At 35.2% G+C, this 72,089-nt stretch overlaps 2 protein-coding genes across 2 annotated transcripts; both read left to right on the plus strand.

Moving 5' to 3' along the window:
• Positions 1–18,061: 18,061 nt before the first annotated feature.
• On the plus strand, positions 18,062–19,908 carry LOC149943467 (uncharacterized). Its single transcript, XM_090176102.1, has 2 exons — positions 18,062–18,124; positions 18,610–19,908. The coding sequence occupies exons 1-2, from the start codon at positions 18,062–18,064 to the stop codon at positions 19,906–19,908; spliced, it is 1,362 nt and encodes a 453-aa protein (XP_090032228.1).
• A 16,468-nt stretch (positions 19,909–36,376) lies between these two features.
• LOC149943468 (cholinesterase 2-like) lies at positions 36,377–59,836 on the plus strand. The gene is made up of 5 exons (XM_090174927.1): positions 36,377–36,492; positions 36,592–36,883; positions 58,686–59,106; positions 59,166–59,448; positions 59,543–59,836. The coding sequence occupies exons 1-5, from the start codon at positions 36,380–36,382 to the stop codon at positions 59,763–59,765; spliced, it is 1,332 nt and encodes a 443-aa protein (XP_090031053.1). The 5' UTR covers positions 36,377–36,379; the 3' UTR covers positions 59,766–59,836.
• The last annotated feature ends 12,253 nt before the right edge of the window (positions 59,837–72,089 follow it).

Here is a 72,089-nt window from a genome sequence, read left to right on the forward strand (position 1 = left end):
GAGGAAGAAAGCAGCTAAAGATAAGAAGGAACACGCGAAGTTACCGAAAGTGTGTTCTTTTTTTCACTGCATTGTCTAACGAATCCATTCCAAAAACGTCTGGTGAGATATCTTGCTGTTTTTCTCCGCCTTCCCATACGCAAAATTTAGAAGTAATAATTCAAATGAACACGACTGAATTGGTTGCAGCTGGTGTCCTGACTGATAGTGAGAAAATATTTTAAATATACCAGCTGAAAATACCATTCCACCAACGTCTTTGACCGTAACATCGTTCTTTTCAACGGGTCCGGCTCTTTGGGGACCCATTGACAATGAGTTGCGTTCTCACGGGATTAGTAAAGGTCCTTCAACTTGCCAAAATCAGGTCTGTGATTACACCAATTCTGTCTACGTTCCTTGTGCAGGACATTCTTTGAATCTTGTTGATGTTAAAGCTGTTGAGTGCTACTGGTAAGTCGTCTCGCATTTTGACTTTGTACAACGTTTGTACGTATTCTTTGCGCTGTCTACTCATCGATGGAACGTATTGGTTTCTTCTTTAGGACCAAAGCAGAAGGTCGTTAAGCGATTTAGTGACACACGATGGTTAGCTTACTCTGATGCAACCAGGGCACTGTGTGAATGGTATGAAAAAATTCAAGATGCTCTTGATGATTTGGCCCATGACGACAATCAATCAAAAGATACCAGACACGATGCTCAATCACTTAGACAAAAAATGGACAAATTAGAGACCGTATTTCTGTCTATGCTTTGGCACGACATTCTTCACCGGTTTAATGAAACAAGCAAAACTGAACAGAACTTTAGTAGACATAAACTGGTCTGTTGTGGTAAATCTCATCAAAGTCTTATGTTCAAGATCTACGAGAAAAATTCGAGGAATATGAAAGGCTGGCAAGGTCGAGATCTTCCGAGGCGGACTATACAGTGACAGCAATACACGTGTAACAGTTCTTGTTGGAAGTCATAAGTTTAAAGTAGAAACATAACTGCCTATAATTGACTCATTAATAGAAGGATTAACAACACGAGGCATGGCATACAAAGATATTAATGACCGGTTTGGCTTCTTTGTGAAACTCAACGAAATTAATTTGGAAGAAATTTCGCAGAAATGTAGAAATCTTTGCTCAAACTACTATAAGGATCTGTTCGAAGTTGATGGTAGCGAATTGCACTGGAGAACGCTCATTTTCTAAATTGAAGTTCATTAAAAATGAATGTAACAGTCCAGTTTGAATAATTTGTCGCATATGAGCTTCGAATCAGATGTGCTCCAAAAAATTGAATTTATTAACGAGTTTGCGGAGCGCAAAAAATGAAAAAGATGTTTGTAAATTGATTTTGAACATTTTGTAGTATTTCGATTGCAATAAAATTTAAAAAAATAATATGACCAAATAATATTATACTGCCTACTAAAAAGGGGCCTCATCTTCCCGTTGTGCCCAGGGCCTCCAAAATCCTTAAGACGGCTCTGTCAGACTGGTTTCGCGCTCTCTGAAATATACATCATTTGTTTTTACGTTACGGATGCCTAAACCAACAGCGATTTTACTGTATATTTAAAAATATCAGTGGCGTACATAAGGGCATTAATGTATTCATTTCAACCATGAATATCGAACTACATCATTACCCTTTCTGCCATCTGGGGCTGGAATAGGCGGTGCCTTTCTGCGTTTTACGTAATCACTTGAGCCAATCAGGAGACAGGCGTTTGTCATTGTTAATTTTTGAGCTACCATTAAACCTTTTTTGTACAATGAACCTCCGATGGTTCATTATTGAACTCTTATTGCACCTTTTTTGAACAGTGACCCTCAAATGGTTCATTTTGGAACTACTATTGAACTTTTTTTGTACAATGAAACTCCGATGGTACATTATTGAACTCTACCCTAGTAACACAAGCAGTCCGTTTTTGAGTTGGCATAGAGTCGCACAGTTGGGGGAGAGTCACAGTTGGGGAAGTGAAATGCGCCAAACCACTGCCAACGCCGTTTTTGAGTTGGCACCGAGTCGCACAGTTGGGATAAATTTACAGTTGGGAAAGTTCCGTACGCCATAAGAAAGCCAACCCTTATAACTAATTTATACAGTAACCAAATACTGTATATTTGGCTTCCTAAATGATATTTTTAAGTCATAAAAATATTTTTGTTTAAAGAAATGGTTATAAGTAATAACATTATGTTACATATGGTAATTATAATTAAGCTGCGCAAATTGGTGAACACACTTACCAATTACAAATAACTAATTATGATGCTAAAGTTCTATTTATAATGCAATAAAAATATTAAATGTTTTCATTTTAATATTTAATCACTAAAGAATTTAACGAATATATCGCCTAAAATACTTTTATTTCCAACAGACGTTTAAATTTTTTAATATTAAAAAAAAAGCCTTTTAAAATATAATTGAAACAAATATTAGTAAAACTTAAGAGTTTTAAAACGTTTTAGCAGGTAAAAAGTAAATTAATTAATTACAGATTTAGTAGATACTTCTTAATTGGTGGCACCACGGCCAACTTTGATGTCGTGCTCGCGAGAGATGCGCGAGAGATCAAAGTTGGCCGTGGTGGCACTAAAGGATTGTATAGGAAAGCTTTCCGTGTTTTCTCCGCGAGTCCGCGGACCGCGGTTGTTCTACCCATAGAGGAATAGCCCTGGAGTGGTATTGATAGTTCTTATTGGGCTAAGCACTGACATTCCTCTTCAGAAATCGCGTAAAGGGGGATGTAGAAACGGTTGGTTATGTCGAGGTAGACCTTTATCTATTCATACATTCCAACCATAGAGATAGAAAATAAGTAGAGGCCCAATGAAATCTGAGGGTTTGTTCCCTATGCGTTATAGGGAAGAAATACGTGGCGCCACAAACGGCCATCTAAGAAACTAAACTCCCTTTGTGGCAACCAGCTGGGCTCTACGACGTCATTGCAGAATGTAAACAACGTCGATACTTCGAGAGAAAAAACAAGGATACTGTATTTTAAAATACAGTATCCTTGATTATACAGGGTGTCCACTAAAAAACGATCCATGGCGAATATCTCAGAAACCGTTTTCTCTAGGAATATAAAATTTTTATGTTAAGGAGCACGTGCAGGGGGCTAAAGAAGAATGATATCCTCGATGACCTTGAACCATGTCTTCAAGGTCATCCAGAAACTATCTCGAGAACCGTAAGTGTTAGAAAGTTTGGTTTCAATTAGAAAAGTGTTCCCCGTCACGTTTTATGCCTACATAGAGTGAACATGATTGGATTCGACCAATAGTAAGTCGAGAAATGTTTTACCAAAATCACAAAGGTCGTAAAAGGGAAAATTGCAAGATAGAGCTAATAACTCCAAAACAAGTCGTGCTACATTATCGAAATTTGCTAGACAATCGCATCATGGTAGGAGATTTTAATATTTGGAAAATTGAATGACCTTGAACCATGGTCTTCAAGGTCATACTAAAACAAGTTGGCAAGCCAAAATATACCTCTCCTCGGAAGAATTGTCCCTAGTGGTATTAATTTCTCGAGATAACCCTTAAAGATATATCTCCGCAATTTAGAATTATTTGTTAAAAATATTAACCCATTTCTATCCCGCCCGGTATAAAATTTTAATTATAATTAAAATAATTGAGACGAAACGACCAATTTTAATTTATTCAGAATATCATAAGTTAAGTAGTTACAACAGTAAGTTAGACGTACTATAACAATGCACAATTGAATTAAACCCTTTTACAGAACAAGTTTATCAGTTAAATATAATACGAAGCAAATTTTAATGAAAGAAATATCTACAGAGGCTTTTTGGAATTACTCGCTTACGAAATACTTGCCGCATCTTTAACGCTCATTTTATTTCAACACTCGCCCTTGATGAAGATACCGTAGATATCTGGTAGTGGACGACTCGTTCACTTCCTGTTGACGTTGTGACACATACCACATGAAAAAGACCAATGCCGTCCAATTTCCAATATCATATAATGACTCGCACACCCAAGAAATCATTGACTGCGTTAGAAATCGTAGATATCCAAATATCCACACCAAATGTATTTACAAGAAGCAAAAACCTTACCATCAACAAAGCACAGAGAGCCACTTGACTAACCGCCAGCTCTTAAAACAATTAACGTTAAATTATCTCCTTTGAATTAACAGAACTATATATAGGTCGTTAAGAAAGTGGACCACCCACAGGGTCTACCCTTTAACCCTCTAATCTCGGCTGACTGCGCTAAAACAAGATTTAACCTTTAAAAAAAACTAGATTAGGCCTTCATAAATTCATTAATAAAAAAAGACTTTATTACCTATTATGCTTACGATGCCTGTCTTAATTTCAGTCAATCTAAGCAGCTATCGGTGGTTCTGTGGTAGAGCGCTCGACTGCCAAGCCGAATGGTCTGGATTCGAAACCTGGGTGGCGCATTTGTTTTTAATCAATAGAGAAACGCTAAATTAGAATTTCTTCGATGCAATAATTTCAATTTCAATTCTATTTCAATTAAACCAAAATTTCGTACTCTATTAAATACGCTTCCGATAAAGCTGAAGGTCTAATTTTCAATAAGGCGTAACAAGTGTCGGTGGTTCTGTGGTAGAACGTCCGCCTGTCAATCAGGAGGTCTCGGGTTCAAATCCCGCCCGATGCGATCGCAAATTGATACTAAGGCGAATACCGTGTACAACTGGTGGAAACCCTGCCATTGGACGTTGAGAGGTAGCATTACACTCAACACTCGGTCCGTCCCAAAGTCATTAAGAAGAAGTTGGAGAGAAAACGCCCATATAAACACAACAGACTCAACATGCACAACCATCAGAACACAAACACAACAAATTCAACACTCACAACCTACGCATAAACATTACAAAAACGTAATACACCAAACCGTCACGACGGTGAGCGAAAAAACACCATCCAAACCAAACCGCAAATGCATCCGTTAACTGCAGTCCTGACAGACAGACACATCCACAGACCCACCCACAGACCCACAGACAGACACGGTCGTTGTATAACCCCTCCTAGGGGACTTTGTCCCCTCGGAGAGGTAATTATCTCGAGAACCATGATGTTTAGAGCAAAAATTCCAATTAGAAAGTTGTTCTTCGTCACATTTTATGTATTAATAACGTTAAATTATACTTTATAATTGGAATTTTCGAGGTGTAAGTCATTCTCGGATAACCTGCACACCGAGTTCGCGTACTTAGTACTGTTAAAGGTACGGATTTTAAAGAGTTCACGAACTCTTATTAGCAAAGACAGAGGTACGACAGTGTACACCGAGTTCGTGGAGTGACCAACCCCTCGTAATTTTTGCTCTAAACCTAATGGTTCTCGAGATAATTTTAGTATGACCTTGATAGCGCTGTCTTGCAATTTTCCCTTTTACGACCTTTGTGATTTTGGTACCAATTTTCTCGACTTACTATTGGTCGAATCCGATCATGTTCACGCTATGTAGGCATAAAACGTGACGGGGAACACTTTTCTAATTGGAACCAACTTTCTAACACTTACGGTTCTCGAGATAGTTTTTGGATGACCTTGAAGACATGGTTCAAGGTCATCGAGGTTATCATTCTTCTTTGCCCCCTGCACGTGCTACGTAACATAATAAAAATTAAATTCCTAGAGAAAACGGTTTCTGAGATATTCGCCCTGGATCGTTTTTAGTGGACACCCTGTATACAATTATCAATCATAATAATATATTTCTGATAGACTGGCATTGCATACAAAATTGTCCTTGGAAAAGGATTATAGTGGTAAGTTTTCTTCGAATTGCTTCTTTTGACTATATCATTGTGTATCTGCTGATTTTTCTTAATCTTATATTTACAAGTATCCTATGGGGACTTTCTAATGGCCATTGATAGCCACAGCCATAAATACAAGGGCTGATGTGTCTTGAGTTTATGAATCCGGAAAATTCATTTCCTGTCCAGTGTGTTTCTTGATTGACGTTTCATCAATAGATAATGCTATTAAAAGTTAATGATCTGATTTGTCACTCACCTTTTTAATGTAGTTAAAACTTGGAACGATTTTGTTTATCCATTCTTGTAGAGGGTTGGGATGTCAAAGGTGTTTTCTCAAGAAATCGTATGCTTTCGGAGAATAAAAATGAACTGTCATGGCAAAGCTTCGTAGTTAAGTTAGAAGAAACCACCTATGGACTGTGAGAAGGATGATCAAATACGCGAAAAAGTAGATTAGTCCATAATTAAAAGGGATAATATAGCTAAATCCTAAACAAATTTGAAGAAATTAAAAAACTTACTACTATACGCTATATGCAACGCGTTTTGAAATTTTAAATGTTTAGGCTTAGTTTCTCCTTTAGATTTGACAGTCGCCAGCCAGATTTCCCGCACGGTACTGATGAGTTCCAAATAGAACGAAACCGGTCTACCGTTGGAATTTTTGGCTATTTTATTTAATTTTAATTTAGTTTATTACTCGAAGATCTATTTGATCCGAGTTTCGCGTTTTTTGCTCGAAGACCTATTGGGTACGAGTTAGTAGTAAGTTTTTTAATTTCTTCAAATTTGTTTAGGATTTAGCTATATTATCCCTTTTAATTATGGACTAATCTACTTTTTCGCGTATTTGATCATCCTTCTCACAGTCCATAGGTGGTTTCTTCTAACTTAACTTATCGTATATTCTATTCTCCACCACTCTCCCCCCTTTTCGGCTTTCCGTTGCTATATGCAACGCGTTTTGAAATTTTAAATGTTTAGGCTTAGTTTCTCCTTTAGATTTGACAGTCGCCAGCCAGATTTCCCGCACGGTACTGATGAGTTCCAAATAGAACGAAACCGGTCTACCGTTGGAATTTCTGGCTATTTTATTTAATTTTAATTTAGTTTATTACTCGAAGATCTATTGGGTACGAGTTAGTAGTAAGTTTTTTAATTTCTTCAAATTTGTTTAGGATTTAGCTATATTATCCCTTTTAATAATGGACTAATCTACTTTTTCGCGTATTTGATCATCCTTCTCACAGTCCATAGGTGGTTTCTTCTAACTTAACTTATCGTATATTCTATTCTCCACCACTCTCCCCCCTTTTCGGCTTTCCGTTGCTATATGCAACGCGTTTTGAAATTTTAAATGTTTAGGCTTAGTTTCTCCTTTAGATTTGACAGTCGCCAGCCAGATTTTCCGCACGGTACTGATGAGTTCCAAATAGAACGAAACCGGTCTACCGTTGGAATTTCTGGCTATTTTATTTAATTTTAATTTAGTTTATTACTTGAAGATCTATTTGATCCGAGTTTCGCGTTTTTTGCTCGAAGACCTATTGGGTACGAGTTAGTAGTAAGTTTTTTAATTTCTTCAAATTTGTTTAGGATTTAGCTATATTATCCCTTTTAATTATGGACTAATCTACTTTTTCGCGTATTTGATCATCCTTCTCACAGTCCATAGGTGGTTTCTTCTAACTTAACTTATCGTATATTCTATTCTCCACCACTCTCCCCCCTTTTCGGCTTTCCGTTGCTATATGCAACGCGTTTTGAAATTTTAAATGTTTAGGCTTAGTTTCTCCTTTAGATTTGACAGTCGCCAGCCAGATTTCCCGCACGGTACTGATGAGTTCCAAATAGAACGAAACCGGTCTACCGTTGGAATTTCTGGCTATTTTATTTAATTTTAATTTAGTTTATTACTCGAAGATCTATTTGATCCGAGTTTCGCGTTTTTTGCTCGAAGACCTATTGGGTACGAGTTAGTAGTAAGTTTTTTAATTTCTTCAAATTTGTTTAGGATTTAGCTATATTATCCCTTTTAATTATGGACTAATCTACTTTTTCGCGTATTTGATCATCCTTCTCACAGTCCATAGGTGGTTTCTTCTAACTTAACTTATCGTATATTCTATTCTCCACCACTCTCCCCCCTTTTCGGCTTTCCGTTGCTATATGCAACGCGTTTTGAAATTTTAAATGTTTAGGCTTAGTTTCTCCTTTAGATTTGACAGTCGCCAGCCAGATTTCCCGCACGGTACTGATGAGTTCCAAATAGAACGAAACCGGTCTACCGTTGGAATTTCTGGCTATTTTATTTAATTTTAATTTAGTTTATTACTCGAAGATCTATTTGATCCGAGTTTCGCGTTTTTTGCTCGAAGACCTATTGGGTATGAGTTAGTAGTAAGTTTTTTAATTTCTTCAAATTTGTTTAGGATTTAGCTATATTATCCCTTTTAATTATGGACTAATCTACTTTTTCGCGTATTTGATCATCCTTCTCACAGTCCATAGGTGGTTTCTTCTAACTTAACTTATCGTATATTCTATTCTCCACCACTCTCCCCCCTTTTCGGCTTTCCGTTGCTATATGCAACGCGTTTTGAAATTTTAAAGGTTTAGGCTTAGTTTCTCCTTTAGATTTGACAGTCGCCAGCCAGATTTCCCGCACGGTACTGATGAGTTCCAAATAGAACGAAACCGGTCTACCGTTGGAATTTCTGGCTATTTTATTTTATTTTAATTTAGTTTATTACTCGAAGATCTATTTGATCCGAGTTTCGCGTTTTTTGCTCGAAGACCTATTGGGTACGAGTTAGTAGTAAGTTTTTTAATTTCTTCAAATTTGTTTAGGATTTAGCTATATTATCCCTTTTAATAATGGACTAATCTACTTTTTCGCGTATTTGATCATCCTTCTCACAGTCCATAGGTGGTTTCTTCTAACTTAACTTATCGTATATTCTATTCTCCACCACTCTCCCCCCTTTTCGGCTTTCCGTTGCTATATGCAACGCGTTTTGAAATTTTAAATGTTTAGGCTTAGTTTCTCCTTTAGATTTGACAGTCGCCAGCCAGATTTTCCGCACGGTACTGATGAGTTCCAAATAGAACGAAACCGGTCTACCGTTGGAATTTCTGGCTATTTTATTTAATTTTAATTTAGTTTATTACTCGAAGATCTATTTGATCCGAGTTTCGCGTTTTTTGCTCGAAGACCTATTGGGTACGAGTTAGTAGTAAGTTTTTTAATTTCTTCAAATTTGTTTAGGATTTAGCTATATTATCCCTTTTAATTATGGACTAATCTACTTTTTCGCGTATTTGATCATCCTTCTCACAGTCCATAGGTGGTTTCTTCTAACTTAACTTATCGTATATTCTATTCTCCACCACTCTCCCCCCTTTTCGGCTTTCCGTTGCTATATGCAACGCGTTTTGAAATTTTAAATGTTTAGGCTTAGTTTCTCCTTTAGATTTGACAGTCGCCAGCCAGATTTCCCGCACGGTACTGATGAGTTCCAAATAGAACGAAACCGGTCTACCGTTGGAATTTCTGGCTATTTTATTTAATTTTAATTTAGTTTATTACTCGAAGATCTATTTGATCCGAGTTTCGCGTTTTTTGCTCGAAGACCTATTGGGTACGAGTTAGTAGTAAGTTTTTTAATTTCTTCAAATTTGTTTAGGATTTAGCTATATTATCCCTTTTAATTATGGACTAATCTACTTTTTCGCGTATTTGATCATCCTTCTCACAGTCCATAGGTGGTTTCTTCTAACTTAACTTATCGTATATTCTATTCTCCACCACTCTCCCCCCTTTTCGGCTTTCCGTTGCTATATGCAACGCGTTTTGAAATTTTAAATGTTTAGGCTTAGTTTCTCCTTTAGATTTGACAGTCGCCAGCCAGATTTCCCGCACGGTACTGATGAGTTCCAAATAGAACGAAACCGGTCTACCGTTGGAATTTCTGGCTATTTTATTTAATTTTAATTTAGTTTATTACTCGAAGATCTATTTGATCCGAGTTTCGCGTTTTTTGCTCGAAGACCTATTGGGTATGAGTTAGTAGTAAGTTTTTTAATTTCTTCAAATTTGTTTAGGATTTAGCTATATTATCCCTTTTAATTATGGACTAATCTACTTTTTCGCGTATTTGATCATCCTTCTCACAGTCCATAGGTGGTTTCTTCTAACTTAACTTATCGTATATTCTATTCTCCACCACTCTCCCCCCTTTTCGGCTTTCCGTTGCTATATGCAACGCGTTTTGAAATTTTAAAGGTTTAGGCTTAGTTTCTCCTTTAGATTTGACAGTCGCCAGCCAGATTTCCCGCACGGTACTGATGAGTTCCAAATAGAACGAAACCGGTCTACCGTTGGAATTTCTGGCTATTTTATTTTATTTTAATTTAGTTTATTACTCGAAGATCTATTTGATCCGAGTTTCGCGTTTTTTGCTCGAAGACCTATTGGGTACGAGTTAGTAGTAAGTTTTTTAATTTCTTCAAATTTGTTTAGGATTTAGCTATATTATCCCTTTTAATTATGGACTAATCTACTTTTTCGCGTATTTGATCATCCTTCTCACAGTCCATAGGTGGTTTCTTCTAACTTAACTTATCGTATATTCTATTCTCCACCACTCTCCCCCCTTTTCGGCTTTCCGTTGCTATATGCAACGCGTTTTGAAATTTTAAATGTTTAGGCTTAGTTTCTCCTTTAGATTTGACAGTCGCCAGCCAGATTTCCCGCACGGTACCGATGAGTTCCAAATAGAACGAAACCGGTCTACCGTTGGAATTTCTGGCTATTTTATTTAATTTTAATTTAGTTTATTACTCGAAGATCTATTTGATCCGAGTTTCGCGTTTTTTGCTCGAAGACCTATTGGGTACGAGTTAGTAGTAAGTTTTTTAATTTCTTCAAATTTGTTTAGGATTTAGCTATATTATCCCTTTTAATTATGGACTAATCTACTTTTTCGCGTATTTGATCATCCTTCTCACAGTCCATAGGTGGTTTCTTCTAACTTAACTTATCGTATATTCTATTCTCCACCACTCTCCCCCCTTTTCGGCTTTCCGTTGCTATATGCAACGCGTTTTGAAATTTTAAATGTTTAGGCTTAGTTTCTCCTTTAGATTTGACAGTCGCCAGCCAGATTTCCCGCACGGTACTGATGAGTTCCAAATAGAACGAAACCGGTCTACCGTTGGAATTTCTGGCTATTTTATTTAATTTTAATTTAGTTTATTACTCGAAGATCTATTTGATCCGAGTTTCGCGTTTTTTGCTCGAAGACCTATTGGGTACGAGTTAGTAGTAAGTTTTTTAATTTCTTCAAATTTGTTTAGGATTTAGCTATATTATCCCTTTTAATTATGGACTAATCTACTTTTTCGCGTATTTGATCATCCTTCTCACAGTCCATAGGTGGTTTCTTCTAACTTAACTTATCGTATATTCTATTCTCCACCACTCTCCCCCCTTTTCGGCTTTCCGTTGCTATATGCAACGCGTTTTGAAATTTTAAATGTTTAGGCTTAGTTTCTCCTTTAGATTTGACAGTCGCCAGCCAGATTTCCCGCACGGTACTGATGAGTTCCAAATAGAACGAAACCGGTCTACCGTTGGAATTTCTGGCTATTTTATTTAATTTTAATTTAGTTTATTACTCGAAGATCTATTTGATCCGAGTTTCGCGTTTTTTGCTCGAAGACCTATTGGGTATGAGTTAGTAGTAAGTTTTTTAATTTCTTCAAATTTGTTTAGGATTTAGCTATATTATCCCTTTTAATTATGGACTAATCTACTTTTTCGCGTATTTGATCATCCTTCTCACAGTCCATAGGTGGTTTCTTCTAACTTAACTTATCGTATATTCTATTCTCCACCACTCTCCCCCCTTTTCGGCTTTCCGTTGCTATATGCAACGCGTTTTGAAATTTTAAAGGTTTAGGCTTAGTTTCTCCTTTAGATTTGACAGTCGCCAGCCAGATTTCCCGCACGGTACTGATGAGTTCCAAATAGAACGAAACCGGTCTACCGTTGGAATTTCTGGCTATTTTATTTTATTTTAATTTAGTTTATTACTCGAAGATCTATTTGATCCGAGTTTCGCGTTTTTTGCTCGAAGACCTATTGGGTACGAGTTAGTAGTAAGTTTTTTAATTTCTTCAAATTTGTTTAGGATTTAGCTATATTATCCCTTTTAATTATGGACTAATCTACTTTTTCGCGTATTTGATCATCCTTCTCACAGTCCATAGGTGGTTTCTTCTAACTTAACTTATCGTATATTCTATTCTCCACCACTCTCCCCCCTTTTCGGCTTTCCGTTGCTATATGCAACGCGTTTTGAAATTTTAAATGTTTAGGCTTAGTTTCTCCTTTAGATTTGACAGTCGCCAGCCAGATTTCCCGCACGGTACTGATGAGTTCCAAATAGAACGAAACCGGTCTACCGTTGGAATTTCTGGCTATTTTATTTAATTTTAATTTAGTTTATTACTCGAAGATCTATTTGATCCGAGTTTCGCGTTTTTTTGCTCGAAGACCTATTGGGTACGAGTTAGTAGTAAGTTTTTTAATTTCTTCAAATTTGTTTAGGATTTAGCTATATTATCCCTTTTAATTATGGACTAATCTACTTTTTCGCGTATTTGATCATCCTTCTCACAGTCCATAGGTGGTTTCTTCTAACTTAACTTATCGTATATTCTATTCTCCACCACTCTCCCCCCTTTTCGGCTTTCCGTTGCTATATGCAACGCGTTTTGAAATTTTAAATGTTTAGGCTTAGTTTCTCCTTTAGATTTGACAGTCGCCAGCCAGATTTCCCGCACGGTACTGATGAGTTCCAAATAGAACGAAACCGGTCTACCGTTGGAATTTCTAGCTATTTTATTTAATTTTAATTTAGTTTATTACTCGAAGATCTATTTGATCCGAGTTTCGCGTTTTTTGCTCGAAGACCTATTGGGTACGAGTTAGTAGTAAGTTTTTTAATTTCTTCAAATTTGTTTAGGATTTAGCTATATTATCCCTTTTAATTATGGACTAATCTACTTTTTCGCGTATTTGATCATCCTTCTCACAGTCCATAGGTGGTTTCTTCTAACTTAACTTATCGTATATTCTATTCTCCACCACTCTCCCCCCTTTTCGGCTTTCCGTTGCTATATGCAACGCGTTTTGAAATTTTAAATGTTTAGGCTTAGTTTCTCCTTTAGATTTGACAGTCGCCAGCCAGATTTCCCGCACGGTACTGATGAGTTCCAAATAGAACGAAACCGGTCTACCGTTGGAATTTCTGGCTATTTTATTTAATTTTAATTTAGTTTATTACTCGAAGATCTATTTGATCCGAGTTTCGCGTTTTTTGCTCGAAGACCTATTGGGTACGAGTTAGTAGTAAGTTTTTTAATTTCTTCAAATTTGTTTAGGATTTAGCTATATTATCCCTTTTAATTATGGACTAATCTACTTTTTCGCGTATTTGATCATCCTTCTCACAGTCCATAGGTGGTTTCTTCTAACTTAACTTATCGTATATTCTATTCTCCACCACTCTCCCCCCTTTTCGGCTTTCCGTTGCTATATGCAACGCGTTTTGAAATTTTAAAGGTTTAGGCTTAGTTTCTCCTTTAGATTTGACAGTCGCCAGCCAGATTTCCCGCACGGTACTGATGAGTTCCAAATAGAACGAAACCGGTCTACCGTTGGAATTTCTGGCTATTTTATTTTATTTTAATTTAGTTTATTACTCGAAGATCTATTTGATCCGAGTTTCGCGTTTTTTGCTCGAAGACCTATTGGGTATGAGTTAGTAGTAAGTTTTTTAATTTCTTCAAATTTGTTTAGGATTTAGCTATATTATCCCTTTTAATTATGGACTAATCTACTTTTTCGCGTATTTGATCATCCTTCTCACAGTCCATAGGTGGTTTCTTCTAACTTAACTTATCGTATATTCTATTCTCCACCACTCTCCCCCCTTTTCGGCTTTCCGTTGCTATATGCAACGCGTTTTGAAATTTTAAAGGTTTAGGCTTAGTTTCTCCTTTAGATTTGACAGTCGCCAGCCAGATTTCCCGCACGGTACTGATGAGTTCCAAATAGAACGAAACCGGTCTACCGTTGGAATTTCTGGCTATTTTATTTTATTTTAATTTAGTTTATTACTCGAAGATCTATTTGATCCGAGTTTCGCGTTTTTTGCTCGAAGACCTATTGGGTACGAGTTAGTAGTAAGTTTTTTAATTTCTTCAAATTTGTTTAGGATTTAGCTATATTATCCCTTTTAATTATGGACTAATCTACTTTTTCGCGTATTTGATCATCCTTCTCACAGTCCATAGGTGGTTTCTTCTAACTTAACTTATCGTATATTCTATTCTCCACCACTCTCCCCCCTTTTCGGCTTTCCGTTGCTATATGCAACGCGTTTTGAAATTTTAAATGTTTAGGCTTAGTTTCTCCTTTAGATTTGACAGTCGCCAGCCAGATTTCCCGCACGGTACTGATGAGTTCCAAATAGAACGAAACCGGTCTACCGTTGGAATTTCTGGCTATTTTATTTAATTTTAATTTAGTTTATTACTCGAAGATCTATTTGATCCGAGTTTCGCGTTTTTTTGCTCGAAGACCTATTGGGTACGAGTTAGTAGTAAGTTTTTTAATTTCTTCAAATTTGTTTAGGATTTAGCTATATTATCCCTTTTAATTATGGACTAATCTACTTTTTCGCGTATTTGATCATCCTTCTCACAGTCCATAGGTGGTTTCTTCTAACTTAACTTATCGTATATTCTATTCTCCACCACTCTCCCCCCTTTTCGGCTTTCCGTTGCTATATGCAACGCGTTTTGAAATTTTAAATGTTTAGGCTTAGTTTCTCCTTTAGATTTGACAGTCGCCAGCCAGATTTCCCGCACGGTACTGATGAGTTCCAAATAGAACGAAACCGGTCTACCGTTGGAATTTCTAGCTATTTTATTTAATTTTAATTTAGTTTATTACTCGAAGATCTATTTGATCCGAGTTTCGCGTTTTTTGCTCGAAGACCTATTGGGTACGAGTTAGTAGTAAGTTTTTTAATTTCTTCAAATTTGTTTAGGATTTAGCTATATTATCCCTTTTAATTATGGACTAATCTACTTTTTCGCGTATTTGATCATCCTTCTCACAGTCCATAGGTGGTTTCTTCTAACTTAACTTATCGTATATTCTATTCTCCATCACTCTCCCCCCTTTTCGGCTTTCCGTTGCTATATGCAACGCGTTTTGAAATTTTAAATGTTTAGGCTTAGTTTCTCCTTTAGATTTGACAGTCGCCAGCCAGATTTCCCGCACGGTACTGATGAGTTCCAAATAGAACGAAACCGGTCTACCGTTGGAATTTCTGGCTATTTTATTTAATTTTAATTTAGTTTATTACTCGAAGATCTATTTGATCCGAGTTTCGCGTTTTTTGCTCGAAGACCTATTGGGTACGAGTTAGTAGTAAGTTTTTTAATTTCTTCAAATTTGTTTAGGATTTAGCTATATTATCCCTTTTAATTATGGACTAATCTACTTTTTCGCGTATTTGAAAGCTTCGTAGTAACCGAGGGTATTGCTGATTTTTTATTTTTCAATTCAGTTTGGTGTAAAAATTTAAACAGTTCTATTGAAGTTGGACCAAATCTTTCGTCAAAATTTAATAAAAGCTTTCGTTTTCTTATTTCATGAAGAGTTTTTTAAAGATGAATCATCTTCAATCTCGTCCATTTCAGTAGATTCAAAATCCATCCATACTGACTACAAATTTTAAATAAGGTAAATCACGTAATATTAATTATTAGGGCAACTATTTTCTTCTGTATATTCTTTATCTGAGGATGACACTTCTAACTCGGGAGTTAGAATGTTTCATATTGGACATCAGAAGACGTTTTGGGAGTTCCAATGCTTCCGTGCAACAGTAGGTGCTAGATGTATATTATTAATCTCGAGTGTCTCCGAATTGACCAAATGTTAGCTGTAAGTCTGCTATAAAGTTGTTTTTGTATATACCAATATCACTAATTTTATTAAACCCTTAAAATTGTTTACTTTTCTCCCAGTTTTGTTGAATCTCAAGGGAAAATACAATTTGGAACTTCACAAGCTTCAACTATTTTCAGATTTATTTAAATTACATAAGTACTCTAATTAAATTATTATAATTCTTTCAAAATTGTATGTAAAACAAGTAATAGTTCAAACTTCAAAAAAATTTACTTTATTTATGATAATAAAGCCTATTACAAGTTGAAACTTTCCTAGAGCCTAAAAAGTTTGGCTTTCAAAAGCTGTAGTTAGTTTCTCACAAATCCACGTAACTTCTTAAGACTTGTGTATATAGTTACGTGGATTTTGCTTTCAGGTGACGATTTCTAGTTCCTCCAGAACGGTGTGGTGGCGCTACGTGCTTCTACCCTATAACGCATGCCACGGGGGGGAGGATGAAATTTCCATAACATAAAGCAGCTCTTTTTTCCCCCTGTCTGGGCCTCTACTTATTTTATATCTCTATGCAGGGGCGTAGGAAGGTCTTTATTTCAGGGGGGGGGGGGGGGCAAACCGATAAAACTCCAAGTCTTCTCCCAGTGTTGAAAAAAAGCCTATTTTTTTTCAAAGACAAGAACGCTCCAGATATATTTTTTTTTGTTATTGTTTCTCTTTTTGGGTGAGTATTTCTATGGGGGATCAAAGTTTTGTAAATTTTAGGTAATTAAAAGAAATAAAATTTTACTTAACTATTCTCAGTTTCTCACTGAAAAAAAAAGAATCCATTGAATCCAAATACATGATAATTAAATAAAACGTTTTTATTCAAAATCAGAACATAAATGCTAGACCGAATCGCAATATTTGGATTCTAGATAAAACCAAGAATGTATTTATTTATACTCAGGGAGAATGAATATGTCGAGATTATTTTTAGCGTTTCTCCAGTTCCACCCGTTGGGGCCCCCGGTATGCTCCTCCGTTTTAATATAATTAAATAATACTGCAATTTCATTGGTTCTTAAAAATTACGTTTTTCGACGCGATTAAAGCTGCTGCGAGGACGCAAAAAATAAGACCGCCTCCTTTTTTCCTCCCTTCCCCTTAGCGTGACGGGGTTAGGGCCTCAACGTGTCCGTCGATAGTCTCGAAATATTCATTCTCCCTGAGTATAAATTAATACATTCTTGATAAAACAAATTTGTTTTATTCAGGACTAGAAAAAAGCGGTACGAACTTAACTCAAATCAGATGTGGATAACTATGGTCAAATGCGTTAAAACCGTGGAAAATTCGATAATATTTTCGCTAAATTAAAATTTCCCGGTTGTAGAGTTCAATTTTTCTGACTCTTGGTAAGTAATTTTTTCTTCCGCCCGATTACCCCTCATTTATATTCGATCCCTCTCCCGCTAGCCCAAACCTCTTTCCATCCTGTAAAGCAAAATCAAATCCCTTAGAGACACTACTAAAAACGTAAAATATTTAAAATTCAAAAACAATACATACTCCCTTGTTTGCCTTAGTCTAAACTTCTCTCTCAACGCGAAATTCGAGTCCTACGTTATCTCAACAATTATGAATGATGAATTTTCCCGTACTCTAGTCTCTAACCTATTAACAGTACCTAAGATTTTAACTTTAAATTTACAAAATCTTTCACTTATTGTTTAAATATTTAAGTTCACTTTTGTGTAAAATATATTTTATTAAGTTTCGTATAACAAAACATGTAGTCGTAGAAAGCTAGAAACCTCAGTCATAACTGTTTTTTGTTTAATAAATTTTAAACATCTGATCTAAAGATTATCAGATATATTTTTTGTTAAGCCTAAGGGCGCTTGTTTGATACGATTGAAGTACAAATTAGGGGATTAGAGTCTTTAGGAGTTATGACGGAATCTTATGGCAGGTTACTTTGCTCAATAATTGTAAGAATTATTCCCCCAGAAATTAGCCTTGAGTTTAATCGCCAGAAAAAGGATAATACAACGGTAAACGTGGATGATTTAGTTAAATTTCTAGGGAGGGAAATAACATGTAGAGAACGTACGGCGGCTCTTTATAAATTCAAAAAGGATAAAACAAGGGATAGAGACCGAGATAGAGAAAAGGAGCGGGAAAAGGAGAGGAAAGGGATAGGCAATAGGGCGTACCTCCCATCGGCAGCTACCCTCTCAGCCGTTAGTGGCGCCAGGAAATTTTGCGTATTTTGTAGTCGAAATAACCATGCATCGGAAGAATGCAAGAGATTTGACGTCGCGGGAAGACGAATTCAGGTTCGAAGGAAGGGTAAATGCTACATATGCTTAACAGGAAGCCACTAAGCTAGAGACTGCTGTAAAAGGGACGCGTTACCATGCACATGGTGTGGGGGGGCACCCCATGTCGCTCTATGTGAGGGGGACTCTAGGAAAGAGAGGGACGATAAAACTAACCCACTGAAAGAATCCGAGAAACTCGGGGAGGGGGAAAATAGTGCGGTAACGGCGACAACTTTGACCGGGAGGTCCGACAAGGGGACTAAAGGGGTAGTGTATTTACAAACGGCGGGGGTACTATTGTCTAGGGGGGATGAAAACGACACAAGGTCGCAAATACAGGCTAGGTGCCTACTCGATAATGGCAGTCAGAGAACTTACATAAGAGAAGACTTATCTGACCAATTGCGTTTACCCATAGTGGGGAAGGAAACGTTAACAATTCATAATTTTGGGAATAAAGAAGGGCAACGGATTACCACGAAAAAGGTGAAAGTATAAGTAAAAAATTTGAAGGACCCAAATAAAATCACTACGATAGAAGCTTTAGTACGGCCAGAATTATGCAGCGCAGTAATCTCTGTACCTGGGAAGGAAACCGAATCTCTCTTTAGGAATAGGGGAATAGAATTGTCGGATAAAAATTTAGACATTCACCGACAAAATGAGCATATTGGGCTATTAATCGGGAACGATTACTATTGGACCGTCGTTAGCGAGAAAAAAGTGGAAAGATTGGGACCCGCCTTGGTAGCGGTAAAAACATTATTTGGGTGGACTGTCCAAGGTCAAACGCAAGTTTCCGCTAATATTGTAGTTGGTGACAGCGTGTTAATGAACGTAGCGGCGATTGGGAATAATTTAGCAAACCAACTAAAGGCATTCTGGGATTTAGAAACCTTAGGAATTAGAGAGAAGGAAACTCTTTTAGATACGGATGATTCTGAAACTTTAGATCAATTTGAAAACTCGATCAAATGGGTTGGGGGGAGGTATCAGGTAGCTCTACCATGGAGGACAAATACGGAGATGCTCGAAGATAATTTAAAGGTGGCCACAAGGATGGCCGAGAACCTTTTCAAGAAATTCCGAGAAAATCCCGTTTTACACGAACAATACCAAGAGCAGATTAATGAGGGAATTGTCGAAAAGGTGCCGGAAGGCCAAGAGCCAAACAAGCCCACCTTCTATTTGCCGCATCAGGAAGTCGTCCGCGCAGGCAGCGAAACTACTCGAATAAGAGTGGTGTTCGAAGGATCAGCACACGCTGTTGGAAACCAATCGCTTAATGATTGTTTGAAACCGGGTCCAAAATCGAACACAGACCTATTCGACTTATTAGTTCGTTTTAGAATTAACAACATCGCCTTCACAGCTGACCTCGAGAAAGCCTTTTTGCAGATCGCGCTCGACCCCAAGGATCGAGACGCAGTTCGGTTTTTGTGGAACGCTGATTCAACGGAAAACAAGTTTGACACTTATAGAATCACGCGAGTGCCTTTTGGCGCTACGTGTAGCCCCTTCTTGTTAAACGCCACGCTGGCGCACCATTTGAACGCGGTCGAAAACGAGTACCCGCGCGCGGTAAAGATGATTTTAGAACGGAAGTACGTGGACGACCTATTAGGCGGAGGTCAAAACCTAGATGACGCGCTAGAGCTGTCAATTGACGCCAGAGAAGTATTCAAACGAGCTAATATGAACTTGCGGAAATTTAGAACTAACTCGCGGGAGCTTCGGGAAGCCTGGACGGAAGATAATCTCCCTCAAGGAGAGGGCGGTTCAAACGTGAAAGTTCTCGGGTTGACTTTGTAAAAAGTTCAAGGGGAAACCGGGCAACGCGATTATGGCACCGCTGCCCAGCGATCGAGTTACGGAAGCTCCGGTCTTCAATACCACGGGAATCGATTTTTGCGGACCAGTGTACGTGAAAGGTGAGACGGGTCTAACGAAAGCGTACATTGCGCTGTTCACCTGCGCAGTGACTAGAGCACTGCACCTGGAAATGGTTACGGACCTCTCAGCCGAAAAATTCATTTACGCACTCCGAAGATTCATTTCGATCCGTGGAATCCCGACAATTATCTACAGCGATAATGCACTAACCTTCAAGAGGGCGGAACAAGACCCCAAGGACATTTTTAACGCCATCCGTAGTCGAGAAGTGGAAGAATTTGTCGCGAAGTCCAGAATAAAATGGAAATACATAGTGGACAGGGCCCCTTGGTGGGGGGGGGGGGGATTTTATGAACGGCAGGTTCGCTCCATCAAGACTCCCCTCCGGAAGACAATAGGAAAAGCATATCTCACTTTAGAACAAATGCAAACGGTAGTGGCCGAAATAGCAGCCACCGTGAATTCCAGACCTCTAACCTAACCGCGGACAAGGACGAACCCATGCCTTTAACGCCAGGGCATTTCATTACTCAAGGGAGATTGACTACTCTGCCATCAAGTATTTTCAGCAGGACGGAACTGGAGCAAGTTCGGAGCTCCAGGGCGGAGCTGCTTGGAAAGTACAAACACCAGCAGACTTTGCTGGAACGATTTTGGAATCGTTGGCGGGACGATTACATCAAGGAGCTGAGGTCCGCGCACGAACGGAAACCAGTACAACACGGCACGAGGTTTAAAGTAGGCGACATCACGCTTATTGAAAACAAAGTCCCACGCTTGATGTGGAAGACCGGGAAGATCGTCAAGTTGCACATAGGACGCGACGACGTTGTACGTTCATGTGATCTGCGGTTACCGAATCGTATTGTAATCAAAAGACCTACTCGATTAGTGTATCCGTTAGAAATTGATGTCAATGAGGATTTGGTAATGAACTATCAAGTTCATTTCGGGGGGAAGGTGTTGCGAAATATAAAGAAATTCACCCTTCCAATATTTTTCGCGACTAGAACATTCCTGAACGTGGAAAAACCCCAAGCGCTGGTATCTGCTCTGGTACCTAGCCGAGAAAGGGACATTTTCCGAGAAAACAGTGGGGGGTTGCAACCGGGCACTCCTCTTTTTGAAAGGGACGAAAATTCGATGCCCGAAAGGAACGGGCAGTTCCAAGGAAATACCCACAGTGGTCAAACGGTTTTTTATAGTCTTCTGTAAATTTTGTACACTAAATATTTCAGTTTTCACTTTCCAAAATAATATAGTGTAGGTAGATTAGCGCAAGTTTAAATACATCGCGTAATTACTACTTACCCCTGGTTCTCAACACTCTATACTCTACACTGGTAAAATTGCCCCTAAAATAAGCGAAAATCTCGACCGCAAAGTGGAAACACTGTCTCGATTATTGTTAGTATGTAATTGACTGACGACGACGCTAGTGGGTTAGCGTCGAAACGCGAAACGGGCGTAGCATAGTTTTTAATAATAAAAAACTTTTTATCGAACAACAGTGGTTTTTATGTTTTATTAAGTTAGAACAACTTACTTAATTTACTAAAATGTGAAATAACACACTACCTGTCTATCTACAACGAACATTAGTAATACTATTTTGCATAACATTTAGTTTAAACCCATAACTTCTACTAAAGCCGGCGGAGCAAATAATGACTGAATTAATCACATACTCTAATAACACTAATCCATTCTAGATGGTGTCACCATCATAGTTCAGATGTTGTTATTAAATGCCAAGGTTAAATCAACAGTTTATTTACTTGCTTTTAGGATAACGCACTAATAAATGAAAAGAAAGTTAGTGTCCGAAAATCAAATTTATAGTAGTTCGGATTGCTCATGTTGCTTGAACTTTTACCAAGTATACGTAAATACGTTAAATCATAAGTATTGCAAAAATTGCAATTTAGTATTATTGGCCATGGTTTAATACAAGCCTAATAGTAACACACGCGGACCATTATGGGATATTATGATATGAAAAACGAAACATCGTACTCACGAGGAGACTACCCGAGGTGATAATCACCGATTTTGTTGAAACTAGGTGGGTATGTAGATCTTATGGTAACATGAAATCTCACCAAGGGAAAAGTTGCAATGGGCATTAGTTTTTCCATGGCAACCGAAAATGTGTTGACAACACATTAAATTAAATGAATATTTTTCAGCATTGAAAGATAGTTTATACTCATTTTAAATTTAATTTCCTAATTACTCGAATAAAACCAGCTACCACTCAAGTATACTCGATAACCCTACTCGTTAAAAATAATACTCGAGGTTTATTCTGAATTACTTGACTCGAATAAGATAAAAAATCCCCTTAATCAAGTAATCGATTACTCTACTCGACTTCAATATTACTCGACTCGAATACTCGATGAAAAAAAATTCTTTATCGATACCCGACTCGATTGCCTAAAACCACTACTCGCACAGCCCTAGTGAATTCGAATTGGAATGTACTAACATGCCGCAGCCGCCGTTACAGAGACCTTCATATCCAAAGACTAATAATATAACATTTGGACCTACCAATTTCAAATTATTCACCTCGAATTAATTAAGTGGTCGATTGGACCACTAACCCCCCTCCGATTCAATTAATAAACTGGTTCGGGCAATTTTTAAACTGGTCATTTGCCCACTGCCACCGCCTTATTTCCCACGCTTCTCACGGCACATTCGTATTTTTCAAAACTTGTTTCGCGAAATACTGAAATTCGAAGTCCGGATTGGACCTCTAGATTAATATTCCCAGCTCAATGGGTTTAGCAGACGTCAAATTTCCATCGCCACTGCTTCACCTACACTCCAAGTGAAATGAAAATTTTAACGAGGTTAATTGCGCCCGAGGCCTTGAGTAGTGGCGTACTCCTGTAATCTCAAGCGACTGGGAGGCAGAGTTTGTGGATGGTAGTTTGAGGACGACCACCGATCCCCCAAACGGGTGGTCGGAATACTTCCGTCACTTTTTTTTAAATAATTTATAAATATTAGCTTATTTAGCCTCAAATCAATAATTTTCACAGGTACTGTATTGTTACTAAACTTTTAAACTTATACTATATTATTTATGTTATTTAAGTATATTTTAAAATTTTTATGAGTAGTGCCCCATTCAAAGCTGGATATTATCAAGGAGGATAGGAAGGGAGGCGAAGTAGGAGGGATGAACGCGCCAGCATCCTTGTAAGAAGCTTAGCGCGCGCTCGGCGGGAAAATTTCGGAAAAATGGCAGCAAGATTGCGGCTGCTATGCTACGTGTTGCCGCCATTTTCCCGAAATTTTCCCGCCGATTTGGCTCTAAACTTCTTACAAGGATGCTGGCGCGTTCATCCCTCCTACTTCGCCTCCCTTCCTATCCTCCTTGATATTATTACATTAGAAAGCTATAACAAACAATGCGATATTCTGCTTTTCCTGCACAAGTAGTTTTCAAAAATTGTTTCAGTTTCTTATTGCACTTTCGACTTCAGTCATTGTTTTTATGTTTAATAAGATATCTTCAAACTCAAAATTTAATTTAATAAGTTTACAAATGATAGTTTGTAGCTAGAACAGCTGCCTTAATTAAATTAGGTTTATGTGTTATACACGAATGAGAGAATGGGGCCAAAATTTTTAGCACGCCATTTTAAAGTTTTGACCCACTTCCGTTTCAAAAAATTTGCCTGGCAACAACGAATATCCGGTAATATTCAAAATGACGGCGGGCGTGAGTTTGTGTTCTACTATTACTCCTAGCAAAGGCTTAGGGAACGTTTTAAATGAGCAAGTACCTGATCTATTGAAAATCACTTAATTTTTCCAATTACCGGTCATACGAAATCGCTAGAAAAGATACCAAAGCTTTCGGTAGAAAATGTTTTAGCATATTACGAAAATAAATATCACCAAACGGCAGTTCGAGAGGAGTTACAAGTTTACCATCGAAAGTTATGTGAACAGTGAAACTGTTGAATCCTCATTAAACAGGTGTGTATCATGTGTATATCATTCTAAAGAAATTTCATTTGCGTTACATTTATTTGAAATATCATTAGTTTAGTGTTATCAATGTCGCTTATGTCAAAGCAAAATGCTTTCGACGCCAACACTCCGATGGTTGCGATGTCAACTCAGCCCAGACGTATAGTTGAAGGAGCATGTGAGTGCAAAGCCGGAAAGCTTGGAACGTGTAACCATATAGTAGCTTTTTTAAGACTTTTGTGTCTTTTAAAAGAAAACCACCAGCGAATCGAAACACTTACTTTTTGCCGTCGTGATTAAAACTGGATCTTTGACGACAACGCGCAACAAAACATACATACCCTCGACATTTTAAAAGAAGTGATTTTTACATTAGGATATTAAAAGAACAAGCACGTAGTGTTAAGCCGCCAAGAATTTACCAAAGACTAAAAATATAACTGGACTGGACAGCTTTCTATTCCGGAAGTACGAAGCGGAAGTGACTAAAAATTTCAAGCCCCCCCCCCCCGTAACCTTCTTCGTGTATTGTGTTTACGTTTCTACGCCTACATGAAATTCATAGGTTTGACCTTGAAACAAAATATACCTCTCCTCGGAAGAATTGTCCCTAGTGGTATTAATTTCTCGAGATAACCCTTAAAGATATATCTCCGCAATTTATAGTTATTTGTTAAAAATGTTATCCCAGTTCTATCCCGCCCGGTATAAAATTTTAATTATAATTAAAATAATTGAGACGAAACGACCAATTTTAATTTATTCAGAATATCATAAGTTAAGTAGTTACAACAGTGAGTTAGACGTACTATAACAATGCACAATTGAATTAAACCCTTTTTACAGTACAAGTTTATCAGTTGAATATAATACGAAGCCAATTTTAATGAAAGAAATATCTACAGAGGGTATTATAACGACCGTTCGGTTTTTGGTTTATAATTTTAACGGAATCGGGCCGATTTTAATTAAACGATAGTTTATCGAAATTTTGTTAAAAGAATATTCCCTAAGGCCCCGCGATAAATTTACGAGAATAATTTCCCGTCCACGTTATATCGAAAATTTATTTGATTCGGGATTGCCAGAACTGTAATGTTGTGGGCGAGTGATTAGAAAATAAAATGGCAACCAGAATTAAGCAAAATTATAAATGTTTATTTTTATTCAGAACAGTCTATGGAACGTTCTAGATTTAACTTTCATCAATAACCCAACAATATATATCCCTTCTACGTAATTGTACAGAACTGGTACTCAAGTGTCTAAGACTAGATTTGTCTTAGTTCATCGTGATTGAAAAATAAGCCAAAACACACTAACACTTAAGTAAATATCATAAATTATACTGAGTAATTTTAACCAAATTCAAACTACCTAACTATAAACTGTCTTAATTAACAGCTGAGAGCTGTTCGCTACTAATTACTTCCAATCTACTTAATTAGCCTCACAGGTTGAGTTGATAATTTCAAGGGTATAATTAGGTTATTCCAATTTAAAAAATAATAACAATCAATTTTATCTTACAGCTGACTTGAGTTAGTTCACAATTACTTTAACACTTTCAGTCTTAAACACGCACTGTTCATACACTTAAGTCCATTCACTCACGTTCCAAACGCGAAACACAATTTAACTCTTTTCTTGACCGAAGACCGAACATACTAATTAAAACCGCAAAGTTACCTCATAACTTTTGACCGACACCAGGACCCCGTCCTGTAGTAGTTCGTCTGACAGCCAAGAACTAAGAAAGACTATATCTTCTATATTGACGGCAACGGCCTTATATACCTTTATTTTGTGTTTGTTTTTGACCCGTCGAGATTTGACTAAAGTTTTTTTACCCGGTTTGATTGATAGTTCTCCACACGGTGGCGCTATATTATTACTTTGATATAGTTTCCGCGGGAGTTTTGAATAATTATCCTTTTTCTAAGCGTTATTAAAAGGTAACAATGAACTACTTTTTGTGTTTTAACGAAATTTTGTTAAGAATTTAACAAAAATTTTAAACAAAGTTCAATAAACAATATATACAGATATTGTATTAATCCGTTTAGTAAAAAAACCCGCCTTTTCATAATGGTTCCTTTACTTTAATATTTTCCCTAAGGAAGTCAATGGCTCGGCGGTGAAGTATCCGCATTGTTACAATGCGACCCGAGTTCAAGTCCTGATCACGATCAAATTTTACATTAAAATACTAAAATATTTAATTAAATATAAGATTAATATAATCTATAAATATTTAATTAAATATAAAATTAATATAATTTATAAATGTTTAATTAAATATAAGATTAATATAATCTATAAATATTTAATTAAATATAAAATTAATATAATTTATAAATGTTTAATTAAATATAAGATTAATATAATTTAGAAATATTTAAAATGATGTAAAATAAATTATAGTACCTAACGTTATAACTTTGTAAAGGACATTCGCCAAAGCTGTTTTTTAGAAAAACACCGTAATTCAACCAGCGTTGGTGGCTGAGTGGTTAGAGTAAATCTCTTCCAAAAAATCGCAAATTTATACTAAGACGAATACCGTGTAGAATTGGTGGAAACCCTGCCATTGGACGTTGATCGGTTGCATAACACTCAGCACTCGGTCCGCCCCAAAGTCGTTATGAAGAAATTGGAGAGAAAACACCCGTACAAACACAACAGACTCAACATCCACAACCATCATCACACAAACACAACCAACTCGATACTCACAACCGTCATAACACGAACTCGTGCAAGAGATGTACTCTAACCACTCAGCCACCAACGCTTGTTAATTTACAAAGTTATAACGTTAGGTACTATAATTTATTCTACATCATTTTAAATATTTATAAATTATATTAATCTTGTATTTAATTAAATATTTATAAATTATATTAATCTTGTATTTAATTAAATATTTATAAATTATATTAATCTTGTATTTAATTAAATATTTATAAATTATATTAATCTTATATTTAATTAAATATTTATAAATTATATTAATCTTATATTTAATTAAATGTATATAAATTATATTAATCTTATATTTAATTAAATATTTATAAATTATAATAATCTTATATTTAATTAAATATTTATAAATTATATTAATCTTATATTTAATTAAATATTTATAAATTATATTAATCTTATATTTAATTAAATATTTATAAATTATATTAATCTTATATTTAATTAAATATTTATAAATTATATTAATCTTATATTTAATTAAATATTTATAAATTATATTAATCTTATATTTAATTAAATATTTATAAATTATATTAATCTTATATTTAATTAAATATTTATAAATTATATTAATCGTATATTTAATTAAATATTTATAAATTATATTAATCTTATATTTAATTAAATATTTATAAATTATATTAATCTTATATTTAATTAAATATTTATAAATTATATTAATCTTATATTTAATTAAATATTTATAAATTATATTAATCTTATATTTAATTAAATATTTATAAATTATATTAATCTTATATTTAATTAAATATTTATAAATTATATTAATCTTGTATTTAATTAAATATTTATAAATTATATTAATCTTATATTTAATTAAATATTTATAAATTATATTAATCTTATATTTAATTAAATATTTATAAATTATATTAATCTTATATTTAATTAAATATTTATAAATTATATTAATCTTATATTTAATTAAATATTTATAAATTATATTAATCTTATATTTAATTAAATATTTATAAATTATATTAATCTTATATTTAATTAAATATTTATAAATTATATTAATCTTATATTTAATTAAATATTTATAAATTATATTAATCTTATATTTAATTAAATATTTATAAATTATATTAATCTTGTATTTAATTAAATATTTATAAATTATATTAATCTTATATTTAATTAAATATTTATAAATTATATTAATCTTATATTTAATTAAATATTTATAAATTATATTAATCTTATATTTAATTAAATATTTATAAATTATATTAATCTTATATTTAATTAAATATTTATAAATTATATTAATCTTATATTTAATTAAATATTTATAAATTATATTAATCTTATATTTAATTAAATATTTATAAATTATATTAATCTTATATTTAATTAAATATTTATAAATTATATTAATCTTATATTTAATTAAATATTTATAAATTATATTAATCTTATATTTAATTAAATATTTATAAATTATATTAATCTTATATTTAATTAAATATTTATAAATTATATTAATCTTATATTTAATTAAATATTTATAAATTATATTAATCTTATTTTTAATTAAATATTTATAAATTATATTAATCTTATTTAATTAAATATTTATAAATTATATTAATCTTATATTTAATTAAATATTTATAAATTATATTAATCTTGTATTTAATTAAATATTTATAAATATATTAATCTTATATTTAATTAAATATTTATAAATTATATTAATCTTATATTTAATTAAATATTTATAAATTATATTAATCTTATATTTAATTAAATATTTATAAATTATATTAATCTTATATTTAATTAAATATTTATAAATTATATTAATCTTATATTTAATTAAATATTTATAAATTATATTAATCTTATATTTAATTAAATATTTATAAATTATATTAATCTTATATTTAATTAAATATTTATAAATTATATTAATCTTGTATTTAATTAAATATTTATAAATTATATTAATCTTATATTTAATTAAATATTTATAAATTATATTAATCTTATATTTAATTAAATATTTATAAATTATATTAATCTTATATTTAATTAAATATTTATAAATTATATTAATCTTATATTTAATTAAATATTTATAAATTATATTAATCTTATATTTAATTAAATATTTATAAATTATATTAATCTTATATTTAATTAAATATTTATAAATTATATTAATCTTATATATAATTAAATATTTATAAATTATATTAATCTTATATTTAATTAAATATTTATAAATTATATTAATCTTATATTTAATTAAATATTTATAAATTATATTAATCTTATATTTAATTAAATATTTATAAATTATATTAATCTTATATTTAATTAAATATTTATAAATTATATTAATCTTATATTTAATTAAATATTTATAAATTATATTAATCTTATATTTAATTAAATATTTATAAATTATATTAATCTTATATTTAATTAAATATTTATAAATTATATTAATCTTATATATAATTAAATATTTATAAATTATATTAATCTTATATTTAATTAAATATTTATAAATTATATTAATCTTATATTTAATTAAATATTTATAAATTATATTAATCTTATATATAATTAAATATTTATAAATTATATTAATCTTATATTTAATTAAATATTTATAAATTATATTAATCTTATATTTAATTAAATATTTATAAATTATATTAATTTTATATTTAATTAAATACTTATTCTTTTTCGTTAACGCCCACCGTCGCTACGTTTGTTATGGGTGCGTATTCTCCAACTCTTTCTTATTGACTTTTAGGGCGGACCGAGTGCTGAATGTTATGGCAACCTCTCAACTTCCAATGGCAGGGTTTCCACCAATTGATTACGGTAATCGTCTTATGTTAAATTTGCGATCGCAACGGGCGGGATTTGAACACGAGACCTTCTGCTTGACAGGCGGACGTTCTACCACAGAACCACGGACACTTGCCACGCTTCATTGAAAATTAGACCTTGAGCTTTATCGGAAGCGTATTTAATTGAGTACGAAATTTTGGTTCAATTTAAATGGAATTGAAATTATTGCATCGAAGAAATTCTAATTTTAGCGTTTTCTCTATTGATTGAAAACAAATGCGCCACCCAGGTTCCGAACCCAGGCCATTCAGCTTGGCAGTCGAGCGCTCTATCACAGAACCACCGATAGCTGCTTAACTTCACTGAAAATAAGACACTCATCGTAAGCATAATAGGTAATAAAGTCTTGAATTTTTTTATGAAAGAATTTATGAAAGCGTAATCTGTTTTTTTTTTACGAATGAAATTATGTTGATTTAATCTTGTTTGTCTAATCTTTGGTATTGTTGGTTTTTTCTGTCTTATATTTGTATCTACTATTTTTTAAGTTTTTTCCTTTTCCCTGAAAAATCGTCCAGTCTTGGAGGAACCTTTAAGAGCGTAAGTCATGCCCAAAAGCTTATCCGGTTTCATTATAATAACGTAAAAAATCGTATTTGTGAATGGTAAGGTGTTGCGCTTCTTGATATTATATTTTCTATTGCTTGATTTCTAAGTATTTGAACTAATTTATTGCTTGACTGCGTTATAATATTTTTCTATGGATTATTTTGATTCTGAAGTCTGATTGCTTGACTGCGTTATAATATTTTCCTATGAGTTTTGTTTCTGAAGTCTGATTGATTGGGTTGTTATTGTGTATTTTTCTATTCGTAATTTTTAATTTTTTGATACTGTAATATTTTAAACTGGATATAGTATAACGTTACTTCTGCGTATTTCGAATGTGCGTGACGTGGAGGGTATTTTCACGTTTTATTAGGATCAGTTTTTTTAAATTTAAATATCTTTCGTTTTATTTGTACTTTATTTCGTTTTTTCAGTCGTATATTTTTATCGAGTTGTATACATCGTGCACTTACACTTATGTTGGTCTGGTTTTTAACTGGGTCGTCATTAATTCGTTAAAGATGCGGCAAGTATTTCGTAAGTGAGAAAAATACAAATACCCTCTGTAGATATTTCTTTCATTAAAATTGGCTTCGTATTATATTCAACTGATAAACTTGTACCGTAAATAGGGTTAAATTCAATTGTGCATTGTTTTAGTACGTCTAACTCACTGTTGTAACTACTTAATTTATAATATTCTGAATAAATTAAAATTGGTCGTTTCGTCTCAATTATTTTAATTATAATTAAAATTTTATACCGGGCGGGATAGAACTGGGATAACATTTTTAACAAATAACTATAAATTGCGGAGATATATCTTTAAGGGTTATCTCGAGAAATTAATACCACTAGGGACAATTCTTCCGAGGAGAGGTATATTTTGGCTTGCCAACTTGTTCATTAATACTGCTCACAAAAAATCTTAAAAGTGGGCTAGCATGTTGGTAAATGCTTCATATTGAAGGCGGTTTTATACATTTTCAGAAAATATAGCCAAATTCGTAGTGGGCTATAGCAATCGTGAGTAGTAACAAGTGCAGATTAGTGATATGCGCGACAGCAATAACTTAGCAATTAATTTAATCTACTAGTTTCGACATGTTTAGACTTATCTGGAAATGAGCAGAGCTATTCCCCCGTGGTTTTCTTTTCCGAATATGATGCTCGAGATCTCTTATTATATTTTTACAAGGAAAATTCAATTAAATGGCCGTATGTTTTTTTAGCTTTGGCCAACTTTAATAGCCTTGGGCCCCACTGTGAGGCGTTTCTTAGTTGACTAAATCCACCAAACTTTTCCGGGATTGCGCGATTTAACCGGCGAAGATATTGACTCGTGATTCTGAAGAAAAATACCTGTAAATTAGTTGATAGTCATATAGGAATTTATTATTAATATTGTAACGATAGTACATCGCCATCAAGATAGATGGCGATACCGGTTTCAGAAAGTAGGCTTTCTCTCACTTCCAACTCTTTGTACAACGCATATTAGACAGGTTAAAAGCAAATTAGTAGTATTGTTGAACTATATCTTTTCGATAACTACAAATAAAACCGCTTCGAACCAGAAATGTCGAGCTTTATTATTGACTGTTTGTATTCATTCTTCGATGCCTTCTTTAGTTTCGGACAGTCTTTGGCAATGTGACCATGCTTAAATCAATTGAAGCATTTCGGACCGTTGCGTCGGCTCCACCTTTTCTTGTAACGTTCGGTGCCCGACGTCTTTGGTACGTTGTTGAAACTCCTTTGGACTCGTCTAGTAAATAGTCCGAATGACTCTTCAGTGGCGTTGCCATCTCGGATATCACGGCCGATCATCAGTCTCTCCAGTTCGGTGACCGTCTGGTTTTCTTCTGGTAGGATGTCCCACAGCATTCCAAACTCCCGAAACTCATCTTCTCGCAGCGATTCAGAGATACAAGCTATGAGGATCGAGTCATCGAATGATACATATTTTTCTTTCTTCACCGTCGTAAGTAAATCGGGACACAACGCCTGCATGGACAATAGATGCGAGGCCATTTTGAGTTCTGGAACCTTTGTTGTACGCATAAGCTGGACCAAGAGTTTCCGCAGTCGGTTTGACGATTTATGCTCAAATATGTCTAGCAATTTATCCCACATCTCCTTGGGCCCTCACAGTTGTGATCATGTTGCGGACTTTGTTGGACAGCGTTGTCCAGAGAGTGTTCGGGTAATACTGAAAGCTACCTGAAACTTCTACTTGGTGGTGGCATACGTGATTATTACAGATTCTGCTGCAGTTGAAGACGGTGCTGTCGGCGCAACACGCTCGCCAGTGACTATGTCGATCTCGGATCGTGAGCATGACGACGACTTGCCAATTTCAATTTTATGACCTAGTCAACTTCTCAATGTCATTCCGCGGAAGCCCTTCCATGGTGATAAGGATGCGAATCACCAGGAGCGTGTCGTCACCAGGATACTGATCGTCAGGAACGTGCTGCTACCAGAAACCATGTACATTCGTTGTTGTTTTCGTAGTCGAAATATCAAGTGGCGTAGTGGAAACGTGCTGGGCCCATAACCTATTGAGGTTTCTAATCTCAATAGCCAGCAGAATGATGAAATGACCAGACGCGATAAATAAAATATTAAATTACAAGAACTGGTAATTTGCCGTAGCGAAGTGAGCTACTAAAGTGCGTCTCAGGCGAGAATATGCAACCAAAAGCAACGCAGATTCTTATCTGACATAACCTTGGAAAAAAAATCATCGTAACGAGGATTGTGTTTTTTTTATATATACATAAAAAGTCTTTAATCGTAATCTTAAAACTTAAACAATCATACATTGTCTTTATTAGTACAGGTATCAGCACGCTCTTCAATAGTACAAACATCATCACGTGTCTTCATTACATATCTAATTCAATTGTACAAGTACCGGCAAAGGTTTGCCACAATTAAATGCCTTCAAGTGTCTTCAATAGCTAGGCGAGAGAAGCATCCATCGAGGCCATTTAAATAAACCACGTTACTTCACATTCTCAACGCGGATTCCGTTGGATGAGAATTTCGCACGAAATCGCGGATGACTACGGATCAAAATTACTACTACTTTATTAAATGTAAAAATTAAACTATGTAGGGATATTTCCCTATTGATAAAACATATTTTACCGATGTAATAGTATTAACGGGAGCCTGCGAAGGCACGGGTTTCAGGCGAACAACATAAGCACGAAAGGAAGATGAATACTTCTATCGTAAGAAACATATCATATACTTCCGGTATAACTGAAGTATAGTAATATTAGGTCACGTGAAAAGGTGACTCCGTGATAGGATCGTAACGGAGCCTATCAGATGCTTGAGATAGTCACATGATTTTCGCTGGTTAATTTATACGTAATTAAACATAATTTGAGACGGATTTTATAGGAAATGTTTATGATTAATCATATAACTGATATAGGCAAACTTATTTATAAATAAATATATATAAGGTGGAACTTTCCTTTAAATGTACTCTTGATCATATTTAAAAAAAACGGTTGCGCAAATTTCAGGTTTTCTGCGATAGAAATCTTTCTTATGGAGAAAATTTAATTTATGCTATCCCCGTTTTTAAGGAATTTAATGATTTTTCTCGATAACGTGAAGCCCCTATTAAATTTTCATACATCATTGAAATAGTATAACTTTTTTTCCAATGCTGTATGACCTTGGTTTAAATGACAAAAGTTTCATCAACTGTATCGACGTAAAATATTTATGTACGCTGATGTTAATTACTAACTCAACTTAACAATGAAAATTATAATTTAAAAATGTTTTACAGATATATTTTTGAATGTCATGTAATTTTTAATTTTGTAAATTTATAATTAAATTATATTGAAATGTAGAGCTCGTTGTACTGCTGGGACTCGAACACGCAGCCACCGCATTACTACTAAATCATATATTGGCCACGCTTTCACTATTTAGAAACTGACCAAGGCTTAGCCAAAAATCGAGTTAGTGCATTGAGGTTGCCAATTTATTTTTATGTTAGTCTAAACATGGTCTAAATAATAAAATACTAGTTCGCAATAGTTAACTCTTTAGAAACGCTAGCCCTATCGCCATCTGCTGCAATTGTTTTACAATAATATCATATGTAACATAATTACTCATAAGTATGCCTCTGTATAACATTTCCATTGAAATAAATTCAATGAGACCTTGTTTCACGTGGAACATACATTAAGCGGACCCAAAAATGCTTGTAATCCTTGCGCTATTGAAAAGGTTACCATGGAAATGAAATCATGTGATCGCGAGGCACGAGCTAAACTTGACATGGACAAAGCCAGAAACGCGCGAGGAATTCTCACTAACTTCCGTTTCCAATCAGTAAAGTTGATGACGCGTATTTCGTCACGGAATTGTAAGTGACGTAATTTAAAAAACATAAGTTGATGTTGACGAACTCCGCAAAAAAGAAACTCGTATATATCATATTCGGAAATAACTACATTCAACAATAGTGTTTTCAATAATTATGTGTTAAGATAGAGTAGTTTGTGATTATTTTGCCAAAAGTAATAGTTAGTTTTAATAATCAATTTTAAGTTAAAGTAAGCGTTGTTTTTCACTTTGAAAGCGCTTGCCAATTTATTTTTAATGGTAGTCTAAATAATAAAATACTAGTTCGCAATAGTTAACTATTTGGATACGCTAGAGCTTTCGCCATCTGCGGCAATTGTTTTACAATAATATTCTTAAAAAAACAATTTATATCCCTAAATTATTTTTTAAATTAAATAACGTTCGAAAGAAGAGTCCTACAAAATTTCAAGATTATCAAAACAAATCGTGCTGTACGATAGCCCTTTCCAAAACAATCGAATTTTCCCCCATAGCTCGTTGCCTGGGTGTAATTCATAACGATAAGTAACGTAAAAACATGGAGTATTAGCGTTGTCTATGCATTTATTAATTTCGGTTAGGCCTATACAAATTCAGCCAATCCGATAATTCTAAGAAAATATAAGTTGATGTTGATGAACTCCGTATATATCGTATTTGGAAATAACTACCATTAACAATAGTGTTTTCAATAATTATGTGTTTCGATAGAGTAGTTAGTCATTATTTTGCCAAAAGTAAGCGTTATTTTTCACTTTGAAAGCGCTTGACCTTTCACTGAGCCTTCGTTTCAAGCGAGCGGAGCCGATTAAGTTACAGTACATGAAGTCCCTACCGAGTGTACTATTTCGATATTTTTTTTTACGGCATTGTAAAGAAAGGACATTGTAAAACATTTACTCTAGTGTCATACTTACTGTTATCAGTTTACTTATAAAATAAGTTACAGATAAAATCACCTTTAATTTCGCTGAACTCGTTATTAGCTAAAAATTTTGGATGAAATACTAGTTTTTAAAAGCTTGTACTTCCTTCAAACGAAATAGAAATTAAAAACGTTTTGATAGAACAAAAAAGAAAGATATTTGGCATTTCATTAAATCCGAGGCGAAGGTTGCCAGTAGATTAGAGAGATTAAGTACATTTTGGAGTACTTTGATTATGGAAGGCTTTTATTAGGCAATTCATAAGCCTAACGACTTCGACCTCTAATGTAATGCAAATATGATCGACGTATTCATTAGACTTTTTAATAGCGTACACAACTTCGACACAACAGGTCTAGTTAGGATTTATCCTCCAAGTTCCAATATGTTTCATATTTTTTGTACTTCAATTATAATGGTATTTTGTCAGATAGTGACTTTTCGTTGACTATTAGGCATCGCGTCACTTCGTCACCATGTCACTCCTGTTCTATTACAGTATTTCCATTGTTATCACATTTGGAGATTGTTCTGATAGCCACACATACGACCAACTCGTAATTAAAACGAACCATGGATTGGTGAGAGGAGTAACTCAAGAATTACCGGGTAGTAGGAAAGTGGAAGCTTATTTAGGAATACCGTACGCGCTAAGTCCCACTGGGAATTTAAGGTTCAAGCACCCGCAACCAGCGTCCCCGTGGACTGGCGTTCTCAACGCCAAAAAATACGGGAACTCCTGCTACCAAATTTCACTAAAAAATTTCGATATTCCCGGAATTAAGAACTTTTACCCCCGAACTCCGTTCAGCGAGGATTGCCTCACTCTGAACGTCTTCGTCCCTCACCCGACACCAACGAACTCCACCGTGATGGTCTTCATCCACGGAGGAGGTTTCGCCATTTCGGGCACGTCCGCCGTTTTCCATGACGGAAGTGTCTTGGCCAGAGAGGAAAACCTCGTCGTTGTGACCATGAATTACAGGTTAGTTCAATTATTTTTTGCTGATCAAAAGCGCATTTATTGCAGCACTTTTGTACGTAAACCCAGTTAAGCGGATTGTTTCCTGTTACATTTTTATAGGCTAGCGTCGCTCGGGTTTATGAACTTAGACCACCCAGAAACAGACGCAAACTGCGGATTGATGGACCAATTATTGGCTATGAAATGGGTTCGGGACAACATCGGGGCGTTCGGAGGCAGCCACGATGACGTCACCTTGTTTGGACACAGCTCCGGAGCGGTCAGCGTCGGGCATCACGTGATGTCTCCTCTTTCGAAGGGCCTTTTTAAGCGGGCCATCATGGAAAGTGGAACTCCGATCATGGATTTTTCATTACTTGAAAAGGCCCAAGTTAAACAATTCGCGTTTGAGGTAAATTTTCGAAGTTCATTTTTCGCGGTAGTTCTATTTGCAAATTGAGGTGGCAATGCAATGGCGGCGCTTGCACTTTTGAAAAGTTTGAAATCCCGGAGTTTATTTACCTGCTTTTAGGATTCCGCGTAATAAATGAAAAGAAAGTTAGTGTCGTAAAATAAAATTTATAGTATTTCGGATTGTTCAAGTTGCTTGAACTTTTACCAAGTATACGTAAGTACGTTAAATCATAAGTAATGGAAATATTGCGATTTAGTATCAGTCAAAATGGCTTAATACAAGCGTAATAGTAACACACGCGGACCAATTGGGGATATATGATATGAAAACGATACATCGTAATTCGGTGAAACACATAAGCCTAACAGATTATAAAAATGGAGTACACATAACGCGAGATCACGGTACCGTCGGTACGTGTTATACTTTTTTCCCACTGATATGTCGAAGTAATTAAGCCGAAATTATATGATGATTCCTCAAACCTATGGCTGAAATTGGAAAATCCCTTTTTTCATGGCAATATTTTGGGATTTGAGTAGCGCTTCGGCCCGGTCCGTGCCATATAGCCTAGGGAAGTAAGGGTTTGACCTAGAACAAATTAGTAACAAGCTAATTCCAACGGTTTTGTAAGGTACTTATGGTGCTTATTAAGGGAAAAAAGTTCCTTCACTTCCGGGGGGGGGGGGGGAGACCCCCAAAATGGCCACCATTTTGAAAATTTACGCTCTGTTCCAAAAGAGTGTATTTTTATACGGCAATAAATAACCTATAACGTTTTTCGCATTTCACGCTTAAACCGTAACTCGTAGGAGTCAATGTACAAAAGAAAGTGGCTTTACAACTACATCTAACGGTACTTCAATCATCTTTCTGTGACGTACCGTTCAAAAGTTACAGCCATTTGAAAGATTCGGCATTTTGAATTTTTGAACTTTCGTGCGAGATTTTGCTTATTGAATATGAAAAAGAAATTAAATTTGTGAAAAACAACAACACCACTTTATTTAATCTACATATTTTCAAAAAGGGCATCATTTTCCGAGGGGTAAGACACTTAGGATTTTTGTGTACACCGGGAGTTCGAACTCTGCAGAGTTCTCGAGAGTTCACGAGAGTTTGTGAGAGTTCACGAGAGCTCACGAGAGTTCGTGAGAGTTCGCGAGAGTTCGCGAGAGTTCTTGAGAGTTCTCTAGAGTTCAGGGGAGTTCATAAGAGTTCCAATAGCAAATGTACAGCTGAGTTCTTGAGTGTCTTACCCCTCGTCATTTTCATCTCCAAGAACATCCTTTATAAGCATTTGTGATTTAGATTCACAAAAAATTAGTTCCAAAATATTATCAGGTGCTGGGGCTTTCTCGGTAAAAATTGGTACTAGTTTATTATATTTATCCCGATCCCATCCCCATTCTTCGGGGCTTAATTTTTATCAGTGTTTCTTTTTTGCGTTCACATCGTTGAATGCCGAACATCGCTCGACCAGATCCGAGTTACCTTTAAAGAGTTTATAGAGCTCTTGAAGAAACTTTCAAACACACTACTGGGCTGACTCAAGAGCTTCTAAAGGCACCCTGGGAAAAGGATTCAATTCAAAAACACTTATCAGACCAAAGAGATTTCTTTTCCCAACTAGAAAAATCTCAGTCATCTCCTCTGTGAAGCCTGGAAATTGTCGGCTTATGTTTAAACCATGTACGAGAGTTAAACTATAAAATACTCTTTATTAATAATAATATATATATATTTACCAAAGATTACAAGCCATGGGAAGCAACTAATAAATATCTCTAGAAGAGAGAATAGAAAAGATTTGACTGGTTAGGTCGGAGTCCGTAACCAAGAGAGAGAGTCCAGTGTCCCGACGTCCCTTATATAGCGGGCCCCTCGGATGACGCTACCGGTCTCCAACCTAATTGGCTGGAGAAGAAAGCCCGCCAAGAAATCTTTGCGGACTCACTGTGGTGCAATAGTAAGCGTCACCTGTAACTTTACCCCGCTCTTAACCCTTCGGGTCAGAAGTCGCCACTTTCGGAGAATTCCGAAGGTGGACGGCGAGCGAGGATGAGTCATCCCTACCTTCCCCAGCAGCGATGGCCTAAAACAACGGCAAATGCCGACTTTACACCTCACATCAGTGAGTGGAATGCCATCACCTTACGGATTCCGTTAGCTGTTTACAGTCGTAGCCCAGGAGCTTACGAAGCTTTGAGAAGCTTCAAAACTTTCAACCTTCCCAGTGTTCCCACACTCAAAGAAAAAACTCGAAAACTTAACCACAAACCTGGAATTAATGAAGACTATATATCTGCGTGAAGAGCCAGTTTGTTTTAAAGTTGAAAAGGAACTTAAGAGAGAGAGAGAGCGAATCCCAAATGGTATTGGAATTGCTATCTTTGACGAGGTAGCAAAAATTGATAATGTGGAACAGTAGGACCCACGAGTTTGTTGGATTTGCCATGGATGAAAACGACTGGCCAGTATTGACTGATAGTGATATTAACAAAGATTCAACACGTAAAGCTCCTTCCCCTAGTACCCATTATATCCTGCAGTTTTTATGGAGATATTTAACCTCTGGAATGGATGTAATACATTCCGACAAAAGAAATTAGTAACAACTTTGTACGACTCTTGAGGCGTTTGAAATGTATCATTTTAAATGTATGGGAATAGTTTGCGATGGAGCTGCAAACCTTGAAAATGACAATGGCTGTCAATGGTGTATTTGGATCCCAAACTATCATTGATAAGTCATATGACTTTTCAATTGACCCAAGCTTTCATCAAATGAAAAATTTATTTGGGTAGCTCTAAGCATCTAGAGAAGATGGCCCCAAAGATTTTATCCGAAATGGTGTATACTTCGGCTGGAAAGATGTATAGAAGATATTTATTAGAGAGACGAGGAGAGAACCTAGGAGTAGTAAACACACCCCTACCTGGTAGGGGTGTGTTTACTACTCCTAGAGAGAACTAAACATGGACAGATGAGAGTAGCTCGGCATTTGATAAAAAGCTTTATTAGAAGAGACGCTTGGACTCGTTTAAACATGGCACCAAGCAAAGTCCTTCAACAAGAGGAAGTTCTTAGTGAACTGTAGGGATTTTACGAAGGGCAAACTAGCTCTGAACAAAAGCGTAAAAGTGCAAAATAGACATATAACTACTTGAGGGCTTGTAATCAGTTGTTTGAGTATGGGATCCTGCTAGCAAAAAGAGTAGAAGATTAGAATTCTACAGTACTCAATTCAATGGAAACATGTTATAGTTTTTTTGAGATTTTGTTGCGGGAAATCCTCGAATTAGACCCAAATATAAATTTGAATAGCCCTCAACAGACAGTATTTATTTCTTGGCAAACTTGGGACCTATTGCCGGTTATGTATTACAGCTTTAAAGGTTTATCAAAAGATTTTTTTTAACTATGCGCTGGTTACTTTTTATCCTTTATAAAGATTACTGGGAGTTCGATCGAAAGTTTGTTTTCCCAAATAAAATATGCATAGCGTGGAAAAATGACAAGTGCTTCTTAGGTCAGTGTTAGAAAAGCCGTAACCATTAGGATTAATGTTCAAGGAAAGAACGCTTCAAAGAAATATCATCGCGACCAATTTCTATTAATCATCGAAGCAGAAAACGCAGCTACTAAAAAATTTACCAGCAAGACCAATAGTTTTCAGAGGCATGATCATTTATTGTGTGAAAGTTATATTTAAAAATTACAATAAACAATTTCAGTAATTCATTTTAAATTTGTAGTTATTTAATTTAAAATCTTGAATATGGTAGTTACAGAACCAATGCCTTGTTAAAACTTAATAAGTTGTTATTATTTTATGTATGCCCTGTTTAAAATTACTTAAAAGTAGGTAAATGTAGCGAAATTTTATGTCTGACCCCCTGTAAGATACCTCTACCGGTCTGCTATCGCAGTCTCTGATTTCGCTCCTTATATGGTCATGTTTTTGAGAACTATCGATGAGCAGTGATGCCAGACGTACGATAATTATCGTACACGTACGCGAATTTCGTTTCAGGTACGATGTACGATGTAAAATGTATTATCGTACGCGAAAGTACGATAATTTTGTCTATATTTTCCAAATTAATTTTTAGACTGTTACAACACCACATATGACAAAAATAGGACTAGAAAAGGCTTGGGCAGTTAATCGTGTTTCTTCTGCCGTTGCCGTTATTTTCTACGCGCGCAGTGAAGGATGGAGCCTGGAGGGGAAAATTCCATACCCCTATAGTGAACTCTTTCCCGAGCTCTTTCCCCCATCTAGAAGCCGACTGCCAAAGAACTCCCAGAATATCTAGCGCTTTAGCTGGCCCCTATGAAACGGTAATGTACGCATATTTCCGAAACGTGGCGCCACTTACACGCGCTACCGGCTACCAAAGGCTTATGGGTAATGTTTTGGCTTACACATCGCCCCGCCAAATTTCCCCACTTCCGTGCTTGGATCTTTACCCGGACTATTTTATTTGAGCAACGGTAAGGACCAATTTTACATTAATCATATATAAGTTCATAGAAGCCGTTTAAGAAGTAAAACATTTATTTAGATAATTATACCAATAAGATAAACGGTATATTATTAGTTATTTCAACAATAACATTAAAATATACACTTGCAATGCAACGTTAGAACTTAGGAGGCTTCTATAGTGCCGGCTTTACTTTTCGCTAGGCCACATGCAAGTTACCTTGAGAGGTAGAAACTAGAAAGTTTTATTAATTAATACAGTGTATTTTATCACACCAAAAATAAAACATTATATACAATGTTTTTTAAATTTATGTTGTACTTGTTTTTACTCAATATAACTTGTAAAAAATAGCTTTCCAAACCGCCCCTTCAAAGTCACATGTAGAATTTGTGGTGTAATGTTTTTACCTCTCCGAGGGGACTTTGTACCCTAGCAGGGGTTATACAACCGCCGTGTCTGTCTGTCTGTGGGTCTGTCTGTCAGGCCTGCGAACGCGTTCGCATTTTCGGGGCAAAGGGTAATCACTGCGTACGCAGTTTCTTAGAATCAGGGAAAAGGTTTTTCCAAAAGCGCCCTCTTTTTGTCATTGGGTGTAATATAATTTTTTAATCGGCCGGGATTCGAACCCGAGCCCTTTTGCACGACAGGTGAGCGTTCTACCGCAGAACCACGGATACAGTTACGCATCACTGAAAATTAAAAACTCTTCCGAGGAGAGGTATATTTTGGCTTGCCAACTTGTCATTGGGTGTATTATAAATATTTTTCTAGTTGCGTTAGTACCGGGCGTGATTCGAACCCGAGCCCTCCTGCACGTCAGGTGAGCATTCTACCACAGAACCACGGACACATTAATTATTCATTTGAAATGTCTAAAAGCGTGTAACTTCCCTTTGTCTGTTTCTATAGACATTTTAAGCTATGAATAATTGTACCGTTTTTACACGATCCGATTAGTTGGGCGAATGAAAAATATAAAAATTTCTCCCCAAATGTCGCACCAAAAATTTCGCACCTAATTATTTTAAAATTTTTTCGTATAATTTCACTGGTCGTGAGTTTGAAACTTTCATACAAATCTGGTCTAGAGGGAATCGAAACTCCAGTTCTATTAAATCTAATTTTCGAGAGAGAACCTCTTATAAAAATTATCCGTAATTTTTACTTGGCATGAGGTCGTCAGAGAACGTAGCGATTACTTTTTCTTAATGAAAAAGAATACAGTCATGATGGTCCTGCATGGGCAAACCTATGGAGTGGCGTCAACGTGGCCAGCCTCTTTGAGCACTTAGAGCACCAATTGAAACTCCTGATGGTGCCTTTCCTTTTAACAATGTTGAACGTCGACCACATATTATAGGTTAATTTAAAGCCCAGTTCACACTATAAAATTAATTGGGACTCTTTCAAATAGGCCAAGCTTAAAGGGCTCCACCGGCGTTTGAATTTCGTCAGTTTCTCGCGAATTACAGACATAGGGAAGCTTTGACACTTCGTCTGCTATCTGATTTTCTGGGTGAATTTTTCAAACACCGGTGGGTGTCTGCACCAGTGTGAGAAATAAGGCACTATCACAGGCCAATCGCCCTGGTGACCACTTAATTAATTCAAAGTTTTTTCCCTTCAAGATTTTAGTTCATTAAAAAAATGCTATATTAATCCCTAAAATTGTTTGGTCTTTGCTTCTATGAGGTGTGCTTGGCCTTGTGTCAATTGTGTGTATGGGTGGGTGACTAGGGGAGTCTGTCTCCTCTACATTATAGAAGAAGCGAATTTAGCAGTTAGCAAAAAGAAATATAAACAGTCTATCTCTCAGTAGGCTTGTTCGGGTCGGGTCTGTAGCACATATTGTCAAGAATAGGTAATTTGACCATAAATTATGAAAGCCTGATTTTGCAAGGTTAAAAGTGGTAAGTGGCCAGTTTTTTAATTAAACTACCTAGGGTAACTGGCCACAGGTCCAGTTTTAAAAAAATCGATATTTCTCACCGTGGCCTGCACGATTTTACTACGCATACGCCCTCTTTTAGCTACAGTAAGAGGTAGCATATAAGCAGACGTTATCAAGGGCGTATCCAGGATTTTATTTCAGGGGGGTTTTGAGGGAAAAATTTCAAGGGGTGGGGGGTGCTGACGGAGGTTTCACTGATTTTTATTAGGCACCACGCAGAGAAAACTAGAGTTAGTTAGCGAAATCTTTTTTTACACGAAGCGTTTAGACCTGCGCTGGTCTTTAGTAATTGTAGTTGGTTTATTAGTTAATAAATAATGTTCTTCTCTTATTTTAATCGTCCTAATTATTTTCCAACTCGCTACACGTACCAAATCACGATAAGTTCAGTCCTTTTTTCAGTCGGCGTTAAATACCTTGCGGTAAACTTAGCTCTCCCTTTAACCAGGACAAGCTATTAACACGACTTAGCTAAAACAAGCATAGTTAATCGTATACAAATTAGGCATTATTTAGTTTGTATTAATTCGACTAGGCCTACACTGAGAGAAAAAATTCTGCTAAAATTACAGAAAATTTCTGGCAGCACGTGATGCCAGAAAACGTCTGTAAATTTTTCTGGTAAGACTGCTAGTAGAGTTTTCAGAAAAGTACTGTAAAATAAGCCGATGTGCCGTTTTTCCAAATTACAGAAAATGTTCTGTAGATTTTACGGTGGGCTTCTGTTTTTCAAACCTGTATTTCATACAGTATCAACTGCAGATTTTACGGTGGGCTTCTGTTTTTCAAACCTGTTTTTCAAAGCTGTATTTCATACAGTATCAACTGCAGATTTTACGGTGGGCTTCTGTTTTTCAAACCTGTATTTTTATAGTATCAACTGTAAATTTTACTATTTATATTTGTATTGGTATTCTGTATTTTTTACAGTATCAACTGTAAATTTTACCATTTATATCTGTGTAGGTGTTCTGTATTTTTTACAGAAACAAATGCACATTTGACTGTCTTTATCGTATTGGTATTCTGTGATTATGACAGAAACAATTTGAAATTTTACAGTTTTAATTTGTGTTGGTATTCTGTGTTTTTGACAGAAACAACTGTCAATTTTACTGTTTTTATTTGTGTTGTTATTCTGTGGTTTTTACTGATACAGTTATAAATTTTATTGTTTTTATTTGCATTTCTTACATGTTTTTTCAGAACTATAGTTCATTTCACAGCTTTGAGCTGTTTTAATTTTACTGATTTATATTCTGTTAATAATTGTTTGTTTTTATATAAATACAACGAGTATACTATACTGAAAGTTTTATTTGGTTTTTAAATTTTTGTTACAAAATCCATTTTTTTTTTCATTTCTATAATCACATCCATTCAAACTGAAAAATTTTATTTGTCAGAAATGTGATTTTTGTATTAACATCTGTGCGATTTTCTGGGACGATCCTTGCGATGCATTTACAAAAAAAAAACATATTATTAAACTGCCCATGTAAACCATTTTACGTAATATATTAACTAAAGAACAAAATATAAAGTATATAAATATTATTACCAGATATAAAAAACTAAAAACAAACTAAATTTCCAGACTTTCTCCCCACCCCCTTTCTTCCTAGGTCTTAAAATTCCCTGATTTTTAGAACTATTTCCCTGATTTTTTCAGGTAGTGTGGCAGCCCTGTATAATATACTTCTGGTGATACGAAAATTGCAATAGACCCATGAGAAAATTGAGAATAGTGAGGGGTCGCAAATTAACATTTTTAACTGGCATCTCAGCATTTGGACGGGAAATCCGTTTCCTCACTTCCGCCTGTGTATTTCAATGGCGGTCCCCCTTTTCTCATGGGCTTATTATTAGAAGTAGCACTCGAGGTTTGCCAAAATATAACATGTACCCACACTATTTAAAAAGGTATTTGCACCCACTTATTACTTTAAAAGGTATTGGCTCCCCTTAAAAAAAATTAAAAGCGTGGGCACACTTAATTGCAAAATTTCCATAAATAATTAAACTGTAAAAACGTAAGCTTTTTCACCTTTGTATAAACTCTAGAGTGATACCAGCTTCATTTGGATATTCTATGTTCATCACATAATACATGGATTGAAAACCCTGCTGAATTGCAATCCCTAGTTGAATATGATCATTTATTATTTTTCTATCAATCGATACTAGGTATTGAGAAGCTGCACTCATACTCTCACCTGTGCACCAAAAAAATATTAGTTTTAGTTTTGATCTAAAAAGAAGTGAAAAAGGTTCCTACCTATAATTATTAAACATGGCTTAATTTTTTTTAACCATCCTGGACTTTTCATTTAAGCTCGAGATAATGGAACAAAAACGACTTAGGCGGGTGTGTCTTCACTTCATAAGGGGGATAAATATTTCACCCACTATAGCAACATGCCTTTATAACTAAATTTAGAAACATTTAACACTCTTTTATAACCCGTCGTACAAAACTTTCTATGAAATCGTATAGAATTCTAAAGACCATTTGGTATATTTTGTGAAATAATATCAGGTTTTACCTAGCGGTGAATGTAAAAACAATATCTGATCTAATCGGCACTATAGGTCTTATTCTTACATAATAAAATTTAAATTTTTGTTATCTATATCATGTACTAACGTAGTATATCCAAGCCAGCCGTAAATTTAGATCATTGCTTTTGATGTATAAAAATCTTCGATACCGGCACGCGATGTTTTTAAAAAATTAAAAAAAAAATAATAATATTGTTAAACAATTGCCCACCAGGGGTAATGTTATCTTTTTTTTGCGGTCGTAAAACGTATATTGTGTAACATTTTAATTAGCTTGAAACTAGTGGCTGACGAAGGACTACGGTTCGAAAGCTCCCAACATTTTAATCAAAATAAACAATTATAAATCCATGAAGTAGCAGTCTTTTTATTATAACTTTTCAACCAATTTACGCAGTACCATGGATCAAAACTTTAATATTCGAGATTATATTTACGACAGGAAAAGCGTGTCGGTGTTTTATAAAATTAGGAATCTAAATGAAAAAATAGCTAAAACGAGGAATCAAATTACGTTTTTACATCGCTGTAAAGAAAATGACATTACCCCAAACGGTTTAAAGTGCAGAACTAACATTACATCGGATCAGAAAAAAAGCGGAATCTCTAAACAAAACCGTGTTGAAAGAAACCATTAACGATACCCGTAAAAGAAGACGAGACCTGATAAAGGAACTGGGACACCAGGAGGAAGAACTATGGAATTCAAGGATTGATTACCAAACCTACAACTATCTACTGGACCATTTACAACGTTTCAGGGAAGTAAAATTCAAACAATTCAAGGACAGCCTTATAAACAAGTTTAAAAAACTAATTATAAATAAAGTTACAAATAGTGGCCGATTAGAAAACAAAAATACTAAGAATGTAATAAATTTATCGGACCGTATACTTTCTCACGCGGAATTAGCTTTACTATCGAAAAGTTTGTCTTTTGGAGTGTGTGTTCCCAACATGGACCTACTTGACATAAGTGCACAAACGGAAGAACAATTAAGGAGATTAGAATTAAATGAAGAAACAAAACAAGACCTTAGGAATATAATAAAAAAACAATTATGCAAAAAAATCAAAAGTAACAAACTTATCGAAATCAGAAATGACCGCGTTAAAAATGCTAAAAAACGATAAGACAATTAAAATAGCACAGGCGGATAAAGGAGGTAAATTAGTAGTTCTAAATTCTAAAGATTACACTGATAAAATGTTAGAACTACTTCAATCGAATGATTATAAAAAATTAAAAACTGACCCTACGGAGAAAATAGATAAGAAAATTCATAAGATAATTAATAAAGCGATAAAAAACGGAGAAATTGAAAAAGATAAAAAATATACATTTTTTCCCCCCATTTTGAAAATTCCTCACATATACGGGTTAATAAAAATCCATAAAAAAGACAACCCAATGAGAGTAATAGTGTCAGCAATCAACAACCCAACATATACCTGCGCTAAACACCTTGTAAAACTAATCTCCCCCCTAATTGGTAATGAAGGTCATTCGTTAAAAAATTCATATGAATTTGTATCCCAATTAAAAGAACAGACATTAGATCCAGATGATGAGCTCTGTAGTCTGGATGTCATTAATTTATATGGAAGTATTCCGATTGACCTAGCCATAAATATTTTAAAAACTAAATTAAAATTAGATACGAATCTAAAAAATAGAACTAAATTGAGCAAAGAGACCATTATAAAATTAGCAGAGATTTGTTTAAAAGAAACCTACTTCACCTTCGAAAATAATTTTTATACCCAATTAAAAGGTTTAGCAATGGGCAACCCACTGTCGGCCCCAATACACTGCAAATCTTTGAAACACCTAAAAAGCGTTTATAGATCACCTAAAAAACACAAAGGAACGTCACAAAATTTAAACACCTGACACCTGTTGAACGTTTAATCAAGTGTAATTTACGTGTTAATCATGTGTAATTATTATGGGATATGTGTACTTTACATGTACTATAGATGTACTTGAAACGTTTTTCGTCGATGTCTCACAGATGCTCTTTTACAACACCTGTGGAACGAGATCGTCACAAAATTCGGGCATCTGTAACATCTACAATACACTTGACAGCTGCGGAACGCTAGCTCAACATGTTCAGTTGAACATCTGAAGAACACATCTGTTTAAGAAAGGCAGTTCCCCTAACATATACAACACTTAAAAATTCCTCTTAAATTTACAGGAATTTACCTGGCAGAAAATTACCAGGAAAATTCCGGTAACATAACAGGTATTTTTTCCTGTAAACGTAGCAAGTAAAAACCTGTTCTAGACACGAGAAATATACAGTACCATTAACAGTAAATTTTAAATTGCTGTTGTTCCAACATGAAATTTCCCATTATGTTTACGGGAATTTAACAATATAACTTTATTATCCTGTTGTCACAAAAATTATGCTGTCGCTATAGGCCTACCCAAAATTAATTCCAAATATTAGTTACTACATGAGAATTGTACATATGTGATCTAAACAATTGTTACATGAATAGCAATTTTAAATTTAAATAGATAAAACTAAATTATTGATGAACTTTTTTATTTGAAAAACATGATTTTTAAAACACAAACAAGCGCAGAAACCTCAGCAAGATTCTTTTTACTAAAAATAATATTACAATTTATACTATTTAGAGTTCATAATTTCAAATCAATTAATAAAATAAAATCTGTCAACGTTCATTAACACTTGTATTTCGGTGAAATTAAATTATAAACGTGAATTTTCTGCTATTTAATACTTAAAGGGTTAGGTTTTCTTCTTCCTGTCACCCTTTAAATTTACTTTCCTATCGCACAAATATCCTGGTGGTAGGCCAACCGCAGAAAACGTTGGCCTACCACTAGGGTATTTGTGCGACAGGGAAGTAAATTTAAAGGGTAACAGGCAGAAAAAAACATAGACCTTTAATTTAATTTAACAATTGATGTTTTTTGAAATTATCACCTTCAGCTTTCTTGTCTGTTTGCCATTGATGGAGATACTCGTGTTGAAACTTTACTCAAATCCAGCTGTTTCAGTTTCTCAATCTTGATTTTAATAAATTCAGCCAAAATATTTTTCAATTTGAAACTCTTCAGCAGTGTTCAATGTCTTCTACGAGGGTACTGCCGCTAAACAATATAATAATTTTAATAACTGGAAATCACAATTATTGAACCAAAAACATATATATGCACATTAAGCATAGTCATTAAGATTTTAGGTTCTTTCAACGGTAGTGATTAAAATACAATTGCAATTGCAATTTTTTTAGTAAAAAAGTTTAAATGGATAACCAAATTTCAAACTCAATTTTAAAAAGGGAGCTAAATGGATTTTTTTTTCACCTGGCTTACTCAGACTAAGAAAGATAATTTTTGAAGATATTTAAAGGCAACTTTTCTTACATTTCACCCAGAATGACATTAATTGAATAAAAGAAATGTAATCCCATACTTCAAGACTTGGGCAAGGTGGTTTTTAAGAGGTGTTAAAACAATAAATTAAATTTTAAAATAAGTCTGAATAACTATGTAAAGTAATAAAAGAGTGGTTAAATATTTTTGGATTCAATAATTGAGATTTAGGGCAAAAAAAACTTGCATATTAAAGTTATCGCAGTGAAATAAAAAAGTTTCCTTTAATTGTAGCTGAAAATAAACATTATTAGTTTGTGTTCACCCATTGAATATGGTAGCAGGTGCATAATTTTCATTTCGCCAACTTTTTAAAATAATGAAGTGCTTAAATATCTTTCTTAAATATGATTCTGGGTTAAAAAAATCATATATTACAGTATTAACTTAAGTAAATAAAATTTTTCATCTGCTACCATACCCAATGGTCACACACTAACAAAGATAATTTTCCACTATATTTAAAGCAACTTCCCTTACATTTCACTATGAAAACACTGAAACTTCTTTCAATGCGATAACTTTATTATATGCAATTTTTTTTCCCATAAGTACAATTATTGAATCAAAGAAAATATGTAACCACCTTAAAATTACCCAACACAGCTATTCAGACTTGGGCCAGGTTGTTTTTAAGTGATGGTGTTCAATTTAAAAAAAAATTACTTCAGCTTTTAAATAATATTTTATTTTGGATCCACCCTATATCATTTACATAAAACGTGAAATAATTTATTTTTTTAATTCTGATTTAACCATCACTTTAAAAACCTTGTGCAAGTCAGTATAGTTGTGTAGAGTACTAATAACGTAGATAAATATTTATTGGTTCAGTTATGAATTTGGAAAAAAGGCTTGAGCTTTTAAATATATTATACAGGCTGGATACCAAAATTTCCAAATAAAATTTAATAAAAGCTTGCTAAATGAAATTTTTTCACTTCCTACCATATTCCATGGGTGAAGTGCACAGACTTAAAAAGATAATTTTCAACTACATTTAAAGGCAACTTCCCTTAAATTTCCCCCTGAAAACACTGAAGTTTCCTTCAATCCAATAACTTTAACATATGCAAATGGATTAATTTATCCATTCAATTCTAAATTAACAAACATTAAAAAACCAGGTTCAAGTCAGAATAGCTGTGCAAAGTACTAATAACGTAGAAAATGTTTTTGGTTCAATTGACCTGATGAAAAATTTGCATATGTTAAAGTTACTGGACTGATGGAAGCTTCAGTGTTTTCAGATCGAAATTGAAGGGAAGTTGCCTTTAATTAGCTTTATAAGTCTTATGTTCACCCACTGAATATGTTAACGAGTGAAAAAATTTCATTAAGCAAACCTTTATTATATTTGAGTTTGAAATTTTGGTATCCATCATCGTGTATAATATATTTAAAAGCAAAAGCATTTTTTTCAAATTCATTTGAATCAGAACTTAAAACAACCTTCCCTAAGTCTGACTAGGGTAATAATAAAATAGCTATGCTAAATATTTTAGTTTCAATAATTGAGATTCTAGGTGAAATATTTGTATATATTACAGTATTAAGTTGACTAAGTTTTTTTTACCTGCTATTTTCCTTCAAAGTGATAACTAAAATATATAAAAATTTATCACTCAGAATCATAATTATTGGTGATACTTTAATTACTGTTAACTGCAAAAGTTTTAAATTATCGCGATTAACGGGATAATTTAAAAATTGACGCGTTAATTGAGTTAAGCCTAGGCGATTTGTTTATACCAAATATACAACACAAATGATAATTTATGTTTTATAATTACGCAGGAATTAATAACAATAATACAACACAAATATCTACTTAACTAAAATTCCCCCATTATTAACTTAATTATTACTTTAAAATAATGAAATTTAAAATTCTACTCACTATTTTGTATTTGATGATAATTTGTGTGCCGAGATCGTCTACAATTGTACCACGGCAAAGCCGTTACTTTTTGAAAAAAAAAACTCTCGTAAGACACAGCCTACTTAGATCCACTGCTACTCGCACTAGAGTAGCAGGGGATCTAATAGCGTTTTCCATTGGGAACCTCCGAGCACTCCCGTAGTGCTCCAAAATCAAAATCGTATTCCATTGGGAAAAAAAGGGGCAACTCCGAGAGGGAGGATCGTCTTCCATTGACCAAGGTACTCGCTCCCGGAGTGCTCCCGGCTGCCCCAACTCAAGAGTCGGAGGGAAACAAAAGAGTGCTCCGAAAACGTTTTGTATTTCATTGGGAGCAGTGACGTCATTCAACAAATCCGGATCACACTCGGAGGTTCCCAATGGAAAACGCTATAAGTTGGCCTTCCGTAAGACGACGGTAAACTTTCAAGGTGCGAATTACGAATAAAATAACAAGACGATAAATCTTAAATGCGCGAAATACGAAATAAAATAACAAGACGTTAAATTTTTGAGGCGCGAAATACGAAATAACATACTAAGATGGTTAACTTTCAAGGCGCGAAATACGAAATAAAAATTATTTTTCTTTGAATTATTTTATATGACGTATAACGTTTCAAATATAATGTGTTTAATTTTTTATGACGTTGTTCACTTGCTAAGTAAAATTTACAATCGTAATGATTTCTTATTTACCGTGTTATACACGGTAATATAAAAATAAATACAAGTCAAAATTAAAACTTGCCCATGTAATCCAGACGCTCAAAAACAAACATAAAATGCGTTCAAAAGAACACTTGCAGATGTAATCTAGACGCTCGTGAAAAAAGCTTCAATGCAACTCAGACGTTCGATGTTCATTAGACGTTCTAGAAACATCTATATTACACTTTGAACATCTGTAAGACACTTGTATTTTTGTAAATAACCCCTGAGCTACGTTAAGGAAACATTAAATAACGTATAGCGAACACCAGTAGTACATCTGTCACCTGTGTATGTGTTCCACAGATGTTTTCCGGTGTTCTTTAGCCGTCCCAAAGATTTGCAGTGTAGCCAACCTAGTAATGGAATACATAGAAAATAGTATCCTAAAGAAAACTAACATAAAAAACAAACAAAATTTTGGAGAAGATTTATGGATGATATCTTCTTGATAAAAAATAAAACATTAGAAGCGAACGACCTTTTAAAAATAGTTAATAACATCAATAAAAATATACAATTTACCTTCGAGAGTGAAAAGGACGCAGCCTTACCGTTTTTAGATGTTCTGGTACAACACAAAAACCAGGTCATAACCTGTAAAATGTATCAAAAGCCTACCCACGTTTTTTACATTATCAATCCTCCCATAGAAAAAATTTAAAAATTGGAATTGTAAAAGCATTTAAAAGTAGAATTGAAAATATATCAGATAACCCAGTTAGTGACAAAAACATTTTAAAAGAACAATTCATAAATAGTAACTATCCAAAGAAATTAATAAATGAAATATTTGACGATAATATTGTAAAAAATAATATAAAAAAAGATAAGCCAGAACATATTATCTCTCTCCCCTACATAAGTGGTATAACAGAAAAAACCCAAAGACAATTAAAAACTTTAAATATTAATTTAGTCAGTAAAACCATAAATACTTTAAAAACAAATTTAATAAAAAATAAACCCAAAACTGAAGATGAGAAAAAAACAGGAGTGGTGTATGAAATCAAATGTAACTGTGGTAAAATATACGTAGGACAAACGAAGAGACAATTATCGAAACGAAAACAGGAACATAAGAATTGTGTAAAAAAACAAGATGAAAAAAATGGTTTAAGCATGCACATTAAAAAAGAAAATAACCACGATATAGAATGGAACTCGACCAGAGTATTATGTCAAGAAGGAAACTGGTACAAAAGGTGTTTTAAAGAAGCGGTTTTTATTAGAGATAGGGGAAATTTAAACTTAGAGGAAGGGTCAATAAACATTAAAGGCTGGGGAGGTTTTAAATTAAAAAATTATATTGTTAAACAATTGCCCACCAGGGGTAATGTTATCTTTTTTTTGCGGTCGTAAAACGTATATTGTGTAACATTTTAATTAGCTTGAAACTAGTGGCTGACGAAGGACTACGGTCCGAAAGCTCCCAACATTTTAATCAAAATAAACAATTATAAATCCATGAAGTAGCAGTCTTTTTATTATAACTTTTCAACCAATTTACGCAGTACCATGGATCAAAACTGTAATATTCGAGATTATATAATTTATATTCGTATTCATATGAACTAAAGGGAGTAATAGAATAATAAATTACTTACCGTTTTATCAGCCATGATTAAATTAGAACTTTTTATCGTCCGAATGGAACTTCTCAATGCGTGTTCAACCGACCGAAGGAGTTACCGTTTTACCGATAAAATATTTAAAAAAACGTGTTGTTCCGGCCGTTTTTGGGAACGTACTTCCTCCAATCACAGAACGTACTTTCCAAGTATTTTTTTTGGAAAAACGTACTTTTCGATTTACCGCTTAGTGCGCCATATATGTAACAAATTTTCGTTGTTTTTTTAAATTTGGCGCGAAGTTTGAATTTAAAAAAAACTAAATTAAAGGGATACTGAAGTGTTAAAAAAGTACTAAATATATGCCAAAAACTAACAAAACGTATTTTTAAATCATAAATTTTCAAAACGTACTAAATACGAATAAAAAAAACCAAAGCGTATTTTCGTATTACAAATTACAAAACGTATTGAAAAACTACAAATGTACCACTGCTGTTATCTGAGACTTGTGAACGCGGGGAGGGAACGGTCTCATACCCTTAACAAATACTTACAGGTAAGCTGACAGTGACTGCGAGTATTGGTCAAGAATGAAATTGGGTTGAACAACGAATACCATTTTTTTACAAACATGGTTTAATTTATTAACAAACATTGCATGCAATTGTATGTAAAGTTGGCCGATTTCCCACTGTAAAATTACGGATAAATACTTTTTGAATGGTATACTATAAAACGTCTGTTTTCCGGGTGTCCTAATAATCATGTCTAAAAATTTAATTATTATTTAACCATTTTAAGTTTTATACTGCCAAAGGTACATATTTGATGTTAATCAGATTTAATCATACTAGGGTTTCCTAATAATCAAGGATCGGCCCCTCGCCCGCCATGTCCTTTCCCCCATTTTTGTTCCCCCTGAAGTACTTATTAAACTTAAATTACATATATTGTGCCAATAAATTTATTTTAAAAAGTACTTCTTTAAGGCAACCAAAAGAATTTTAAAAGGAAGTGGCGCCCCTCTTATAATAAATAGCCATAACTTCCGAATACGTTCGAAATCATTTTATTTCACAAGTCAAAGAAATATACATAAGTAATTAGTGCCGGCCATGTTTCCGTAAAATCTACAGAAAAAAAACGCTTTGACGAAGAAAACAATTGAGCTGTATTTTTTCGCTCGTATTTTTTACAGTATTTATCTAGTAAACAATACAGTCCATCTGTAAAATATTTATGTGATATTAACAGTATAAAACCGTGGATTAAAGATAACAGATAAAGTTCTGTAATTCTTACACAATTTAGTGAAAATAACAGTCCCATTGGTAAGATTTACAGACGCTCATTGTATTACGGTAAAAACGATTTTCCTGTTTTTGTTTCTTACAGAAAAACACTGTAAAAGTTATTTACAATTCAAAACTGTAAAAAAACCACTGTAAAAACTACAGGAATTTTTCTCAGTGTAGTTCTTTCTCACTTATAATATCACAAAATCCATTTAACCACTTTCTTTTGTTTAATACTGCACTAGTAGTTTCAAGGAACTTAAGTTTTTTTAATTACAATGTTAGGTGAAATCTGCAATAGGAAAATATTAGGAATAACCTCTTATATAATTACTCGTAAACCAAATCATTGTTTAGTTTCTTTCTCTTATTTCGACTAGGTCTTTTCTCACTTATGATATCAGAAAATTCATTTAACAACTTGTCTTTAATACTTGACTAGTAGTTTCACGGAACTTTAAGCGAGTTTTAATTGCAACGTTAGGTGAAATCGGAAATAGATTGATATTAGGAATATTTTTTTGTGTTGAGGAACTTGGTATCATATCACAATTTTCTGAGTTTAAAGAACTATAGGTTTGTGATATTTCATATTGAAAGTGGTGGAAGTTGAAACCTTTTTCTTCCCTTGTTTAATTGCACCCATCTTTATGTCATTCATTATTTCACTACCCTTTCCACTCTTCTTTCCTCCTTTTTCTTTTAGGCTAAATAATTGATCCCGTAAGGTCTGGCCTCCTTTACCTCGCTTAAGGTTACTTGATATGAGTTCTTGAATTTTCGCATGAATAATGTTTCTGGTCCACTACTTATAAAGGTTTTCTATTCCAAAATTTCCCCATTCAGGGCCCTTTTGAAATTTTCGGTTTCTAGCATTTTATTTACGTAAAAATTTTTAAATTAAAGTATGAAAACATATTTTTTTAAAGAATTTTCCATTATGTTAGAAATGAAGGTTTGGGAAAAATCATTTTACCATTGTCACGAATTTTAATAGCAATTGGTAAGCTATGTTTTTCATTATCGGTCATTTCAATATAGGTCGTACACTTCAGTAGGTTTTGGTCGAACATTCTCTTAGCAAATGAATGTGTAACTTGAACTGTGGTTAATTTGTTCCTATTTGCCATTCCTCCCAGGCATCAGCCACCAAGTAAATACAATGCAGAATCTGTTTCTTCAATAGGATTAACTTCAGCGTTATACACCGACTCTACTTCAGCTTCAACATTTAAATCTGGTTTTAGTTTATGCGGGTCCTTTCCTAAGATTTTACAATATGTTAGTGTTCCAGATGTTTAAATTTTAAGAAACATTGCTTCGTTATGGGCTGTAGTGGAAATCGTGAGCTGCCTTAAATTTCTTGCTTCATTGAAATAACTCACTGTCAGTTCTGCCATTGATTTATGGGCAGTGGCGTAAATAGCGCCCCCGCAGACCCCGAGAACTAGTGGGCCCCCAAACGTTTATGATTAAAATCTGTGCTATTTAAAAGGGCCGCAAGTCGTTTTACGCGGGGGGGGGGGGGGGAGGGCACGGAGTTCCTAGTTACGCCACTGTTTATGGGTTTGAATTTCAGCTTGGTTTCCTTCAGATAATTCTTCAAATGCATTCTTATTCGAACGTCCCTTCTTTAGTAACAGCTGGCCTAAATTTTTATCTTCGAGTTTCGTATAACTTAAGACTTTTAAGTATATCTTATGCATAATTGCTTATATTTTTTATGCTAGTAATAATAAATACTCTGGTTTTATTTCAGATATAAACGGCCTTGTTATGTTTTTAAAAAAAATCTATTAAGTTATCAACCTTTTACATCTCTGCCTACTCTTAGATAGGCTCTACTAAACACTAAGCCTAGGTTCACACGATTTTCCTAAAAGGAAAAAAGTATAACCAGGACTCTGACTTTTAGTCTATCCGTGATGCTCTAAAATATTTCCATTGCGGTCAAGGATGGCTGAAATTTTCATACCCCCTATTTCGCCCTACTCTGGCACAAAGAAAATGCCGCCCGAAAAAAAAACGGTCTTTGATAATTTCGGTTAATGTATTTCTAATTAAGCTTATTACTCTAGTCCTTAGTCTAGGTATAATTGTAATCAGAGAGAGCGGTGTGCATAGTCTTGTTCTTTATTCAAACGGTGTCTCCCGTCAACTGATGATAATGCGTTTTACTAAGAGGTGGAAGGATGGTGGAAGTGAGAGAAAGCGATCTACCGTGATGCCGATGTACTATCGTTACACCCCCCGTTGGTTTTCCAAGCAAAATGTTTCCAAACTAAAGTTGTTTAAGATATACTATTATCTCGCTCTCAATGTTTTTTTTTAATTTATTCATAAATATCACCTGAAATACTTTAACCCACAAATTGTAATATGAGCATAGGTAATATTTCCTAGAATGCCCAAAAAAAGCAAAACAATATCGATACGCTAATGTTTTCTACTATGCGTTATTAATCCTTGTAACTTTGGGAGTCGCGCTGAAAGCCATTTTACGCAGAGGAAGTACCATCTGTGTCGGAATCTTAGTCAGATCATTCAGTTCATAATTTTCCCAGTAAAAGTAAGAAAATTATTATTTCGAAAGCTCTTAGAGCGGCGTTAACCCGAAGGACTTTCGTTTCAATTTTTCAATCGATGGTTCTGGTTTCATTAACCAAGAAAATCTTTAATTTGGGCAGACTAAAATACTCGGTGTTTCAACATTTTGGTAGACAACACTTTCATTTGATTATAAAAGAAGCTGGTATTTTGCTAAAAATTTTCGTAGTTTAAAACTGTTCTATTCCTGACTGATATCAACATCGACGTCTACGGAGAAATCGCTGTTGTTACGGGGGAGTCTAACTTAGAGGGAGCTTTATTATTAACTTATGATAACGCTGAATGATTTCGGTTAATGATAATCTGTGCTAGAGTAATGAAGTTTCTGAACAGGAAATTGGTCGTTCGCTGTACTATCTCTTCGTGGGCTAAGTAACTGCCAGGTTAGATTGAAAGCGATAAATACTAGTGAAAATGATTTTGCTCCTCAATTTCGAAAAGAAATACCTCCAGAAACGAAGAAAGTGTTTACTGTAGTCATTTTCACGTTACGATTCAATAATTAGAAAGTGCTACGTTACTTACTTAGTTTTGATAGCGATTGGATTTTCAATACTCCTTGACTGGCTAGCATCTCCAAAGATTAGTATAGAGTTATCAGTCAATAGCAACGTATGATTTATACGGTCATTGGCGAAAAAGATTTCTCAAATAATTTACGGCGAGATAATAGAAAGTGTCGTACTTATATCTATTATGTTACTTACGCAAGTACTAACAAGTTGATGAACAAAATTAAGGTTGTAATTATATTTTACTTGACATGTATAAAACCCCTTATTCCCCACAAAAAATAAGATACCAGTGCCAACAGTCTATTTGCGGTAAAAATAGGCGGGATAGATCTCCCATAGAGTTAGTTGTATATTGAGCCACAAAACTGAAACATCATTAGTAATTAGGTTTTACTTCGATGGTAATTTAGTCGAGAATAAAATTAGAATTGCGAATTAAAAAATTGAAATAATGATTACAAAAGTTCTGGATCAAAGTGGAATTTGGATTAGACAAATCTTAGATCGAATGATTTTTCTTTCAAATTTGAGCTAATATTTTTATAAGGTATTTGCGCAACCTAAAATTTCAATTTGTCCACTAAAGCGTTCAACTTTGATCGAATACGTGTGCCCTAAGTGTGTTGTGACTTTGCACATGTAAATGTTCAACTTTGAACAACTTTTTTATAGACTGTAGATAGCCTGGCTTGCGACTGAGTTTTTATTTTGAAGAATTACCCGGCTGGCTTATTTGTTTCAGATGGGAAAGAGATTGAATTGTTCGCATCTGTCGAGCACCGCGGGTCTGGTCAGATGTTTCCACACGATGGATGCCAAGAGACTAATTAAGAGCGAACCAATCAGAAGGTTGTTTCCTTTCGTTTTCACGCCAGTTGTTGATGGCAAGTTTTTGGTGGAAAATCCAATCAGCGTCTTCGGATCATCTCCGCCTCGCATCACGAATCAGGTGGACGTCATGACGGGTGTCGCCAAGAACGAAGGGACGCTGTTCCTGTCGATGATCATTCCTCTCGTTTTCGTACCGCTATTCGACAAAGTAGGTCCGTATTACCAAGAGTTTCTTGAAGTAGTAGAGTTGAGTCTACCCGACCAGTGCGAAAGATTCTACGATTCCATCAAGCATCTGTACACGGATTGGGAGCACTTCAACTCGTCGTCGTGTAAGCGCCTCGTTTAACGATTAAGCGGCATGATTTCAAAATTTTCCTTCTTTTTTCAGCGAACCTGAAAAGTGCCGAAGATTTTTTGTCCGATTACACGTTCAAATGTCCTTGGAATGATTTCTTGGAGGGCTACTCGACTCTGAAGGGCCCTAAGACGTACGCTTACTACTTCACGTATCTGTCTCCTCGTGGTGACTACGCCAAATGGATGGGCACCACTCACGGAGAGGAATTGCGATATCTCACGAGTGACTTGCTCAATGGAGGCCGTTACGAACAGGAAGATCTTGAATTCGGAAAGCGACTGAGGCGGTATTGGGGAAACTTTGCAAGAACGGGGTATGTCTTACAACAAATTTAATTAGATTTACTGTAAAGCGTCCTTTAGTGAAGCTGGAGTCGCTAATGCCTTAATACGTAATTAATTTTGTAGAGACCCTAACTCAGGGTCAAACTCCGACGACGTGGTTCAAATTTACTGGCCAAAATACGATTCGCGGGAGAAAAACATTCTGGTTTTGGAACCCGACAATGAAGCCTTCTACGAACTGTCTCAAACTGACACTGAACGCTGCCTGTTCTGGAAAAAACTCTTTCCTCTACTCAAGCAGCTTAAAAAGCAAAGAAACTGTTCATACGCGAGCCACTACTTTTAATTCGATGTCATTGACCAATACTCTTTTTGTTTTCAGTGGTTGCTTGGGTACCAATTGTTTTTCCCATTACATCGCGCTAATGGTCAATTTTACCACGTTTATTGTTTTAAATAGAAAGTGTCAGAATTTTCTTGGTGTATTAAATTTTATAATGAGGTATATAAAAAGGTAATGATAATAGTAATAATAATTATTATTATTCTTTATTGTGTACTTATTTCGTAAATGTTTTAACATAAGTCAATACATAATTAAGTTCGTACACTTGCCCCACCACAATAGCATAGCTTGAACGTTGGGGGCACATTTACATTTGTTAATTGCTTATTGCAACGAACAGGTATACAAAGAATACATTTATTTGTTACATTAGAATTTATTTAAATTTGTAGAAATCCACTATTTTACCTTAATTTTAAATATATTTTAAAAATTTTCATTTTTTATATTAACATCTAATTAATTAAATATCATTGGTCCGTAATACATAGCATGCCTTTGACTCTTAGATTTATTTATTTTTGGAATTTTAAAATTATACGCATCTAATGACCTTGTACCACGGTTATTTTTATACATTTGGTCTGGTTTAGCTCTATATTTAAACATTATATGTAGAACAGTTTGTGTATATATTTGTCTAATATTAAGGATTTGAAATTCTGAGTACAATTGAGCTGTTGGATAATAAAAAGGTTTAAATAGACATATTTTTAAAATTCTATTTTGCAAACGGTTTAATACATTTAACAACCATATGACAGAACTTGTCTAAGAAGTAATAGTTTATACAAACAATATCTCAACTTCCCTACTAAATGGTGTATATGTATGTTAAATTTTAACTCAATGTCTACGTAAATTCCAAGATATTTATATACTGTTACTTTTTCTATTTTCTTACAATTACAGTTTCTTGTTAAAAAATTACAACAGTCTATATTATCATGAATGTATTTATTTATTCTCAGGGAGAATGAATATGTCGAGATAATTTTTGGCGTTTCTCCAATTCCACCCGTTGGGCCCCACGGTATGCTCCTCCGCTTTAATAAAATCAAATAATACTGCAATCTCATTGGTTCTTAAAAATTACGTTTTTCGACGCGATTAACGCTGCTGCGAGGACGCAAAAAATAAGACCGCCTCCTTTCCCCCCCCCCCCTTAGCGTGACGGGGTTAGGGCCTCAACGTGTCCTTCGATAGTCTCGACATATTCATTCTCCCTGAGTATAAATAAATACATTCTTGATATTATCATGTAAATATATAAAAATAAACCCGGGTCATCCAATTGTGTCCGCCTGTTCCTGTCCTAATTTCTATGGATATGAAATCTTTATACACGGTGATTCCTCACACTGATGGTCTTCGTGCCCTCTAACACTTTTTGAACAAACGGACCGACAAGTACCCTCCCACCGATACCCTTATTCGTCTCACTGAACTGGTGTTGACGCTGAACGCTTTCTCTTTTGACGGCAAGTTCTACAGACAGGTTAGCGGTGTTGCTATGGGTACTAAGATGGGACCAAGTTACGCGATGTTGTTCGTTGGCTGGGCTGAGGAGCAATTCTTTTCAGGTTACGCTGGCCCTATTCCGGATTTTCATGGTCGTTTCATCGATGACGTTGCCCAGTTCGCCTCTTGCAGTTGTCTTGACCTAGAAACCTTCCCCGCATCCTTTTTGCGCCATGCATCCTACCCTGGAGTTCACGGTCGAAGTCTCCGAGACAACTATCAACTTCTTGGATTTGTGTATTTCGGTTTCCGGTGATGGCGTGTCAACCACATTATATCGCAAGCAAACTGACTGTCGTTCTTACCTTTTGCCGATATCTTGGAATCCTCGGCACACCACTAATTCAATTCCATTTTCCCAGTTTCTTCGCTTACGCAGAATTTGCTCTACAGATAATGACTTAAATAACAATGCTATCGAAATGCGCGATTGTTTTTCGGCGAGAGGCTACTCTACCAAGGTTCTGCAGATTGCTCTTACCAAGGCCTGTTACACGCGATGATGCTCTTGCCGTTCACGTATCATCCGCAAATTCATCGAATCGAGACTTTTAATTGGAAAAACTATCACCTTTTACAGCTGGACCCAGACACAAGCCATATTTTCAGTGATCCGCCTAGATTTTGTTACCGACGTGATAATAACGTGTGTCCTATCCTTGTTTCTAGCTCCTTGCCGGGTCATGACGCCAGCGCGACTTACGAGGGTACCCAAAAATGCAATCGCCCGTGGTGTAACACTTGCGCGTTTGTGTCTGGTGATCTACTGGTGCATGGTCCGAAGTGGGATTTCCAGATCAAAGGGTCCTTCACCTGCACGACGTCCAATCTCGTTTACGCTTTTAGCTGTAAAGTCTGCTCGATGCTCTACATCGGTGAGACTAAAAGGTGGCTCGCCAACAGGTTCAGGGAGCCTCTCAACGACATTAGAAAAACGCCAGCAAAGAACCACGTCACCCATCATTTTAATCACGTTCACAACATCAATGACGTTTTCATCCGCGTCATAAAAACTACTAATCTTCCCACGAAAGGCCACCCTTTTTTTTTGAGACCCGAGGCCTTAGACACCAGCACACACACAATAACTGATTAATCAGGGCGAGATATGTGTAACGGCCACGCCAACGGGGGGATACGTGGGGACAGGGGTGGGGACACCCTTGGCGGAAGTATTCCAACCACCCGTTAGGGGATTGGTGGTCGTCCTCACACGGCCATCCACAAACTCTGCCTCCCGGACGCCTGGGATTACAGGAGTGAGCCACTACTCCCGGCCACGAAAGGCCACCGCACTGAGGAAAACCGCCTAATTTTTAATTTAGCCACAGAGTTACCGTCGGGGTTAAACGTTAAATTAGTTTTTAGCTAGGTAGGTTCGTTCTTTTTTTGGGGGGAGTTGTTGTGTTTTTTTGCGGTCATCCCGACTTCGTGTTTTTTGGTTGTCAGGTAGGGGTTTGTTCGCAAACATTTGATGTTTGGTTCCCTCGCCCTTCGTTTTTCTTGGTCGTTTTTTCTCCCTTTAATTGTTCATCAAACTTATTGCGAACATGCCTCTTTCATGACAGTCCTTTTTAGCTTTTGTAGTTTTTTCCCTCCTTTTTGTAGCGTGTTTATATTCTCTTTTTGTTGTCGCGTGTTAACGTCTCACGTCTTTATTTTCAAATTGTCGGTTAGTCTTAATGAATTTTTTCGCCTTGAAGGCCTATCGGCCGAAATACCGCACATTTTTCCCCCTCTTCTTTGGTCTCTTTACTTGTTCGCGTTTTTACTATAAAAATAAATATATACCGTCCTGTATAAGATTATTTTTTTCTAAAAAAGCAATATATTTTGTTTTTTGAACATTAAGACTTAAAAGATTTGCTTTGAGAGAGGTAGCAGCCACTGAGTCGGAGCTGCTCGATGAAAGATATATTTAATTTGCTGATCTCTTGCCTATAACGCTCATAAGAACAAAATCCCATAAATGTGGCTAATAATTTGTAGCGCGTGAGGATGGGACTTAATATAACACGTCGTAAGCTATGTCAATTAGAGATAGCTGACGTTTGTCTAATCTTGAAAATCCGACTCCATGCTCCAACTAGAATAAACTCCGGGTTTCGCCAGGCTTTCACTATTGGGGCCTGCGATTATATAATTATTAAAGTTAATATAAAAGGGTGTCTAGGGGTATAAAATAATAAAGGGGTATGAAGGTTGCCAAGAAATATTTAATTTTAAAGATAACTGTTAAAATTATTTAAACGATCTAATGAAATAAAATCCTACTCTATGGTGCACCAAATTCTCTATCATCTAACTTAAAAACTAAAACTACACAATATTAAACAATATCCATAACTTAAAACTATTAACAATTTGTGAACGCACCGATAGTGATACGTTTATAAACTTCGAAGTTCTAGCGTCTTTCCTTGACCGGAGTACGATGTCTCTCAATTTAAGTGTTTGACCGGATTCAACGCTATCGATGCGGGCGCGGTACACGAAGATATCGAAGGTAACGTCCGGCGGATATTTTGCCGCAGAGTTGACGATGATGGTTTATCACTGGGATTGTTGGTAAAAGGTCCTCAACAGTCAATGTGGACGTAGGTAGCTTTAGAATAATTTTTGTTGTACGGACGAAAAGAGATGAGACCTCGTTTGCGAATCGGAACTCTACAACTTTACGCAACGGAACATGGTTTTAACTTGCAGATGTTCAACTTGATTTTTGATTTATCCCTTTGAATCTACTGGCTATACAATCCGACTGTTTTCGATTCCCACGATAAAAACTGGGCCTTTTTTTCGTATCTTTTTTTTTAAAAGATCAAAACGAACTCCTCTTTTTTAAATTTCACGAGACCCGAGTCTCATCTTTCGAGTCACGAGTATCTCGCGCAGACACTTTATTTTAAAAACAAACACATAAAAATGCTTGGCAACCTCCATTCGAGAATTTTAAGTCAAAATGGGGAAAATCAAGAAATTTAAGAAAACGTGGCAAATTACCGAAAGTACCATAGTCGAACGGGAATCGACGTATCTGGCTAGATATACGTCAATCACCCGATTAAGTTAAAACCCAAGCTACTGCCTCCAAGCGACCCGCACTTGGAGACGACTAAATTAGGCCTAACCCAGATGACCATAGAATCTTCGGAAATTATAATTAGTTAATTGAAATGAAATGAATAAATTTTGAAAATGCCCCAAAATTCCACGTTACAACTCTCCCTGGGCTAAGGTCTCAGGTCCTCATGAGACTTTAATAAAAAAAAATTCTGGAACTTAACCTAGATATAATTGGCTAAGGTTGCCTCAAAATTAAAAAAATAATAAATACATTAGGAAATGTGAGATACGGGCTATTATGAATATATGGTGTTTTTTCGCTCACCGTCGTGACGGTTTGGTGTATTACGTTTTTGTAATGTTTATGCGTAGGTTGTGAGTGTTGAATTTGTTGTGTTTGTGTTCTGATGGTTGTGCATGTTGAGTCTGTTGTGTTTATATGGGCGTTTTCTCTCCAACTTCTTCTTAATGACTTTGGGACGGACCGAGTGCTGAGTGTAATGCTACCTCTCAACGTCCAATGGCAGGGTTTCCACCAGTTGTACACGGTATTCGTCTTAGTATCAATTTGCGATCGCATCGGGCGGGATTTGAACCCGTGACCTCCTGATTGACAGGCGGACGTTCTACCACAGAACCACCGACACTTGTTACGCCTTATTGAAAATTAGACCTTCAGCTTTATCGGAAGCGTATTTAATAGAGTACGAAATTTTGGTTTAATTGAAATTGAAATTATTACATCGAAGAAATTCTAATTTAGCGTTTCTCTATTGATTAAAAACTAATGCGCCACCCAGGTTTCGAACCCAGACCATTCGGCTTGGCAGTCGAGCGCTCTACCACAGAACCACCGATAGCTGCTTAGATTCACTGAAATTAAGACAGGCATCGTAAGCATAATAGGTAATAAAGTCTTTTTTTATTAATGAATTTATGAAGGCCTAATCTGGTTTTTTTTAAAGGTTAAATCTTGTTTTAGCGCAGTCAGCCGAGATTAGAGGGTTAAAGGGTAGACCCTGTGGGTGGTCCACTTTGTTAGTTTTTTTTGTTATTTATTTACGGGTATTATTAACGACCTATATATAGTTGTGTTAATTCAAAGGAGATAATTTAACGTTAATTGCTTTAAGAGCTGGCGGTTAGTCAAGTGGCTCTCTGTGCTTTGTTGATGGTAAGGTTTTTGCTTCTTGTAAATATATTTGGTTTGGATATTTGGATATCTACGATTTCTAACGCAGTCAATGATTTCTTGGGTGTGCGAGTCATTATATGATATTGGAAATTGGACGGCATTGGTCTTTTTCATGCGGTATGTGTCACAACGTCAACTGGAAGTTGAAATAAAATGAGCGTTAAAGATGCGGCAAGTATTTCGTAAGCGAGAAAAATACAAATACCATCTGTAGATGTTTCTTTCATTAAAATTTGCTTAGTATTATATTCAACTGATAAACATGTACTGTAAAAAGGGTTAAATTCAATTGTGCATTGTTTTAGTGAATCTAGCTCGCTGTTGTAACTACTTAATTTATAATATTCTGAATAAATTAAACTCGATTGTTTCGTCTCAATTATTTAAATTAAAATTAAAATTTTATACCGGGCAGGATTTGAACCGAGAATACGTTTTTCGTAAATAACTCTGAATTGCGGAGATATATCTTTAAGGGTTATCTCGAGAAATTAATACCACTAGGGACCATACTTCCGAGGAGAGGTATATTTTGGCTTGCCAACTTGTTTGTCGATGTACCTAGCTCATATATCATTATTTCAAAAGTTCGACACAGCTCTCGTGAAACTTTAATTTTACGCTCATGGTTATTCGCGACCGAAAACTATCACTTCGCCTAGATAGGTAGCGACATAAGCGTATAATATTATTATATAGGATTGACACTTCCTATTCTTCTCATGATAGTTTTACTGAGAGCTATTGACAAGACAGACTGCATTACGGGCTTCGTCGCAGTTTTGCGTCCGCTTGCTAACGCGTCACACGTAGCCTTTGACTGTGGGGTGCCGGAGTGGTTAGCACGTTCGCCTAGCAGCAAGAAGAGCGTGGTTCAATTCCAACTTGTGGCACTGGCTGAAAATTCGGAACCACTCCTTCTGCGTAGAGTTTGCAAGTTAGTGTAGGGAGCTGTTGGGTCGCGTGGCATGAAGCCTTGAAGGGCTTGCCACGACCTTCCTACGCATTGTAACCTGGCCACCTGTTTATAAGGCATTATAAGGTGCTAGTGGGTATTAGCCTAGCTAATAAATAACGGTCCTGCGATACTTTTCCTATGGGAACTTTGCGGGTTGACATTATAGCTAGGTTTCCTAAGCTCGAAACCTGTTACTAATAATAATAAAAGTTTTACTAAAAATACCTACAGGTTTGGACTATTTTTGATTTTATCAGGTAAGGTATGCCATGGTTTTATACCATTTTTACCTCTCCGAGGGGACTTTGTACACTAGGAGGGGTTATATAACCACCGTGTCTGTCTGTCTGTCTGTCTGTCAGGCCTGCGAACGCGTTCGCATTTTCGGGGCAAAGGGTAATCACTGCTTACCCAGTTTCTTAGAATCAGGGAAAAGGTTTTTCCAAAAGCGCCCTCTTTTTGTCATTGGGTGTAGTATAATTTTTCAATCGGCCGGGATTCGAATCCGAGCCCTATTGCACGACAGGTGAGCGTTCTACCGCCGAACCACGGATACAGTTACGCTTTGCCAACTTGTTTATATCGTTATTTGTGTGAAGTTTCTTTTCAATGGGTGGGGTAGTTTCTGAGAAACAGCGTTACAGACCTAAGGCCATTTGAGTCGCTAGAGAAGGAGCTACGCTCTAACAATGAAATTGAATTTTCGGTAAATTTCCAAACACACTGTACATACAACTACAAAAACAATTTCATTACAACATGTTCTAACTCACCCTGTAAATAAATTATTACGAGTAATAGTTTAATCAACCAGTACACTAACTTAAAACAACATAATAATGTACGAAAAAACTACCTATAACAAAGTGCACTCTAAACCACTCATTTATTACTTTATGGATGTTATACTTGTTTGTTACTTTTGGTCTTACGTTGAAAGTGTCACCTTTATATGTTAGTACATGTACATGAAACCAATACAAAGAAATCCATATAGGATTGCGTGTAAAACCTGTTCTAAGGGGAACGATCTCCTAGCTATTGGACCGAATCTATTCTATTGTGTAGTTTACAAGCCTTCCTCCAGAGGGCGAAAGAGCATTCGTTCTTATTTGAACAAAGTAAAATATCTGGAACACGTTCATTTCTGAACAGACTGTTCTAAGTTGAACGTCTTCTGAACGATTTTTTTAACAGTGTAGTCGATAGGTTAACTTGGAGAGTTTTTTGCGAAATACGAAACGGGCCAATAAATAGCGGGGCTAACTTTGCTGAAAAATTATCAGCGGCGCTTGATAAATAATGCGCCTTCCTGAGGACTAATTCACTCTCTTCAAATTCGGCATCGCGATGATGGTTATCGTATTGCACTTTTTGCGCGGCTTGGGCTTTCTTAATTTGTTCTCGGGCGGTTTTATACGCGTCCCTAACTTTGTCTTGAATGGACAAGCCGTAAACCTGCGATGAAATATCATCGATACAAAAATTTTTTTCAGCAAGAACAGTGGCAGCAGTTTTTAACTCCCTGCTAAACATTAAGTAGGCGGGCGTGAAACCCGTTGAATCCTGAACAGCTGTCCTTATGGACATAGCATATTGGGCCAAAGCGCGGTCCCAATTTTGTTGGTTGTTACCAACGAAAGAAGCTATCATAGTCCCTATAATCCTATTGGACCTTTCAGTGGGGTTTGATTGCGGGGTATAAATGGAGGTGTTTCTAGGTGTGACTTGTAAAGTTTTACAAGCTGAGGTGAAAAGGGAGCTTACAAACTGTTTGCCATTATCGCTGACAATTATCGACGACAAGCCAAATCTTGCGAATACGTCGTCGACTAAATGTTTTACTATGGGCGCTGCGGTAGCATTGCGTAATGGAAATATTTCGACCCATTTTGTTAAGTGGTCTTGAATGACTAAAACGTACTTAAATCCGCGTTTCGAACGGGGTAAGGCCCTTTCAAATCTAATGAAATTATATCCGAAGGGTCGGGTATATCACTTAGCTTCATGAGACCTGGTGGCACTTGATTAGATGGCTTATGAACCTGGCAAACATTGCACGAGCGACAATAGTTTAAAACGTCTAACGTGAGCCCTTCCAATGTATATAGGCTTTGGACGCGTTTAGTCGTTTTCTTCATTCCAAAATGTCCGCTGGAGGGAATGTCATGATTGAGGTATAAAACACGAGCCCTCAAAGACTGCGGAACCCAAATTTTAAAGCTATCCCATCCCGCAATATCGTGAGGGCCTATATCTTTATATAAAATCTTTCCTCTGATATCGCACAGTGGGGCAAACTTGACTACCCAATTTCTTAGATCGTGGTCCTGAGGTAAAGTGTTATCCTCTAAATAAGCAATAAGCGGACCCATTTGAGGATCTGATCGTTGGGCTGTAATAATTTCGTTGTTGTCAAATTTAACTAAACGTGGAAGCAGGTCATCTGACTTTAACGTGGCTATCTGACCAGTATTGTCTACAGGGGCATTTTCAATTCGAGATAAAGCGTCGGCTACTACGTTTGTTTTCCCTGGAAGGTGATGTATGGTGAAGTCGAATGCTTGCAAGCGCGCATTCCATCTTGCGAATTTACCGGTGGGATCGGGAGCTTTATGCAGCCAACGAATCGCGCTGTTATCGGTATAAAGTTCAAAGTGGGTACCCTCTAGATATGGGCGGAATTTTTCAACTGCAAATACGACACCTAAGCACTCGCGCTCGACGGCGGAATATTTCTTTTCGGTGTCGGACAAAGATCGACTAGCGTATTGAATTACTTTTGTTTGGCGATCTATAGGCTGAGACAAAACAGCTCCTAATCCGAGGCTCGAGGCGTCGCAATGTACGACAAATTTATGATTGTAATCAGGGGTACTTAAGATAGGGGCGTGTGACAGAGCATCTTTAAGCGCGTTAAAAGCGGTTTCTTGTTTGGGACCCCATTTCCAACGGGTGTCATTGTGAAAAAGAGCGGTTAGCGGCCCCGAAATTTTGGCAAAGTCCTTGATAAAACGCCTGTAATAGGACGCCATGCCATGAAAACGTCTTAGTTCTTTAACATTTTTAGGAGTAGGGTAATTATGCATTACAGCGGTTTTCTCCGGATCAACCTGTATACCTGAGTTGGTGACGATATGCCCTAAAATACGACACTCATGCTTGCAAAACTGCGTTTTTGACGCTTTAATAGTAAGTCCAGCTTTCATAAGCCGGTTGAAAACCTCTTCTAAAGTCTCAATGTGACTCTGAAAATCTGCCGAGGTGACAATCAAATCATCGAGGTAGGCACACACTCCTGTACCAGACAAATCTCCAAAAAGCGAGTTCACCATACACTCTTAGAAAAATTCGTCCATTATTGTATAAAACATGATCCAAATTGTTGTCACTGATACCGTACGTATTTTTGTTCAAAATTGCACAAAAACCATACGTGCAACGTTGGACTTTATGTGTATCCAATATTGCACATTATAACGGGATATATTGGTAGTTAATTTGTCTATTATTGTACAATATAGCATCAAATATATTTTAATTTTGGGAATCAAATTGTCCAAAATTGGGAGGTGATGCGTCCGATATTGCAGTTTAATTCTTGTGATATTAACTATTTATTTGTCCAATTTCGAAAGTTGTTATGTTCAACATTGGGAGGTTATTTGTCCGATATTGAAGTTTAATTCGTGTAATATTATCTATTTATTTGTCCAATTTCAAAAAATTTTTGGTCCTGCTTGATAGTGACCACTAAACTCATCAACATCTATTTCTAAATTGTATGATTTTGGAGCTGAAAATATTCGATATTGAGCAATAACTTAATTAATAACGAACGAACAAATGTTTAATATTATCGATTCAATAGATTTATTTCTTTAGGTAGTACCGTCCAATACATAGTGTTGACTTTAGACAATGAACTGTTAGAGCGCCTTATTTCCTTATTTTGATTTAAAGTTACGCTATTAAATTAAATGTTCACTACAGGGTCTTAAATTAGTGTTACAATTATGTTTCAAGGTATACTTGAAAGAATAAGTGAAGTAATAATTTTATTTATAATAATAACTGGTTAACAATGTGTTCCATTGAGTTCGATAGTTTAGAGGCATTGAGTTGGAAATAAATAGAGGTACAACTAAATCTGGCTGGCGTGGGACCAATTTCGTTCAATAAAGAGATTTTATCAACTTTATCGTTCTACCGTGGCGGCATCTGTCTCTAGTGGTGGCAACTATATTGCAATTGAATTTTTTCGCGAATCGGATGCGAAATTGAAATGTATGACTACTCGTAACAAACAAATCTTTGAAGTTGTTTAAAAATAATTTTATTCTGTCAACACGATCCTTTTTAACTCAAGTAACGTGAGTTAGCTAATAATTATTTATTTTTAGCCATATAACTTTACAAAATATAGATAGCCCTACCACCTAATTATAAAGATGAATTTACATATATCCACGCATACACCCATACACGCAAACATAAAAGGACAAGCTTCAAGACATAGAGTAACCCACTCGCATAGAGTGGCAAGCCTTATGGAAGCGCATGAAACATCCATCCTAACGGGCCAGCTTGTCTTCGAGGCGTGAATAAATATAGTCCGAAGAGCGATGGTGTTGATTTTACATTTTTTAGAGTATAAACTTACTTTTTTATCTACATATTGAACATTACCTTTAGGTCAACTTGTTTATTTCACGCCTCGGAATCAAGACGTTGCATACGAACAGTGTTAACAAGTTTCGCTGATGCTTCCACTCTATGTCAGTGGTTTACTCTAGGCTTCAAGACTATACGGAAGTTTTCATTTTTAGAAAGTAATAATTTATAATGAATTTAAAAAAAACATACGATAAAATTTTTGAAAATCACATCGATTCTATAATAGATGGCGCTATTTAAAGGACCAATATTAACTCTATTTTAAGTTTAATGTAAAAACTACATAATGAAATCGCTCAGTAAAGATATCAAGAAAAAGATAATGAACGTTTCGACCTATTAATTTTGAAATATTTAAACGATTATGTTTTGAAGTGTTAAAAATTAACATTATACTAAATATATTTAAACCTAATTAAGATATGAATACAATTTTTAAAAAATAGGCAACGTTATCAATCGTAAACAATAAAAATTTCGAGATTTTCAAAATAATAGATGGCGCGTAAAACTTAAAATTTAATTTCAGTTAAAGTTTGACAAGTTATATTTAAATGACGATACTTTATACTTACAACTTTTAACAATCATGTTATCGTATGTTTAATTAGCTTCAATTTTAATTATATTTTGAGGAAATCCATAAAACTGAACCCGTGGAATTAAACCAAATAGAAACTATATTATTTTTGTGAATTTTAAACAATTTGGGTCAAGACCCCGTTTATATTAGCAAACCAAAGACTATATTAGCTATGGTTTCAAAGAATGGCGTGTTCTGCGGAGAAAAGGTTGCCCAAGCATCAGCGCCATCAAGTAGTCGCGGAAGGAGTTTTTCGTTAAAAAAGACGCTCCCGACGCAGGTTGGATGGTCTCAAAGACTATATCAACTATAGCTATATTAACC

The sequence above is a fragment of the Leiobunum rupestre genome, chromosome 5 (genome assembly GCF_980474605.1).
Source record: "Leiobunum rupestre chromosome 5, qqLeiRupe1.1.hap1, whole genome shotgun sequence".
NCBI lineage: Eukaryota > Metazoa > Arthropoda > Arachnida > Opiliones > Sclerosomatidae > Leiobunum > Leiobunum rupestre.

Coding starts and splice junctions, on each gene's coding strand:
- LOC149943467 (XM_090176102.1), top strand. CDS start 18,062: ATGCATCGGAAGAATGCAAGAGATTTGACGTCGCGGGAAGACGAATTC. Junction 18,125..18,609: donor AATTCAGGTTCGAAGGAAGG/GTAAATGCTACA, acceptor AAAAATTTGAAG/GACCCAAATAAAATCACTAC.
- LOC149943468 (XM_090174927.1), top strand. CDS start 36,380: ATGGTCTTCATCCACGGAGGAGGTTTCGCCATTTCGGGCACGTCCGCC. Junction 36,493..36,591: donor GTTGTGACCATGAATTACAG/GTTAGTTCAATT, acceptor ACATTTTTATAG/GCTAGCGTCGCTCGGGTTTA. Junction 59,107..59,165: donor GCACTTCAACTCGTCGTCGT/GTAAGCGCCTCG, acceptor TTCTTTTTTCAG/CGAACCTGAAAAGTGCCGAA.